This window comes from Urocitellus parryii, chromosome 10 (genome assembly GCF_045843805.1).
Source record: "Urocitellus parryii isolate mUroPar1 chromosome 10, mUroPar1.hap1, whole genome shotgun sequence".
NCBI classification, from domain to species: domain Eukaryota; kingdom Metazoa; phylum Chordata; class Mammalia; order Rodentia; family Sciuridae; genus Urocitellus; species Urocitellus parryii.
The window spans coordinates 29,194,151-29,266,239 of record NC_135540.1 but is presented as its reverse complement, the minus strand read 5'-3'; the positions used below and the strand labels follow the sequence as shown (position 1 = coordinate 29,266,239).

Genomic DNA, 72,089 nt, shown 5'->3' with positions numbered 1-72,089 from the left:
CCATTATCTGACCTCTTGACAACTGGTCTAGAATCACCTCTCAGTAGAATCAATTTTTGTGGATATGGTCTTAGAAACATGGAAATGTGTAACAAAATATCCAATATTAATGTTATGTAATTTCATCTCTATTTCAATCACTCTGGATTTGAAATTAATTTTAGATGTTTTCCCTGAAGATTCTGACTTAGAGTTTTCATTATCTCTCCAACTTCCATTCCAATTAATCCTGTCTGCGCTTTTTCATTCTGTTCTTTCTCCTTCCTTTAGGACACTTTTGTGCATGAGTGTGCTGGGGATTGAACTCAGGGCTTCCTGCAGACTAAGCATGTGCTCTGCCACTGAACTTGGGAAATTTTGTAGATTTATTTTTCAGGTTGTTCCATCAAGCATGCCATAGCTTCTTTTTACTTCACTAATTATGTGGGAACATGTAGATTTAGCTATAATAATGTCCCCCAAAATTCTTCTATAGCTGCTAAAATTCTAATTTCTCGTGTATCAAAGGCATTAAACATATCTGTGATAGACAAGAGCATGAAAAATCCTACCAAACAATCTTTTGCTGCCACCTACCACACTTACTCTGGCCCTGTGTCATGTATTTCTTTAAAATAGATCAAAATCTCTCCAATGACAGGAACCAGAACTTTGAAAGCTTCATTCAAAGTTATATATGACATGGATGCTCAATAACAATGATTAAAGACAATGATGAGGAAACATATTTGATCTAACTGGCTTTGAGTTAGGGTTAAAAGGAGAGGTTTCCCACCCCAGGATTAGACTGACTCAGCAGATCATGGCTGTCAACCAACACAGAAATTAAGCTTTTCTTAATATAAAATTTTAAAGAGAAAACTAATTTGTGTTAGTGTTCTCCCTTTTTAACTGTATTCTGTTCTGATTATTTAATAAAGAATCTCAACTGAATATCCATAGTAGTAATTACCACTCATTGATATTTTCGTTTAACAAACAAAGCATAAATACTCTAATTTGAATATTGCCGTCTTGATACATATCAAGATTTGAGTCATGAGGTTATGTTACCATATCAATATTTTAAAAACAATTTTTTAGTTGTTCATAGATATTTATTTTTTATTTATTTATATGCAGTGCTGAAAATCGAACCCAGTGCCTCACACATGTCAGGCAAATGTATTATCACTGAGCCACAGCCCCAGCCCTGTTACCATATCAACTTTGAGATCAAATTCCTTAACATAAAATAGTGAAAAAGTTATCTCACTTCACTATGATGTCTCCAGTCTAAAAAAAAAAAAATGTTAAAAAAAATCTGAAAGCAAAGAATCACTTTTAAATTATCTATAAATTTAAAGTTAAATAAATTTAATTGTGGTACTTTTAAGTAAAATTTTACTGCAAAAATAATAAAGTTCTTGCCAGCTGCCTGCACTGATGAGATGAGCTGGGTTCAAAGAGCTGGCTGCAACATTAAGATAAGAAAAAAGCGAAGAAATCACACAACGCACAGACATGACTTTCTCAGATCAAGGATAGGACGGCTTTGCAACCTAAAGGTAAGCTGGGAGACAGCCTGCACCCAGAATCTCTTTATTTTTATAGGGGCGACCCACAAAGGAGATTCGATGGCATGTTCTTCATCAAATAAGGCAGGGGATAATGTTTCAAAGGTGAAGTCCTGCTTTGTTCTGTCTGTGGTCAGCAGATTGATTGACATCTTGGCAAGTCACTCTCATCTCAGGTTTGTGTGGGATCACCAGCAGAGTGAGAGGAAAGGTGCACTTACATTGCACAGCCCAATCAGTGGGCAATGCCAGACTTGTCCCCTCATATAGCTCCAATGTGCATTGCTCACACACACACTCCATGGATGACTCAGGACAATAGTTATGATAATTATTTCTACTACAAATAATAATGAATATATATTAAATTGAAATAAATAAAAGTATTAAAATCATAAATTTCTGCCATTGTTCTAAGTGTTTTTATTATAAATTCATGTATGTGTTTGTACATATGTAGGTATGCTTACATATGCACAAATACATACATGAATACTCTTTAAAACAACCAGTAGCTATCATCCCAGGTCAATGGAGCATTTTACTGTCATTTGGGGATTTCCCAAATAAAATGACTGTTAAGCTATTTAAAACACTAAAATAGATACTGGTATGCCCCCTAAGCCCAGTGAGCTTCCAATTAGCTTTACAGTGTTTCACTTGTTAAAAAAAAAAAAAAAAAAAAAGCCATTGATTCTAAATATACCTGGAATATCCTAGCTGTTGAGAGCCACAGCCTAAGGGGCCCCAGCAAACTTCCAGCTGCCAGCAAACTTCCAGCTGCCAGCTGATGATTGGCTCACAGCGGCCCCAGAAAACTTCTAGCTGCCAACTGATTGGCTCCTTTGCAGTGATGCTCATTGGGCTGTTTCCCTGCCCTTTCAGACCACGGATCTGCTCATTGGGGGACTTTTTTTGGCTCTGCCCACTCGACCCAGCCAATCAGCCTCAAGAACAGGAGGAGTGGGGGAGGGGGAGAGGCTTGTGGAAGCCAGTGGTGGCAGTTGGGCTCTGAGGGTTTTCCTGAGGAGCTGTGTGGTTTGGTGTGTGTGTTCTAAAAATAAAGTTCGTTTCTTTTGACAAGTGGCTCCTGAATTGTGCCCAGCCAGACTGCGGCATTTGGTGGCTCCCACAGGGAACGACTGAGGGTAAGTCATAAGGTAAACTGCTCGCCCCTGAGGGTAGGGTGAGAGGAAGGGTAGCCATTTTAAGATTCTTCTTTTGTTTTGCTTCACTTTTGTTTTAAGTTGTCTGTCCCTGGAGATGTGTAAGATGGAAGAAAAACCGCTCACATCTGAGGAACAGATAGGGAGAAAGGACAGATGGACATTTTAGGAGGATATTATAATGATGTTTTGTTGTTCCAATTTTGTTTCACTCTGTTTCAGTTTTGTTAGGCATTATCTTGTTGGGTTGTATTATAGTTATAGTAGAAAAATTCAAGTAAAAGAGAAGGTCTCTCGAGCTAGTAAGACAGAGAAAAAAATTCAAGTAAAAAAAAAGGTCTCTCGAGCTAGTCAGACACAGGAAAAAATTCAAGTAAAAGAGAAGGTCTCTCAAGCTAGTCAAACAGAGAAAGAAAGTATAGAGCAGAAAAAGCCATCAGGGGGAAAGTTACAACAGGAGACTGCTACTAACACCTTTCTATCACCGGAGGGTGTAAGTGTCCAACCAACAAGGTCACCTCCATATGCTGGGAGGCCCCCAACCCTCGAAGTTGATAAATGGGATCCTGAGACAGGATCTGAAATATTAACATGCCCTGTATTTGATGCAGGAGGGCAGCGAATTCACAATGCTTTAAATTTCAAAACAGTGAAGCAGCTAAAAGAGGCTGTAACAACCTATGGTCCTCAAGCCAACTTCATGTAAGCATGGTCAAATCCATTAATAACTTGAAAATGACGTCAGCAGATTGGGCTAATATGTGTAAAGCTGTGCTAAATGGAGGACAATACCTGTTGTGGAAGGTTGCCAATGAGGAATTTTGCAAGGAGATGGCTAGGCAAAATGCAGCAGCTGGTTTTCCTCAGAGAAATCTAGATATGTTGTTAGGAAAGGGACCTTATGAGGATCAGCAGCAACAAATTGCATATGATCCTGGCGTATACGCACAAATTGCTGCAGATGTGGTTAGGGCATGGAAGACTTTACAAGGACATGGAGGTTTACAAGGTCAATTATCTAAGGTAATACAAGGAGCTAATGAACCTTACGCTGAATTTGTAGATAGGCTTATTCAAACAGCTACTAGAGTTTTTGGGAATACAGAACAAGCAATGCCATTAATAAAACAACTGGCTTATGAGCAAGCGAATCGTTGGTGCAGAGAAGTCATTAGACCATGGAAACATGAAGATTTAAACACATATATTAAATTATGTAGAGACATTAATGAACAAGGGCAAGTCGTGGCAGCTGCAGTACAACAGGTTTTAGATGCCAGGCCAAGAACATGCTACAATTGTGAACAAACAGGACATTTTAAAAGGAATTGCCCCATAGAAGGAGGGTTTAACAAAACCAGGTATCAAAGGAGTAGAATACCAGGTATTTGCCCACGATGCCATAGAGGGAGACATTGGGCTAATGAATGCCATTCTCAAACCACCATAGAGGGTACTCCATTATAAAAAAATGAACAAGGACCAGGTGTATATCCACGATATCGTGGAGAAAGGCATCGGGCTCCATTGCCAAAAAATGGACAGGGGGGCCCAAGACCACAAATATACAGAGCACTGGAGGAACCCAGCAACCCCATCAGGGTAGTGCCCAGGACACATTGTCCATTAGATCCCTCATCAGACAAACCAGAGGGAGCGCAGGGTTGGGCATCTGCACCTCTGCCAGAACAGTACTAGCTCCAGAGATGGGAATTCAAATCATTCCCACAGGGTTAAAAGGACCTCTTCCCAAAGGAAGAGTAGGCTTAATATTGGGATGCAGTTCTTCTACTCTAAAAGGACTTATGGTAAGTCCGGGGGAAATTGATCCCGATTATGAAGGTGAAATGAAAATTATAGCCAGTTTTCCAAAGGGTATATCAGTAATTTCACCTGGAGATAGAATAGCACAGTTACTAATAATACCCAGGCTACATGATAAATTTTCCAGGCATACTGTAGAAAGAGGTTCCAAGGGATTAGGCTCCACAGATGTAGATTGGGCTATGCTTTCTTTAAATTTAGATTCTTGCGCCATGCTAAAACTAAATATTCAAGGACATGAATTTAATGGGCTACTGGATACAGGTGCAGACCTTAGCATCATATCTCCTCAAGAATGGTCAAAACATTGGCCATTACAACAAGCCACTCAAACGCTTCGAGGCCTAGGAATGGCGACTAATCCCCATAGAAGTGCAATGGTATTAGATTGGAAGGATCCTAAAGGATGTGAAGGAACTATACAGCCATATGTATTGGATCATCTTCCCATAAATTTATGGGGATGAGATGTCCTAGATCAATTAGGTTTGACATTAACAAATAATATCAATGAAAATGCACCCACTATTATGGCTAGACAAGGTTTTAGGAAAGGAAAAAGATTAGAAAAACAAGAACAAGGTATAGCAGCACCAATACAAATAGACCAAGGAACGGACAGACATGGGTTGGATTTTTCAGAAGGGGCCACTGAGACAATCAAAATTACTTGGAAATGAGAAAGACCAGTATGGGTTCCTCAGTGGCCCCTGACTAAAGAAAAGATACAAGCAGCCCATGACCTGGTCAAATAACAATTAGCGGAAGAACATATACAACCTTCTGTATCTCCCCATAATACTCCCTTTTTTGTCAAAAAAGAAATCTGGTAAATGGAGATTATTGCAAGATTTAAGAGCCATTAATAATGAGATGGTTATTATGGGACTGGCCCATTCAGGGATTCTCCAATTGCCTGCTTTGCCAAAAACCAGGTATGTTTTAGTTATAGATATTAAAGATTGTTTTTTTTCAATTCCAATTTATCCTGAGGATAGTCCACATTTTCCATTTACTATCCCTGCACTGTATCATGAAGGTCCTAATCAGAGATATGAATGGAAAGTACTCCCTCGAGGGATGGCTAACAGTCCATCTATGTGTCAAATTTATGTTAACAAAGTAATTCAGCCACTTAGAAATCAAAATCCTGAACTACAAATATTTCACTATATGGATGATGTATTATTAGCACACAAAGATAAAAAACACATTGCTAGAATGTTATGCCACACTTACAAACTTATTAAAAAATTATAATCTAGAGATAGCAATAGATAAAGTACAATTAAATTTTCCAATTAATTATTTAGGAGTTCTATTATCCTCAACCATGGTCTGTCCACCAAAAATTCAAATACGAGTAGATCAACTCAAATCACTTAATGATTTCAAAAGTTATTAGGCGACATAAATTGGATAAGGCCTTATCTATGTATACCAACAGGAGAGTTGGGACCTTTATTTGATATCCTAAATGGTCCATCAGATCCAAATTCACCCCGCATGTTAACGCCTGAAGCAAGAAAGGCATTAAAAATCAATGAAACATATATGGAAAATATGCATTTGGATAGAATTGATATAAGTTTGCCTTTATTATTTATTGTACTACCAACAAAAATATTCCTACAGGATTATTTTGGCAAGAAGGTCCATTATTATGGATACATTTATCTTATTCTCCTAACACTATTCTTACTAGTTATCCTGAGGCTGTAGGACAATTAATACTCAAAGGAATAAAAGCAGCAAAAGGAGTGTTTGGAATTTCTCCCAATAAAATTATTACTCCATATACTATGAATCAAACTGATGAGTTAGCTAATGTGTTAAATACTTGGGCAATAAGCATGTGCAAATCTAATGTTTCTTTTGATAACCACTTACTATCTAATCCTTTATTGTCTTTTTGGTCATTGCATCCTGTAATTTTTCCAAAAATGACAAGAAAAACATCTATCATGAATGCTCCAAATATATTCACCAATGGGTCAAATAATGGTACAGCAGCAATAGTTACACCTGATCAAACTTTTACATTTTTAGTACCCAAACAATCAGCTCAAAAGATGGAGCTTAATGTAGTATTACAAGCTTTTGTGATGTTTAAAGATTCTGTGATGAATTTATTTTCCAATTGTCAGTATATAGTTAATGCTATAGTATCCCTTGAAGATGCTGGTAGGATTTCCCCTTCCTCTACTGTTTTCTCCTTGTTTTCCACTCTACAAAGTCTAATCTGGGACAGAAAAGATCCATTCTTTATAGGACATATCAGGGCACATACAGGATTGCCTGAAGCCCTTAGTCTGGGCAATGATTTAGCAGATAAAACTACACATGACATACATATTTTCTCTACACTAAAAGAAGCTGCAAATTTTCATAAAAAGTTCCATGTCAATGCTAATACTTTACAAAAGCGTTTTAAAATAACTAAGGAACAAGCTAGACAAATAATAAAACAATGTCAAAATTGTGTGACCTTTTTACCACAAGTTAATCTTGGAATCAATCCTAGAGGACTGATACCTAACCATATTTGGCAGATGGACGTCACACACTTGCCAGAATTTGGAAAATTAGAATATTTGCATGTTACAGTTGATACTTCTTCTGGATTTTTGATGGGCTCCCTTCATGCCGGAGGAAAAAACTAAAGATATTATAGCTCATTGCTTACAAACTTTTGCCACTGTGGACGTTCCAAAACAGTTAAAACAGATAATGCCCCTGGTTATACTTCTACCTCTTTTAAACAATTTTGCTCATCATTTGGCATTACTCATATAACAGGAATCCCATACAATCCACAGGGACAAGGCATAGTTGAAAGAGCTCATCAAACTATTAAAATGTACTTATTAAAGCAAAAAGAAGGAATTGGGAAGGGGTATATATTCCCCAAAGATAAACTTAAAATAATGCTTTTTACTCTAAACTTTTAAAATTTGGATTCATCAGGACTTAGTGCTGAGGAAAGGCATATGTGTCCAAAAAATGTACATAAGCCCAAGGTACTATGGAAGGATATTCCAACAGGATAATGGAAAGGTCCTGACCCAGTAATAGTCTGGAGTTGGGGTTCTGTTTATGTGTTTCCACAGGGAGAACAGCAGCCGATTTGGATTCCAGAGAGATTAACTAAAGCTATTTCTACAGACCAAAAAGAAGATGATTTGGCTCAAATCCATAACAACTGATATCCAAAACTCCAGTTTGGCTATCCTTATATCTGCGACAGAACCAGAATGCTTTTTTCAATATCTATTTTATTATTGCCCTTTCCATGTCATGAAGTTCTATTTTGTTTTTTGATCTCATACAGACCTAGGTTAATGTTTTGTTGATCAGTTCTATTTTTTTACTATAGAGTTTTTAAACATTGCAATGGAGATTTAACCTGTAAACAGTTATAAGGCCTTTACTATTATGTTAAGTGTTGTATGTATTATATTATGTGTGCACACTTGTGTTTTATGTTATGTTTGTACGTACGTATGTCTATATATCATATATGATAAGCGCTCATGAAAAAAATGGATCCAATTTTTTTTTATTCACGTGATTTAAATGGTTTAATTTAAATTGGGTAAACAACTGTTGAGGATTGTTTTAATATGGGAACACAAAAGAGGTTAACAGATCTGTTTGTTTACCTTCACCTTTCCTTTTCATTATATTTAAAAATTCTGTTCAAGATAATGTAAATTGTTCAGAAAATTGTTTTCTTTTAATGCCTTCTGGAATTACATAATTTTTTTCTTTAGCCATTATTGCCAGAATTCCTATCTTTGTCCCAGTGCTGGTGAAGACAAAGATAAAACCAATCTACAGCTTCTGCAATAGCCATCACTGAATTGCTTGCAGAACTTGCCTGGACTATGTATCACTTGTATGCATTGTGAACTCACTTGTATGCATTGTGAACTATCTGTTGGTGCAGCGACTTGTGGTAGTGTTGGGGTATTTTTGCCGATGGTGTCATTGGTGGTACAATTTTTCCAAAAGGAGCCATTAATTGACTTGGTGTATCTTCCTCCCTTCTGCTTGTCATGGTCGTTCAGCTATCCACAGGTGTGGCTGTATGCTGGACCGGTAGTCAATGACTGGTAAGATCCAATTGCAATGGTACCAACCTAAGACAGGAGGCTGAGGAAACCTTGAGGTCAGCTCATCCGATGATGGGTAAGTACCATACTATTGGACAACCTAAGGCAGGCACGGTCCCTAAGCCACATGCTTGTTGTTTAAAAAGAGAGGGGGAGATGTTGAGAGCGATAGCCGAAGGGGCCCCAGCAGACTTCCAGCTGCCAGCAAACTTCCAGCTGCCAGCTGATGATTGGCTCACAGTGGCTCCAGCCAACTTCTAGCTGCCAACTGATTGGCTCCTCTGTGGTGATGCTCATTGGGCTGTTTCCCTGCCCTTTCCGACCACGGAGCTGCTCATTGGGGGACTTTTTTTGGCTCTGCCCACGCGACCCAGCCAATCAGCCTCAAAAGCAGGAGGTGTGGGGGAGGGGGAGAGGCTTGTGGGAAGCCGGTGGTGGCAGTTGGGCTCTGAGGGTTTTCCTGAGGAGCTGTGTGGTTTGGTGTGTGTGTTCTAAAAATAAAGTTCATTTCTTTTGACAAGTGGCTCCTGAATTGTGCCCAGCCAGACTGTGGCACTAGCTTCTATGGAATGGAAATAAATTAAAAATTAATGAAACTAGGAAAACCAGTAGCAGATACAGGAAAAAAACTAAAAGGAAACATGGAAATTAATTTCATACTTCTTTGCAGAAGTATGAAAAGATGTATTAGTCAAAAATAAAAAGGTAGCAGAAATAAACATAAGAGTCAGTGAGAAAGAGATTTGAGGTAATTTTTCAGAAATAGAACAGAAAAGCAAGTAACAAGAGAATATGAGTGGGAAAAAAGAACTGGAAGATCAATCTGTGATGTTCAACTTCTAAATAAAGAAGATTCTAGAAAGAAGAAATAATGTATGAAAGGAAGAAATTATCAAAACATAACTGAAGGCAATGTTCCAGATTTGGAGGATGTAAATTTCTGATTAAAAGGAGAGAAAATTTTCAGAACAAAGAATAAAATTAAACCCATTCCAATGAACACTATTATAAATTTCAAAACAGGGATAATGTTAAAATTCCTAAAATTTTCCAAAAAAGGAAAAGAAAAGAAAAAAATAACAACAGGAACAAAAGTTACATTTCTCACCTGCAAAATCAGATCACATAAGACATATGTGCAATTTCTTCAAATTCCAAACAATATTCTTTTTCACTTAAAGATAAAAATGTAAATTATTTTATTGAATTGTGATATCTATTTTTTCATCTTGTAGATTATTGCTCTAGCACAGCAGCAGAATACATCAAGAAAGAGAAAGAATAAATGTGCAAAAGAGTGAACCAAACCAAGATGGAAGAAACAAAATCAAATTAGATATCCATTTAAAAGAAGCAAAGGAGGACAGTGTCATGATCTACTCAACAATTTATTCAGGGCCATGAAGGGGATTAAGAAAAGACAAATACACACATAAATAGAGAAAAAGATGGGCCATGTTGAATCATTGGTAAACGTGGCAAACCTGATGGGAAAGCAGTGACCACGAGCTAGTTTGGCACGTTTATTATATAGGTTTTAACACCAAAAGGATTTATTGTGAGAAAGTTTCTTCAAGATAAGCCAAACTGAAGTTGAGGATAAAAGCAGCCCAATTAGGACTATCAACTTATGGCCATAATTTCTTCCTCCAGGCAGGTGGCATTTCAACCCAAGGTTAAGAACTGATAAAATTCTGAGGCTGGTCCAGAATTTCCCTTTGAACAGAGCATCACCATAGCAACTGGGCAATCTTCCATGGGTGCCTTTGCACTGAGAAATTATCAAGAGCATTATGGCCTCTGTCTCTGGACAGTTCAGGGACCATAATTCATTCACTACCCCTGATACATCATGAAACAAGAGGATTGAATGTATGTATGCAAATACCAGTACTGAAAGTTATTACAATTATTATGTTGCAATAGAGGAGCTCAACATTATATATACATTTTTATTAGGGGAAGGGTACTGGATTAATCTCAGGGGCACTTAACCACTGAGCCACATCCCCAACCCCTCTTAATTTTTTATTTTGAGACAGAGTCTCACAAAGTTGCTGAGGCTGTCTTTGAAGTCAGGACTCAGAGCCGCTGGGATTACAGGCCTGTGTCACCATGCTGGCTCAGTGTATATTTTGAGAAATAGAACACAAAACATTCCAAATGACCAGACCTGCCCTGGGGAAAGTATCATCAGTAAAATGTACCTACATTGGTAAAAACCATATAGAGGATATGTTAAGTGCATACTGGAATGTGAATACCACTTGCTAGTTCTTGACCTTAGGTGTTGAGTTTTCCAAAAAATGGCTATAAAAATACCTTATCTTCTAGAATCTTGCCCTTGAACCTTGGTAGGTTGGTGACTTGTTTGGAACCAATAGAATGCAACAGAAGTGACATCACATGACTTCCTATGCTAGGCCATAAATGACAGTTCAGTTTCCCCCTTATAATCCAGTGGCCCATCTCCTTTTGTAGTTGAGAGCTGCCATGGTAAAGATCTGGGGCCATCTTGCTTTAAAGGATAAAACACTTGTAGGTGGTGCAGTTGATAACTCCCAGTGAGATTAAAGCCAAAAGCAACCCTGGAGTGCCAGACTTGTGAGTAGAAAACACTGCAGATGATTCCAGCCTATCTTCAGTCAGTCCTCACACAAGAAATCTTATAAAAGAGATGATCTTCCTTTGCTGGGCAAAGTCAAAATTCTGACCCATAGAACCCATGAGAATAATCAACAGTTATGTGTTAGGTTGGTTTACTTTGCAACCATATTATCTAAAACAGATAAATTACATGGTCTTTGGGGGCTTCTGATTCCTCATCTGTAAAATGGGCATAATAAGGATTGTTGTAAGAATTTAAAAATTTATAACAGAAAATTTAGAACAATGTCTAATACTACACACTTCGTTTATTGTCACACTGGTGATTGTTATGGCTGGTGCTGATGCTGTTATTACTATTAATATTATTCATCATCCACAAACATTTTTAAATAGGTAGTAAAACATAAGTATCTGGAATGCTGCCCATAAAAAAAAAGCATCGAAGAATTTCATATTATATATCTTAGAAGAAATGACCTAAATCCTACTGGAGGCTGTCATACTTGGGCCAAACATTTTTACTTCTTCCATTCTGCTTCAGATAATATAATATTTATGATGTTAAAAGGAGAAAGAGTATAAAACAGAGAAGTGGGTAGAGATTTGATTTTCTGTTGTTTCAAGTTTAAAAGGATACAGTTGAGGACTGGGGATGTGGCTCAGCGTTGGAGCGCTTGCCTAGCACGTGCAAAGCCCTGGGTTCAATCCTTAGCACCACATAAAAATAAATAAAATAAAGGTATTGTGCCCACCTGCTGATAGCCATAGCCAAGTAGGAATGACACATGGCAATTTCTTTGTCAGCCTACCCAATGTTGCTTAGAGGGAGGACTCTCCATTGTGGAAATGGGCTTGCCTTGGACCCAGGTCATTTGCAGTGACATTGCATGAATGTTTGAGAAAGGTGACCCTGCTCAAGGACCAGGGCGAATCCGGGTTTAGGGAGGTTCCGGGTTTAGGGTGTGGATCCTGCTGGGAATAGGGCGGTTCCAGGTTTAAGGTGGACCCTGCTGGGAATAGGGCGTATCCTGCTGCCTCAGGCCCCCGCCCGCTCCTTGAGTTCCCATTGAGTTCTCGTGGGATTCAGAGAGTATTTTGGGATGCAGAGGCCAGTGGAAATGTGGATTTTCCCTAGAACGTGCGTGTAGAATGCCGGTGACAGTTCGAGAATAAAGAGTTGCTATTTGAATCTACAAGGTGTGTGGTGGCTTGGTTATTTTGTGCCCAGCCAGACTGCGGCACCCACCTAAAACTAAAAAATAAAATATTTTTTAAAAATTAAAATTAAAAAATAAAAGGATGCAATTGAAGATCCCAAAAATCATAAAGTTATACTTATAAAGGGAGATTGTGGCAGAGATAAATCCTATCTGTCAGAACAAGAAGGAAACAAACTGTTTTAAAATTATATATCAAGAAGTGGTCACTGAATTATATTAAAAATGACTTTGTTTTAGAAAGTGATTAGCATCAAAGTCTTGAACTTTATTCCCTTTAGAAAGGCTAAATGTGAAGAATAGTGAATTGAGAAATTGAAGGAACTTCTTCTTTTTCTTTTTTTTTTTTTTTTTTGTAAATATTTGTGGTACTGGAGATTGAACCCCTTTGTGCATACTAGGTAAGCACCCTTCCACTGAGGTACTTCTCAGCCCAGCCATTACTTTTTATTGTAAGCTCTTAAATTCTAGTTGTCTTTTATGTTGTACAAGAGTTAATTAAAAATTAAAATGTTTTATTTTTAAATTATTTATTTATTTTGAGATGGGGTCTGACTATATTGCCCAGCCTGGGGAACTTAGTGAGACCCTATCTCAAAATAAAAATTTAAAAAATGGTGGAGAAAGTAGCCAAGGAAAGTTGCTTAAACCCACAAGTTTAAAGTTGCTTAAACCCACCCTCCTTTTTCAGTCTTCCAAAGATGCACAAGCACATGCCAGAACACTCAGTAAGACTTTGAAAATAAAAAATAAAAGGCATGGTTATTTGAAAAGATAGACTAAAGGCTGGTTCTTTTGGCACACTGTATGTAATCTATTAAAAAATGAGAAAGAAGGTTTTTTGCTCTCCGGCTGAAAACTATCTGTACTTCAACAGAGTGGTAAATGTGTAAAGATGTCTCATTAAGTAAAATAAAACATAGGCGGGCCTGCAAAAGAACATAAAGTACTATTCACCAATCATATTAGTATTCAATCAAATAAAAGCATGAAAGTATCAAAAAATTCTTAAATTGAAAGTAACTTTAATTGTGTTTATACGAAAGACATAGATAGACTCCCTTATCAAAAGAATAGACAATGTAATAGTTGTCCCTTCAATGGAGAAACTTTAGAATAGATGCCAAATCTTTAGAGATGCTTAAATCCTCAGAACCTCTGCAGACCTCTAGAAAGAGGAAATGGGTTTAAAATAAGAGATGAAAAATCTTCTAAATTAGGCAAATTTTCTGGGAAGTACAGCTATGAAATATCCAAAAATATGCATGTCATTCTTAATCTTTTTAAGGAAGTCAGAAAGAGCAATGGAAAGAAAATTAAATTGAATGTGGGGGACTTAAATGTGGGAATGCAAATTGGACATACTTGAATGACTCTAAGTATAACAAGCTAATTTGTATTCCTTTTATAAATAAGTTCAAAATTGCAGAGCTTGAAAAAGGAATCAAACTTCATGGCTGCAAAATCTCACATTGAAACCACAAATGTTTTAAATGGAATCATCTAACATCATGCAAATTGATAAAACCTTTAATGCTTATGTATTCATAAGTTATGCATTATCGTGAATTGCTTGACTAAGTGATGTTGCAAAATATACAGTTATGAATGAGTTGCTATTATTAAAACATTTTGCTACTTCTAAATTCTTGTTCTCTTTTCTCTAATGGCACCATAAGACAATGGCGTTTTCCTAAACTTTGTCCTGTGTGATGACTTTTTACTTTGATTTTTAGCTTATTTGCATTAGGATTAATTTTATATGAAACATTTCTTTTGGGTAGCATTGCATAAGATTCCTAAATTTATAAGACAGTGAGTATTTAATAAAATAAAATAGGTATTTTTGGTAGAAGTATTTGGTAGCAAATAACATATGCTAAAAAGGCTACAGGTATTTTAGATCCTAAATGCTCCTGTCTAAGGCCATACTAGAAAACACTTATTCTCATCCTTCCTGTTCATGACTGATTGAAACAGGCTATGAACTAACCCCAGGACTGGATAATCCACACAAAGGGTTCCCTTTGAATTTGGTATGTAAGTTCTACACAACAGGATCATGCAACTAACTGGACTAATCAGGTCATAATTATCTTTATAGAAGTGAGAATAGGAGCCAAAATATCACATAAACTTGCTGAATTAAACTATAACATGGCGATAGAGGGTGAATCACTGAAGTCCAGTATAGTGAGTGTCCTTGGATCAATTTCCTAAGAAACAGACCCTGAGATACCTTCACATCCAAGCCATTTATTAAAGAACTACTCAAAGTAGGGTAGAGGAGAGCAAGTAAATAAGGATATGAACCCAGGAGATTTGCCTGGGACTGAAAGAGTCCCAGACAAAGGGGTTTCCTTACTAAAATTGAAAAAGGTGCGGCAAACTGGGATAGATTTGTGATCCCTCTTGACTGCTCTTGCAGTGAAACAGGAGTGTAAATTAGGCCTCACAGTTATCTGACAGGAGGCAAGGGAATTAGGCTCCCCCAAACTCAGGCTGGTCAATCAGTTTTAAGGGCAAACTTGAGAGAACATAAGTTTATAGGGGATTTGGGTATCCAGTACTTAACCACAGGAAGATCCAGCAGCACAGGGGCAGTCTAGTGAGACACTTTGCATGTGTTGGCTGTTCAATGTGGAAAATGCTTCAAAGAAGAGGAAGGAGATGGCAAACAAAACAATAAACAGGGACCTGAGGGATATGGGTGGAGCACCATCAACATGCACTGATAAGAGGCAAGGATGTAGTATGTCTCTGGAGCTATTTAGGTCTAAAAGAGTTTTCCAGTTGTAAAAATCAGCTCCAATTAAAGCCTCACTGTCCCTGAATTCCCAAGAGGCTAAATTTCAGAGATGTTTGCTTTCTCTATTTTCATATTTATTTTCCCAAGGAACCTTCTTAACATAACCCAAGAGAGCCTCTGTTTGTTGAAATTCAAAGAATTCAATTAACATGCAATATTTATCAATGAGCTAAATCCACAAAGCAAAGACAGGAAGCCCAAGGGAAACAGAAACAAAGGATACAAATGTGTAATTCACGATGGGAGATGTCCAATTGACCCACACATTTCTGAAAATGTGCTCTGAAAAAAATAATGTTCAAATTTAGTTAACTAGAAAGGTGCACACTAAAATCCGTAAGAATGTGAAAAAAATTATAAAGTTGGATAACAGATTGAGATATTCTGATTCTTCTGTGATGCAAACATAAATACTGTCCTTCTGGAAAACAATTTAATAATATGGGAGGTGAATGGGGAGCAGAAGCCCCAATCCTTGGTTCTTGAGTTCCTAGAAAGCAAATTTAGAATCAGACATAAAAAGTCAAGCAAGAGAATTGAATTATACATGAAAGTAAGGCTCAACAAATAACACCCTCAAGAGAGAAGGAGAGTGGGTCATCTCTGAGTAGAGAACAACAAAGAGAACTTATTGCCTGTTTGCTAGGAGATGGGGGTTTCACCTTTTGCAATCTTCACCAATCCAAAGTTTAACTTCTCTTCCATGTTGGGGAAGGGAGTTTTTTTTTATACCATTTGGTTCTTTCCAGAATCATCATGGCTACCGTCCCATCCAGGGCACTTCAACTACAAGCCAATCCTATGTTAATGTGGGTGCTGGGGCCAATGACCAGGCAAACTTTATATAAGTGTTCCTGTCCTATGAAAGAAATTTCCCTTCTGATATACATGGCCATAAACCCTAACTTCACAATTATTCAAGTGGACTCTGCAGGACATCACCCCATTGATCTTTCTTCTTCACATGTTTCTTAATTGGCTCCTTTTATTTCCACCTGTTTATTTGCAGGGTTAATACACCAGTCACTTTCCTACAAGTTAGTCAATTATTCATTAGTCTTAAAGGAAATTTAAAGAAACCCCGACTGTGACATTATTGGTTCGCATGCCAGTTCTCATTACTACCACCTAACAATATTTAGTTATGTTCGAAGGCTTAGGATACTTTAACTAAGTTAAACATGTTTCACCATGCAAAATATGAATTGGTGTATATATCAGTTTAAATTGTACCATAGATGGGATCAGGCGTCCTGATTTGGAATACAGATTCTATTAGTGGTCAGCTAGACTTCTTATCAGGAAGCTGCCTCCAGAGTCTCTTATCCACTACAATGATTTCAATAATTTTTATTTCTACCAATATTGGAGGATATGATAAATAGCAGACCAGGTATCAAGAATTGATTTTTGCTGTTCCAACTAATTATATCATGATTGTTCTCATTATTGCATAAGTTGAGTTTGAGCTTTCTGGTTTGTTGACATCAAAGGATGTTGGGCCACAAGTTGCCATTGGAATATTGTCATATTTTTCTGAAGCAGTAAATCTTTTTTTAATTATTTTTTTATTTATATATGACAATAGAATGCATTACAATTCCTATGACACATATAGAGCACGATTTTTCATATCTCTGGTTGTGTACAAAATATATTCACACGAATTTGTATCTTCATACATGTACTTTGGATAATAATGTCTATCACATTCCATCATCATTTCTAACGCCATGCCCCCTCCCTTCCCTTTCCACCCCCAAGTAGTAAATCTTCATGCAAGATTTTTGAAGCACTACAGAAGATAGAAACCTAGGACTTTATTGAACTTATAGCTCAATATGACTGCTTTATTCTTGCTTACTGATAAATGTCTGTTTGTAGCAGAATGTGCCATCAGATGTGTTTTTATTATAAGTTCATGATGAAATTTTAGGAGAGTAGCTGACCCTAATCTGCATTTAACTATTCCTGGGTTCTAAGTTCTATCACAAATAAACTGTGTGCCAAGTTGAAAAGACATTCTGCCTATAATCCCCTAAATGAATGACTATAAACTCTGTCGTCTCACAAACATTAGTCAATCCTCAAAAAATTTTATTAATTTCACTGAGGCATAGTTTCTAGATTTTTATAAACACTGGTACCATAAAACAAAATTGTTTATTTACCCAACGTATCCAACAGAAACTAAGTAGCTTACAGTCCTGAACTTGACAGAATTAGAACAGTATATTCACCTATGAAAAAAAGATATATCCTCATTAAATTACTTTGGTCTTCTAAAGTTCAGGGATAATTTATCTTAGATAAGATTTGGGGGAACAGTTTGTCTAAAATCCTAGTAGATGTTATGCTTTGAAGAGCACAAGTTAATGGTCTGTGTTGAAATTAATAGCAAAACCAAAAATTGATATTGATCCACTGCCAATTTTCAAGCTTACCAAATGTGTATTTATATTTTAATAAGTGCATGATTGACATCAGATTTAAAAAAAAAAAAAAACCTGTTTTGTTTTATTTATTTAAGTGTAAAAAACACATGATGCCTTATCTGCTAACATTCTACTGGCCAAAACATGTCTATGGCAGAACCCAGAATCAAGAAGCAAGGAAATAAGACTGCCTTTTAAATTAGAGGAATAGAAAAGTCATAAAGCAAAGGGCATTAATACAGAAGATGTTAACTATTACTGTGATTTCTGCAATTTAATTGATTATAAGGCAGAAATGGCCAAAAAGATTTGCTTTACTTCTTCCATTTTTACTTTTGTACACTGTATCTACCTTCTAGAGCCAAGAAACCTCTTAGGGAAATTGAACCATTCTGATAAAAGTAAAAGGAAGGAGATGAATTTTGTGTAGTAATTTTTAAATAGGTAACTTTATTTAAATAGGATACCTCATTAAAATATCTACAAACAAGTTTAATAAAAGTGTAATTTTTAAATGAAGAAATGTGTGTCTGAAGATTTGGGTTCCATCTCTCTATCCATCAATTTATTCCTAACAATAAAAGAGTTTCTCTTTTTATTGTTTAATTGAAATTACATTTCTCTTTTATTTTCAATTCCTTCATTAAAATGGAGTTCAAAAGAGAAGGAAATGGATGAGAGAGAGGGATCGCAAGTTCAAAGCCAGCTGCAGCAATTTAGTGAGACCCTGTCTCTAAATCAAAAATTTAAAAAAAGGGCTGGGGATGTGGCTCAGCAGTTAAGTATCCCTGAGTTCAATCTCAGGTAGGTGCCAAAAAAAAAAAAAAAAAAGCCACAATACTTTAAGAAAAATTCTTCTTTGGAACCTCAAGTAGCAAAATACCAACTCCACATTTGATCAATCAGAACAAATGCTATTTGTAAATTTTAAAACGACTCATCAAAAGCAGCACCAATTTGGCATTTATTAAATATTGAATTGATTTTTCTTTCATTTTGTTTTTGAGTTTGCATTGCTAAAATGAGGAAAGCATTTGGACTACCAGTTTAAACATTTATACTACCCTATGTAACCATGGTAAAAGTTAAGAAACTGAAAATAAAAATAGGCTGCAAGGGAAAATGTTTCTATTGTTTTTGATTTTGTGTTGGTGAATCCTTTTTATTTGAGGTTTCTTGTTTATTCAATCAAAATAAATAATGTGCTTGTTTCTCAAGGCATAAGAAAGTCTAAATTACTTCATTAAAGGGAATCCAAAAGAGACATTTCATGGTTGAAGTAGTTCATTTGAAGTATATCATTTGGAGTCTTAGGCAGTGTCTGGAAGGAACACTGCTTTCTGACCTGCTCCTGAAGGCCTGCCGAGAATCAGCCATGTGATGATGCAGGCAGCCAAGATTACCCACAGTTGTTCCTGGTGATTTCAGAACCAACTGAGGCCCCTAATATTTACAGTGGTTTCCCTGCCCTGCCCACCGAAAGGCTTGCCTGAGGTTTTATGGGTCTGTAATTCTCTATATTACAATCTTATTTTTCTTAAAATACTCAGTGTTTTCTGCTCCCCTGACCAAACTCTGGTAGTATTTTTATCAGAAATAGTTCTAGGCCCATTGGAGAATTTCCATGACTAACCCCAAGAGAATATTGTGTCCATTTAGCTCCAAGGGCATTGGTTACTAAAGCCAATCTGGTTTTGTCTTGCTACCTCTGAAATTACAGTGCAAATTGAATTCCTAGTCTGATTCAAGTCCTTTTTTTATGAAAATTAGGACATATTTGGCCTAGGTGTGGTCCTGAAGAACAGATCTGGAGAAATAAGGGAAGATTCAGAATAATTAGGTTACTTTTACTCTTCAAATCTTATTGTTCTTGTCCAGAAAAAAAAAAAAAAGAGTTGCCTTCTTTGGTTTCAGAGTGCTAGATCCCCTCTCCTGGAAACCCTTCATTTCCTTTATCATTCTGTACAATTTTTACTGTGTCTGGACTCATAAATAAGTTAGATCCCAGGATGCTCCAGTGAAGAAGTAAAAAGTATATAAAAGTAATTTGAATGGTACTCTTCCTGGTAATTGATCAAACTTTCTCCTCCTTTGATACTGATTTCATTCTTGTTGATTATCTTGTCTTGTCTATAACATATTTTAATTCATTGTTTTTGCAGAAAGGTGTTTTTCTCTATTTACTGCCGTTCATACATGTGTGGCCTCTTTCTCTCCATGCTCTGTGTGTCATTCTGCAGTTTCCAGCTCTTCACTCTAAATGTACCCACACTGCCTCTGTTTTAAAAGGGTACAGGTTTATCAAACTTCTAATTGGTTTTTTGAGCATTGGGAGGTCATTAGCAATTCATACTTAATTCCTTTCTGTACATGATCTAACTGCTGTCTGAGCCTGTGAAATTCTAGAGAATAGTAGTTGCTACCTTATGAGTTTTGATGCATCTTTCCAACTTTATTCATATTAAAAGTGTTTAAAAAAATTAAACCACCTTATGTATTTCCCTCTTTCAATATTTGGTCCCTATATTGATGTGGAAATAGAAAATATGTTTTAGCATTCCACAGTAATTAATATAAGGGTGGTATCATAGAAATATAGCAAAATCTAATTCCAGAAAATAAGAAACACAGTGCCTAATGTGACAAAAGGCCTTATACAATGAGAGTTTAAATATTTTTGAAAACTGCTAAAATCTTTCTGCATAAATTAATGTGTATGTAACAATAATATCACCATGTAATCAGAGATAAATAGTCTCAATATTAATGAAATGAATAAGTTAAAAAATAAATAGGAATACATATGCTTTAGTAAGCTTTCACATTACCATGACTGAAATATCCAACACAGAGAAGGGAAGCTTTATTTGGGGCTCAAGGTCTCAGAGGTCTCAGTACATAGATGGCCAACTCCATTGCTCTGGGTCCAAGATGAGACAGTAAGTACATCATGGGGGAAAGTCCCGGGAGAGGAAAGCTGCTTATATCATGGCAGGGTCAAGAAGTAGAAAGAGAAGATATAGGTAGGCCACAGGGAAAATGCATCTTTCCAAGGACCCAATGACTGACCTTCTCCAGCCACACCCCTCCTGCTGCCTACAGTTACCACCCAGTCAGTCCATTCAAACTAGGATGGACCAATAGGTTACAGATCTCATAATCTAATCATTTCATCTCTAAATATTTCTGCATGAACAAAAGCTTTTGAGGGACACACATCCAAGTATAGCAATCTCTCTTGTTTCCTGGAATTAAAATGTAGCTTATTCTAGAATTTTGTATAATTCAACACATAACCTAACTCAGTTTATATGTAATTAAATAATTAATGTGTAGTACTACAAAAAGAATGTTTGAATTCCATGAAATTTAGTTATCCTAGTCTATTCAAGTGCCCTAAATATTTTTTTTTTTCTGGTACCATGGTTGAACCTAGGGGTGCTTAACAACTGAGCTATATCCTCAGCCCTTTTTTTTATTTTTACTAAGAGACACGGTCTTACTAAGTTGCTTAGATCTCCCTAAGTTGCTGAGGCTGGTCTCGGACTCACAATCCTCCTGCCTCAGCCTCTGGAGTCCTTGGGATTATAGGCGTGTGCAACTGTGCCCAGTTCCAATCTCCTAATTTAATCTTGAAACTATTTGCACTGATTCCTTTTTCACTTTGACTGTTCCTACTTTCTTCACATGACAAAATAAAATTATTATTATCTCTTTTATTAGCTAAACTACTGAAATTTGTAGGAATAGTAACTTTGGTAGTGAAATTCTACTGGTCAAAAGCAACTTGATCAAATATAAATATAATGGAGAAGAACCAGATACAGGGGTGCACTCCTATAATCCCAGCAAGTTAGAGAATGAGGCAGAAAGATCACAAGTTCAAAGCCACCTCAACAATTCAGTGAAGCTCCCCAAGCAACTTAGTGAGATCCTGTCTCAAATAAAAAATTAAAAAGGCTGGGACATGGCTCAGTGGTAAAGCACATTTGGGTTCAATCCCTGGTACCAATTTAATTAACTAATTAATTAATTAATAGAGGAATTTTTAGTAAAGGAAAAATAGCTTTCAATAAATTAAAGCAGAGAGTAGTAATGAATTACAGATGAGACTTCAAACAATATTTCTTGGGTATTTGTGCCTTTCTGTACATTATTGTAAGGTCCTATCATCTTTTGAGACTAGTGGCTTTAGTAAAAAACCCTCATATAAATAAATATTATTACTACATTTGGCAATTGCTGCTGAAGGCAAGAGAAACAAATCTAAATGGTCCCTGATGTTGCTACTATTTCCTTGGGAAGAAAGGAGATATTGGCCCAGGAATAGATCTCATTGGCCCATGGGAAATATCAAAATCAGCTTCCATCAATCCTCATCAGAAGCATACCCATAAATGTGGAAACATGGATGAATTAAATGTCCTTATTTTAATTCTAAGTAATGACTTAACACATGCTTATTGAATTGGAGAATAAAATAAAACTGAAAATCAGTGTCCTGGATGACAAATTAGGGTTCACAAAAATATGACTGAAAAGTTCCCCAAATCAAATTAAAAGACAAAGTCCTACATTTCCTTTCAAAGAATTTACTAAATCCTATGGTTACTTGAAAATCTATGCATTTTGTTTAATTCCAAGCTCACAACCTGAACTAAGAATGAAACCTATCTGCTAAAAAAAAATTAATATAAGTTCAGGCTGGTTGATGGCATTCAGACCTTAAAGACATCATTCCTTTGTACAGGTTCAAATATCTAGTTTATGTTGTTCACCTTCAGTCACAGTTTTTTTGGCCTGCTTATTTATTTATTTTTCTTTCCATATTTTTAGGTTAATTTATTTTTTAACTATTTATTTGTTCTTTTTAGTTATACATGATAATAGAATGTATTTTGTTTTACATGTTATATATACATGGAGTATAACTTCCCATTCTTGAGGTTGTACATGATGTGGAATTACACTGGTCATGTATTTATATATGAACAAAGGAAAGTTATGTCTGATTCATTCTATTGTCTTTCCTAATCCCATCCTCCCTCCCTTCCCTTGTTTCCCTTTCATCGAATACAAACTACTTCTGTTCTTCCCTCCCCCACCCCTTCTTGTATTTTAGCATCCACAGATCAGAGAGAACATTCTGCCTTTGGTTTTATGGGATTGGCTTATTTTACCTAGCTTTGTAATCTCCAGTTCCATCCATTTACTGGCAAATGCCATTATTTCATTTTTCTCTATGGCTGAGTAAAATTCCATTGTGTATATGTACTACATTTTCTTTATCCATTCATCCCTTGAAAGACACCTAGTTTGTTTCCATAGCTTGGCTATTATGAGTTGAACTGCTATAAACATTGATATGGCTGTGTCACTGTAGTACATTGTTTTTAAGTCCATTTTGGTATAAACTGAGGTGTGAGATAACTAGGTCAAATGGTGGTTCCATTCCAAATTTTCTAAGGAATCCCCACACTGCTTTCCATAGTAGTTGCACCAATTTGCAGTTCCAACAATGTGTGAGAGTACCTTTCTCCCTACATCCTAGCCAACATTTATTGTTAGTTGTATTCTTGATCACTGCCATTCTGACTGGAGTAAGAGGAAATCTCTCAAATTTCTCCAATTGCTGGAGATATTGAACATTTTTTCATATATTGGTTGAGCAATTGTATTTCTTCTTCTGTGAAGTGCCTGTTTAGTTCCTTTGCCCATGTATTGATGGGTTGTCTGTTTGATGTTAAGTTTTTTGAATTCTTTATATATCCTGGCAATAAACTCTCTATCTGATGTGCCATTGGCAAGGATTTTCTTCCATTCTGTAGACTCTTGTTTTGTATTCTTGATTGTTTCCTTTGCTCTGAAGAAATTTTTAGTTTGATTCCATCCCATTTACTTACTGATTCTCAATTTTACTTCTTGCACTTTAGGAATTCTGTTGTGGAATTCAGTTTCTAAGCTGAAATGATGGCAAAGTGGGCCTAATTTTCTTGTAGTAGGCTCAGGTCTTCAGAGACAATTTTTAGGAAAAATGTCAACTTGGATTTTCCAGAAAAGCATAACCAAAATGTTGATAGATTTTTTGAAACAATAAGAAATATGAGAAGTAAAATTAAAGAAAAATGGGGGGAGGGGTAAATTTTTTCCAAAGTAGAAGTTTTGTCATATGAAAGGAAGAATAGACTGCGAATAGAATTAAGATAAATGCATAGAAATGGAGAAGCTTATTTTGATCACGAATGACAAATAAAGTTGTAATAGAGCTGCCCAACAATGGAACTAATTCAGTCCATGTTATTAAAAGCTGTCAAACAGGTGTTTCCAAACATTGTCAAAGAAGTTCGTGTATCAAGAATTATATCATTCTATCCATGGCATTCTAAGATTTTTAACCGCACAGTACAATCCTAGTTTTAGTGCAGATACGACTAGATAGTCAAAGTCTCTAAACGAAACATAATATTAATAGGAAAGGTAGGAGAATACAACAGTTACTAATATGGCATTATGTAAAAATGTGGATGTGTAACCAATGTGATTCTGCAATCTGTATTTGGGGTAAAAATGGGAATTCATAACTCACTTGAATCTAATGTATGACATATGATATGTCAAGAGCTTTGTAATGTTTTGAACAACCAATAAAAAAAAGAAAAAAAAAAGAAACATAATATTATTGAATTTGTCTAAAAGAAAATAGTCTAAACCACACTTTAAACTTCAGATTTATGCTCATAAGCCAGATGCAAAATTATGTTTCATTATTTCATTGTCTACCTTCATTTTAAATAGTAATATTTTGTTTTTTGGGTGGGCCCAAACTTTCTATAGATTTAGATATTGAAACATAAGCTTCCTCAAAAAGCTTTTGTATTACTCATATCTCTTCAAATATTGCCTATTTTTTTAATCAAAACCTCCAATCCCAGAAACACATCACTACAAAATTTAAAACAAAACAAATACAGACAAAAGAAAGAATCCAAGTTACTGATAGTTAACATGGAAAATTGATTTTAACTAACAAATCAAATATTGACTATTTAAAGGAAATATCGTGTGGACTTTGCTTACTGAAGGAAAGAGACACTGTAATACATATTGCAGGAGAAAAGTCTGTATAAAAAATTTACAAGGCACATTCTTTATTCTTTATCAATAAAAGAAAAAAATAGTTGGCTCTGGGTTGCATAAATATGCTGCTATAAAATGAGAAGTTGACATCCGGATCCAAGCCAAAGAATAAAAGCATCACCTTATAATATATATGCAAGACTATCAAAAAGTTCATTTTAAGGTTAAGAAGCTTGCATAATAGAAAAATTTTATCAAAGTTTACTCTTAGATTGGCTACAGCATATGCATATAAAATGCCAAAAGCCAAAGACACTTTAGGCAATGTAATGCCTTTGAAGTTCCTTAAAACACTTAGTAATACCTTAGCATACATCATTGCTCATTTTAAGCATGAAAAGCTTTAATTTACCTTATTTTCTTTCCTGTTACTTAATGGATTTTCTCAACAAAATTATATTAAATGATTAATAGGAATAATAATTATAGGAAGAAAGTAAGTTTAAAATGAACTTTATTTTTATTCTCAGAATTTTCCACTTACATTTAATTTCTTTCCTTCATTCTTTAATACTTGATGTTTCATTGTTAAAAACTGAAGAAAATAATATTTTACTTATAAGTTTTAATTTTTATCTAATTGTTCATGTTAAGATGTGAAAGTATTTTTAATGGAAATTTTAATTTGGCTTGCGAAAAACAGAAAGAAAAATTTAAGAAACAAAATTACATCTTATAAAGGTAGGAACAGTCTCTAAATAATTAATAAATGTAGGTGGAAACAATTCTCATGACATTCATGATAGTGCATATTTTAAAATTTTTCTATAAGGCATTTTTTGGCAGAATGTACAATAAGAGTTAATGTACATACACTCTGACTTAATGATTCTATTTGTAGGATTTTATTCTAAATTGATAAGTAACTATGTCACGTTTATTTAAGAATGCTCCTGAAAACTTGAAACCCCACTAAAGGACCATCCATACGTATGCTTGTACATAATGCATGATTCAGTTTTTTATTATTATGTGTAAACATTCAAATGGAAAGAACTTGTTATAGAAAAAAAGTGTGTTAAGTAAACATTTTATGTGCATGGAAAATAATTCTAATTGTTAACAGGGATCATAGATGAGTTTGGAGAAGTAGTAAAAAGCGTTGGGAAATGAACAGCTTATGTTGTCTTTCAAAAATGTTAATTTTAAAAAATATTTTCTTGTCACACTAAATGGTACATTTCTAAGTTAATAAGTTAAAAATCTGATAATTCAAAAAGATTTATTAGATCATTTTTAAAGTAGTCAAATTTTCAAAGTACATTTTAATCACTTTACAGAAAATAAAGTATCCTAAGAATAATAATGATTGCATGCATGCTATATCCTGGATGGCAAATCCTTTGCTGCCATCTTCTGGAACTTAGATACTAAAGCATGCCATAGGATTTCTTCACTCTCCTGGAAAAGGCTTTCCAGAGGGAGAAACAAGAGGAAGAGGAATTATGTTTTTACATGAGTGAACTGCTAACCAAAATTAGCTTTTATGCATAGTGTCAAATAATTTATTTCACTATCATGAACCTACAGTTGGGCTCTGGGCCCGCCTTAAAATTCCCCAAATGATTGATCTTTTACAAAGAAAGTTCCAGTAAATAATACTTTGGTTTCCTTCAATGCTGGATTTTAATTCTACAAAATCTCATGTATTTAAAAATGCAAATAATGATAATTGATAAAACCTAATGATTTTTAATCAATAGTAAACATGCAAATAAGTGATTATTCCTTTGTATCCTGAAGCCAGATTCATCTTAAAGTGAAGGTTCCAAGGCAGGAGGGCAACAAGCAATTCCAGAAAGATCCATGAAATGGGGAGCTACATATGGAAGAACAGATGCATAAAAATCCCTTATGCAGTGTGTGCTATGAGATCAGGAAAGAAAAAACTAGATTAATCTCTCACACAAGAATAATATAGTTCTGTAAATGTGAGAACTTTTAAAAAGATTTCTTAAAACTTCAATAATATAATAAAGGCTATTAATCCATGTTGTCTGGGACATTTCCTAGTGAAAATAATACTTTCTTTAAAACTATTTGTGTCCTAAGATATTACTGTACCTCGTTCTTTCCCTTCACCACTAACTTCCAGAGAGAATATCTGCTCTCAACCTCCAACTTCCTTATCTCCCTTTCACTTGCAGATAATACAATCTTGCTTCACCTCCCTTTTCACCCAGTTTAGTGCTGCTGAATGTTTAACTTTTGGGTGGAGGTTCGAGAGGCAGTGAATGCCTTGATTTTTTTGTGTTGTAGTATTTGCCAATTTCAAACAATTCCTCACATGCTTCTCTAGAAGGTGACTAATTAAATAGGATTGGCCGCTCCATTATTGGCAAACCATTCTCCTCTTTGGGTTCTCTTCCTATTTCTACAGCAATTGCTTGCCTTCCTGTGCAACCCACCAACCCTGCCCTCGGTCCAGTTTCCCAGGATTCCATCCAATGCCCCTCTTAGTATCCCAGCCTCACATCCACCCTGTATGTCACAGTCATCTCAACATTAACAAGTCTGTCCCTCTTTCCTCTTTCCTTCCCTAGAACGCACATATTTAGCTAAATTTTCAGTTGTATTATTTACACTGGTTTTTCACAGTATCTTTTTTTTTTATTTGTACAGCCATTGGCTGATTATGTGACCATGTCATATCTTTTCTGAGCAAATGCATAGCTTTCTGGGTGACACCTTCTAGCTTCCTTCAAAGTTCATTTTCCCACCCCAATTCACCTCCCATCTAACTGTCAAGATTATTTTTATTAGGAAAATCCAGGCATAACATTTTATGTTTTTCCCCATCTTTTTTCCTGAACATGAAATAGTAAGTGGACAGGCTGTGATTCTCCCTGCTTCCTTGAAGTATGTAGCAGACCCCAACAGAAACTAGATGTATTAATATAAAATTGCCTATCTATTGCCTAGTACTTGTCATTCTGAACATCAGAATCTTGATTGAAAAAAAGTCAGCCATTTAAAAAAAATGAAGTATAATGTTTATATTTCCTGTTGCTGCCACAGCAAATTACCACCAACTAGGTGGTGAATGACAATGGGCATTTATTCTCTTGTAGGTTAAGAGACCTGAACGCTCACTTCTGGAGGCTTTAGAGGAGAATCTGTTTCCTAGACTTTTCCATCTTCTATGAGGCTGGCTGTATTCCTTGGTCATGGCCCTGCATCACCTGACCTCTGCCTCCTTTATAGTAAGCACCTCCCTGCTCTGAATCACATTCTCCTGTCCTGCCTTTTAAGGACCCTCCTGATTATACAGGACTTGCCCAGGTAATCCCGGATGATATTCTCATTTTGAGATCCTTAATTTAATCACATGTTCACAACGCTTTTAGACACATAAAAGTAACATGCAGCTTCAGGGAATCAGAACATGGACTTTTTGATGAATAGGCAGATTACTGCAGTGGTTAATTAAGAGCCCTGGCTCTAGTCAAGGTCCAGATCTTTTTCACTTAATAGCTAAAATACTTTTTCTAAAGTTTCATTTTATCACCTACAAAATGCGGATATAAAAGCACGATTTTCACAAGATTTTATAAAGAAGAAATTAAACACTATGAGTAAAAGCACTAAGTATTATTCTAGGCTCAGTACCACTACCATTATACAGGTAATATAAATGGTGTCCATCCAAATCATGTATCCAATTAAAATACTATCTGTAGAAAAGACTAACTGAAGACATTACCTTCACAACAAAAATGATTTGCTTAAGATAAAAGTTCTGATTTAAAATGACTAATTATGTTTCTCTTGGTGCATAATTATTCAACTATCTCTACACAACAACCGAAAAATGCACACCATTTGTTTTAGTCAGCTTTTACATGCTGCGACTAAAAGACATGACCAGAACAACTGAAGAGGAGGAAAAATTTTTATTTAAGGGCTCACAGTTTCAGATGTTTCAGTCCATTGACAGCCAGTTGCCAGAAGCAGCTCACATTGTTGATCAGCAAGGAGAGAGAGAGAGAGAGAGAGAGAGAGAGAGAGAGAGAGAGAGAGAGAGAGAGAGAAAGGGAGATCCCCACTCTCCGGATATTAAAAAAAAAAATATCTCCAGATATAAAAAAAAATTCCCCCAAAGGCATACCCCTAGGGACCCAACTCCTCCGGCCATACCTTACCTGCCTACAGTTACCTCTCAGTTAATCCCATCAAGAGATTAACAGAGATTAGGCTAAGGTTCTCATAACCCAATCATTTATCCTCCAAACCTTCTTGAATTGTCTCACACATGAGATTTTGGGGGCACCTAATATATAAATCATAACACCATTATGACTGAGGTGTCAACCAAAATAAAACATAGAGGGATTCTCCCAAAAGTAATGAAGTTTACTTGGTAATAGCAGAACATTGGAAGAATAGAAGAGTATTGCAATGGGAATAAGCATGCCATAGTAAATGATGCATATATTCAAGGAAGTTAAAGAAAAAGGAAATTTTTAAAGACAAAAAAATGAAGAAGATTTCATCAGATATTTGGAAACAATAATCTTTGGTCACAATGAGTAATAACAGGAGTGGTTTTATTCTGAGGTTGAACTCACAGTTTTGGGGCAGGTGTGCTTGTAGAAATTCTTTTTACATAAGATTGTGGTGGCCTCTACAATGATGTGGTTCTGACTGTCTTTCCTGGAGTTAATATCAGAAGATCATGCATAAGAACACTTCCAGAATCCAGGTAAACTTCCAAGTTTTATTTACTTTTTTTGTTTGTTTGTGTTTAGATTAGGATTGACACAAGGGACTCCATTTTGGTTCTGACAATTTTCATATTTCTTTGAGAGTAATCATGCTGTTTTTCCTCACTTGTAAGAAACAATACTCTTAACCAATGTAGTTGATCATGTGGGTTTGGATATTTTCTATCAGTCCTTTCTTATAGAAGTTCTCTTCCCACATGTCAGCAATAATCTGTGTACTTGTATATGGGCTCTTACTCTCATTCTCTTTTCTGACATAGGGGTTCAGTGCTTAATCTAATGCACAGTCTTTATCATGGACATTTGTGGAGACTTGTTGTTTGTAGTATACTTCTTGAAATTCTAGTTAGGTGCTTTAATTATTCAGCTAATGCTGGCTATAAGTTTAAGATCCTTTGTCTCTATTTTTTTTTGTTTTTAACCTCTAAGGTGCACTGCCGGCCACAGGATCATAACCATTGTCCTAGGTAGGGACTTAGTCTGTTTTACCTTTGGACTCAAAATATGACCCTCAATATGTTATTCATGCGGGTATACTAAATGAATGAATGACTAGGTGGGTGGAGACAAGGCAACGAAAGGAAAAGGTATTCAACTCAAAGGATGTATAAAATATATATACATAAAATCTAGAGAAAAACGTTACATAAAATATTGTAGAGTTTTTTGTTTTGTAGTACTTTAATTATTTTTAACTGAGCATCTAGGAACTTCTTTTGTAATGCTGTAAAAGTATTTTAAATTTAAAGTGCTATTCATTTATTCATTAATTCATTCATTCAACAATTATATTCAACTACATATAATATATATTAGTATATTATTATATATATTCCCAACTATGCTTTATATAAAATGATACTATTGATTCAAATATTATATAATGTTACCATTAACTTATACTGAATATGATTGAAAATATTCACATAGCACTTAAGGTTATGCAGCATTAAAATAAGAGAATAGTGGAAAGATATTGTGATTTGAATCCTGTGGAGTAATTAGCCATTTCAGATTAACTGTTTTTCTTTACTGTAGCTTTCTATAGCATAACTTTACATCAACTATTAATTATTATCTTCTATTAATTACTGAGTTGAAAATAAAAATCCAGTTTGTTCCATAGAAAAATAGAATGTTTTCCCAAGGACTCTTTTTATTAATATTTTTTGAGTTTTATTCCTTAAACCATGTCTAAGTGAAAACTGTATTGGTGAAATGAATAAGAAAGAAATGAAAAAGCATATACTTGTACATAATTATAATTATTTCAATACAAGCAAATTAGTATATCACTTTTAAGGAAAGTGTGGATGCTGTCCTCTCAGTGTGGGCATAGGTACCATAAGGGAATCATATTTGTCGGTTAATAATTTACATGGGTCAGAAAATTAGCAGTAACTAGTGAAAATGAAAAATCCTTCTTTTATGCAGATATTTACTCAGAAATATTTAAAAACATCAAACCTAAGCAAATGTTGATCAAACTGAGTTTCCCAAACAGTAATAAGTGGACCGACATAAACTGCACATTTCTTCAAAGGTAGATCACAAATATTGTTAAAAGCATTATTTTTTACTAAAGTTTTTACTTCTTTTTATGTGCATTTTTCAATGATTTTAAAGTCTATATGTGAATGTGATTTATTTATAAATCAATTTTGAATAAGTAAAATGTTAATGTTTTGCAGAGATAAGGAAAAATGCCAAGTTTAACTACTAGTTGATGAATTCATTAGGCAATTTAAACAAAAGTGAACTCTTTAAAAAATAAAAATATAGCATAAATAAAAATAAATTAAAAATAGCATGAAATTTATGCTATTTTAGAAATTTTAAATATGTGTTTTGGGGTTTTATTTTATTGTCTTTAGTTTAAAGTATAACCAATGCTAATTAGATAATGTTGACTTTCCCCTTAGTGACACCCTCTCCTCCAGCTTATAAGATCACTTTGTCAACTGATTAGATTTTAACCAGATTATACACTAAGTATACAAAAGGGAAGCTTTACATTAAAGCAGGAACTGAAATGGGCTCTCAGGTGTGTGCACAAGGGTTGACTTCTGTCCAGGCCTTTTGTGGCTTAGGTGCATAAAGATCATATCTAATATCGACTGAATGCAATTCCAAGCACTCTTCCAAGTATTCCATCTGTATTATTCTCTCCAATACAGCAATCCTTTAAGATGGCTATTATTATTATCTCTTTTCCTTTTCTTCTTTTTTTTTTCTTTTTTAAGGAGAAACTGAAGTATACAGTCGCTTATTTGCACAACATCCACTTGCGTAGGGAAAGGTCAATACTAAAATGTGCAGGTGACTGCGGTGTGCAAACGTCACTACTCTGCTAGTCTGTCACATCCGGTCACATTCTACTCCAACACGGATTCACAGAACTTCATGTCCTAATTCCGGCAAAACTCTGTGTGTACGTTGCCTCAGGCACAGCGGCAGATTTAGACCCTCGCTCAGCGGCAAGAGCAAGGAAGGCTCCCTGGAGCCGGGCGAATCCTGTCTCCTAGGCAACACAGCAGCGCGCAGAACCTCTCCCCCAAGACCTAGACAGGTGATGTCACTTCCTTAGTCTAGCCGGTTGCCCCCGGTGACGCGTTAGGCGGAAGGGCGGTGCTGGGTACCCAAGAGACCCGGCGTTGTAGAAGTCACTTCCTCCCGGGGACGCCGTTGCCTAGCAACTGCCTCCCGCCTACGTCTTTGGCCCCGCCTCCTTGCTTAGTCCGGGTTTCCGAGCGCTGCCAGGCCCAGACTGAGGCTAGAACCTCCTGCTCCAGGCGAGTGGCTTGGTCCTCCAGGTCTCTGGGAGCCCGCCGTGCGACTGGCGGGGGTGGGTACAGAACGCGGGACTTCGGGGTCGCGACGGATGGCGGCGGTGACAGCCTCTGGGTGTGCACAAGCCGGGCTCAAGCTGGGGGCCCTGGCGCGTGAGCAGCGGGTGGGGACCTGGAGGGCACCTGGCCCAGCCGGGAGTTAGTGTGGTACTGGGACGTGCGCTGATGCGGGTGATCCTGCGGCCCTGGTCTAGGCCTTCAGCTTGGAGCTTGAGCAACAGCGATGTTAATACAAGCATCGCGGAAACCTCGTTTTGTTTTTCCCAGCCTTGTTAACACTTTCGTGAGGGACAAAAGTGGCTTGAAAAAATATCGCTGGCTATTTGTGGTTAAGCATTAAGATTTTTTTTTTTTTTTTTTGCATAGAGCTATAATGCAAGCAATTTGTGTATAGGGCTAGTGCTTTTATAAAGTATACAATCATCTTGGTGGACTTAATAAAGCATGACTCGTTGAGAAATGCTTTGCTTTTTTGAATGGAAAAGGGGAAAAATAGGATGTTATGTATTAATTGTCAACTTTTATTTTTATTAACCAATTGCAGTCATTTATTTGCTCATCCTTAAAAATGCAAGACTATTTAAGATAACTTCCACTGACATTTGTCTTTTCTTTTTTATTTTTTAGAAAGAGATTTGTGGTGAGAATTTATTTCTTTACAAGAACTCCACATTTGTAGGTGAAGATGTAGTCAATATTCATATGATACTTTTTAAATTTGATTTGGCTATTTTTTCTTCTTGTTTAGTTTATTTTTTATGTTAAATGTAGTAATAGAAATTTTTAAGCATGCAAAAGTCTGATTTGGTTTTCATCTCTTTCAGTCACCATCAGAGGTTGAGTGAATTGCTCCAATTATTTATTAGCTATTTGATAAAGGTAACAAGAAAAGATAAAGTATGTCCGACGAAGTTTTCAGCACAACTTTGGCATACACCAAGAGTCCAAAAGTTACCAAAAGAACTACTTTTCAGGTAAAATATTTCAAGGCATTTTGTATTGATTTTGTATTATGAATGTGGAACTTCGTGGTTATAGGAAGTGGTCCTTTATAAAGCAGGAGTAAGTCTTCTGTTCTTTTTGAAGTTTTGCAGATCATTTATCATGTTTGAGCACCAGTATTACAAATCCTCCTTTGTGACTTTAAGGCCATCAAAATAACCTTAATTGTAGGTTCTTACTAAGTTAAAAGTTAAAATGCAACTTTAAATTGTTATTTTCACATAAAAAAAAACTTTTTTTTTCCTATTGTAGCACAGTACGAAGTTTTTTCTCCTGGGTCATTACAGTTTTGAACTTAACCTTTAAATTTTCACTATGGGTTATATATGTTTCTGCAGTATGCTTACATAAAGTACCAGTTTGGGGCTGGGGATATAGGTCAGTGGTAGAGTGTGTGCTTAGCGTACAGGAGGTCCTAGGTTCAATCCCCAGTACCAAATAAATAAATAAATAAATAAACAAGAAAAACTCAATAAACCCCCAAAACAAAACAAAAAAAAGTACCACATTCTTCCAAAATGGCAGTTTGTAACAAATCCTATATAAATCGAGTCCCCTCTTACCTATTACTATTTAGCTCAAATTATAATCTGCAATTAATTTGTTTGATACTGTCGTCTCCTCCAGTTTAACAGCAGGCACCAAGAGGGTGTGCCCTTGGTGATGGTGATTTGCATTGAGTCTCCTCACTCAATTGGGTGCATGGTACAATGTAGGCTTAGAGTTAATGTACGCTAAATAAATGCAACTTGTTTGAAAGAATTATTATTTGTTTACAAATTAATTGTAGATATTATATTCCATCCTATTTGAATGGGAATTGATTTTAATTATCTCATTTCAGGATGAGCTAATAAGAGCGATTACAGCTCGCTCGGCCAGACAGAGGAGTTCTGAATACTCAGATGACTTTGAGAGCGATGAGATTGGTATGTGAGAGCATGGAAAAGTAAAATATTATTCTGTATGTTGCTTCATTACATTTAACCTACTCCCCTCCTCCAAAAACAAACAAACAAAAAAGACTTGTGTTAAAATAATGCCTTTGACTTCATTAGTTTTAGATTTCCAACTTTTAATGGGTTAGAGAGCCAGTCTTAATTTTCAAGAAGTTTTTTGATTGTTCTTGATTGTTTGTGAATATATATTTTGATTATGTAAATTAACTGACACCAATAAAATGATGACTGGGGGTAAACTACATGGAAGAGGACAAGTTCTTCCTTAAAGTTAATACTAGGAGGCACAACAGCTAGTTGGTAACTGGGGTACAGAAAGCTAAATTTTAGTGTACCTCAGAAGCACTTTTATAAATGCTAGTTATATATCAGGTCTTTGGACTATAATAAGGTGTCCTTTTAAAAACGACAGACTATTCACATTGTATATATCAATACCATTTTGATATAATTTGCTGTATTTTAATTAGGTAAAAATATTAATACTTTAGGCTTCATTCAAATATTAACTCTGTACCCATACAGAATTCTGAACTTGAAATTCAGTGTTCTACTCTTTGATATATATTCAATCAATAATCAATGTTCTCTGTAAAAATAGTAAATCACTGCTATATTTTTAAGTTAGCATTCTTTATTATCTTTGTTTTAGTAAAATCTAATATTTTTGGTATGGATGCAGTTGCATTTACAACATTTATGTGGAAAACAATCTAGTTAAACTCTTTTGCTTACAAATATTCTTGATTTTATATGATGAAATGATTCACAAATGAAGATTTTACTCTCCAAAATGGAATCTGAATGTCCCAAGACTGATTGTTATTTTTTGGAATCTTTGGATGGCATTTCCCAGAGTAAGTGCAGTACTTGGCACCCTGTGGGCATTCAATAAATACTTTTTATGAAATTGAAAATTTTATTACATAAATTCAAATTCAGAACAGACTAGATAAGCTGTTTTTAAGAGCTGTAAAATAAATTTGCACTTAAACATGTTTATAAATTTACTTCAAACCCTTTCTAGACTTTAAGGTAATCTTTCTTTTAAAAAAGATTAATATGACCTTAAGAGATTTAAAATATACTATTGAAAACGTTTTTTCTTGTCTGTTTTCAGTTTCATTGGGTGATTTTTCTGATACCTCCGTAGATGAAAATTCCATTAAGAAAAAAATGAATGATTTTCATATATCAGATGATGAAGAAAATAATTCTCCAAAACTATCTTTTTTGAAAACCAAGAAATCAAACAGTGACATAACCAAAGATGGGCCAGGATTTTCTGTCAAAAACAACGAAGATGTGGCACTTGATGGTTATGAAGACATGGTGGTAAATTCCTCATCAGAATCTCAGGATAAAGATCAAGATGTTGAAAAAGAAAGAATTAAACTAAAACCTAAACCCAGAATTTTTTCGCTCAAAAGCACATCTTCAGGTAGGTTGTTAGATACTACAATTGTATTTCTTGAAAATTTATTTTAAGACAATAATTTCAAAAAATCTTTATATGGTAGGTAGTATATAGTAAGAAAAAATAAGTCATATTTAATTTACAGTTTTGTAGAAATAAGACAGTTGAACCACAGAGAAAAGTCATAATTCTGATATCCAGTTGTATATTCTGTCTTCAATCTCTTCTGGTGCCTAATAAAAAGCCAAAGCACCTATAGTTATATGTAGCTGCAGCTCCCAAAACACATATTCCCATAAGCTTAAATTTTGTTCTTAGGGATGGAAACACAATGGAATGCTTCCTTATTCACTCTATACTCTCAATACTAAAACTGTCATTTCCAGAGCTGAGTCGTTATAACTCAGTGATAGAGTACTTACCTAACATAACATGTACATAGCCCTTGTTTCAATCTCCATCACCACAATACAATCATTTCTAAACCAATATTTTGCCAGAACAGTTTTTTGGCATTGATATATTTTAAGTGTCACTGCTATTTGTTTATCAAAGTTTCCAGACACTCCTTAAGAAAACAGAATCTCCATTTGATCTTTCGATAGCATTGGAAAATTTACTAAAATTCAGTTTTCTGAAAGGAAATTCTTGGTGTGATCTGGGAATACAAGAGTTCTCCCAAGTATTCTACTGAACTCCAAGCACAGTGGATCAAAGGTGGAACAAAGCTGGAACCCGCCCCTTGAAGTCCTTTGGAAGATGCACAAAAATTTGTGGATGCAAGGTTAAGAGTTTGATATCTTTCAGTCTTGTTCCTTTCATTTTATAAAGAAAATTTTAGTTGATGCTAGCCTTAGTAAAAATCTCATCAATAAATACAGTGCTGGTGAACATTTCATACTTTTCATGTTAGATATTACTGATAATATCAGACAAACTTTATTTCAGGCATGCATTAGGGAACTACTTCCTTTTGCCCAGCACACAGAATCCCACTAACTTTGAAAAGAAGGAAAGATGCCAAAACAAAAAACCCTTGAATAATGTCTAAGACACTGAAAAACAAGCCATCATAAATTAGTTGTATCTGACTTCATCAAATAGGTTAAGTCTTACTGTCCTCATAGGGAGGAGGAGAAAACCTGCTCTTCCTGTCCTACAAAATTGTTTTGAGAATCTAATGAATGAGTCTCATAAACTGTAATGCACTACAAAAGTGTAAACACAAAGCATAATGAAACCATTAACTTACTGACATACTTTCCCAGGGTACTGAGTGAAACTGACAATGGAGAAAGGGAACATACTTGACCTTGGTTATTTAAAAAATATGAGCATTTAGCATCAAAAAAAATGTTCTCAAACACGTGGAAGAAAAAAATTAGAAATGAATGGTAGATAACTAGCAAAATAAAAATTTACCTATCTCATGTTAAAAAGCTGCAGTGAGTTAAGATGAACAAAGACATGTATTTTAGCCTCAAGGTGGCAGCATGACTACAAATGCTCTACTTAGGCATCTGCAATATTATGTTCAGTATATGTAACACAAAAATAGTAGCTTAAGTAGAGAACTTAGATATTTGATTATAAATGTTAAAAAGCATTTGGAAATGTATAGACTTTTTTCTATCTTAGAAATTTTTAGTACTTCTGGAAGAGGAATTTTAGTATAAGATATATTAGTGTTAAGAAAAGTGCTGTATAGAATTCTTTAAGGACCTAAATGAATATATGAATGATTCATTCATGAAAGAAGGACTGTGCTTTATGAGCTTAGCCTTATTCTTCTATAACTTCTTAGACTTGAAGTGCTTACAACAGTATTGGAATAAATTAAGCATTCTATTATTATTTAGCATCTGTCTATAAGCAAATTATTTTACTTATTCATGCATATACATTGAATATATTATGTCTCATCATACTAAAAGCATTGTGATGGTAAATAAGAATGCAACATTGAAAAGGCTTAGTACCAATCATCTAAGACTACAATTTAGTAGGAGGCATAGAACAACAACAACAACAAAATAAGTTAGTAATGGTGGTGGTAGGGCACATCATGGATCCCTACTTTTCACTGACTATGGTGGAGATATTTGTTAATCCACCAATATTACACAGATGGATTCAGGGAGAAACTGCTCCGAAGAACACAGGAGTGATTCACAAACCAAAAGAAAAAAAAAAAAAAGGCTAAGAAATGTTTACCACCATTGTTAATGTCACTGAGCACTTGTGATATGTATGGCACTGTGTTACATACTATATATTTTCTTGCCAAGGACCTATAAGCACTTAGAAAATTTTAACTGATTTGAACAGTGGGAAAACTTCAATGTAGATAGAGGTCAAATAATTTATATAAGGATATATAATAAGTGTCAGAGCCACGAAAATTTTAACTGATTTGAACAGTGGGAAAACTTCAATGTAGATAGAGGTCAAATAATTTATATAAGGATATATAATAAGTGTCAGAGCCACGACTCAAATAAGAGGTATTTAAACTAGTCAAACTTATAGAAACAGAGTAGATTGGTGGTTGCCAGGGTCTTGGAGGAGCAGGGAATGGGGAATTGCTATTCAACAGTTTCAGTTATACCAGATGAGTAAGTTCTAGAGATCTGTGTTCAACATTGTGCCTATAGCTATAGCTAGTACTGTATTACATGCTTAAAAATGTTAAAGAGGGTAGATCTCATAACTATTCTTACCACAATAAAATAAAACGTTGACTTAGTACCTTCTTTTAGGCATTGTCCAATATTCTACTTAATCTGAGGTTCAAAAGATAACAAGCATCTTTAGGAGGAGAAACCAGAAGTGGATGTTTTAGGCAGATGAATCAGCTTAGGAAGAGATTTGGTGACAAGAAAGTTGTGTAGCCTGTGTGTTAGTTCACTATCCCAGGAACAGAAATTAGAAAATGGGTATGCCAGCAGACAGGGCAGCAAGGCACTCAGGGACACACCAGGAAAGCCTTTCATTTTATTCAAAAGTCATTGATTTTTTATTCTATAGGATTAGATGATGGGGAGCCCTTGTAGAATTTTGTGAAGGGAGTGATGGGGTCTGACTTACATTTTATAGATATCCCTGAGGCACTGTCTAGAAAGAGGAGATGAGAAACTAACTCAGGGATGAAGAGCATAAAATAAAGGAGAGAGATATTTATCAAGTAGAATCATTGGCTGTAGTGATTCTATGGTTGCAGGCAAAATGGAGGGAGGAATCTAGGAAGATTCTTTGACTTGGGGTTGAACATTTGACCAGAGTTTTAGATATAGCTAAAATTGGCAAGGAAGCATTTATAGTGGTACCAGTTTGACAAGATTGTGGAATCCTCTAACAACATTCATAAGCCCTTTGGTAGGTAAAAAAGAGGTATGTGTTAATTAGCCTAGTTGTAAAGTTTTAGAAGAATACATTGGTAGAATAGTGAAGACGTATGTGTAATAGGTAAAATTTAGGCAAAAAGTATATAAATGAAGAAAAATCAGTGCTTTGAGGGCTAGAAGCATACCAGAATACTGGTTCTTATTTTAAACTGCAACTTGGGAAAAGCAACTGTGAAATTTCATTCATTTATTTTTTTCATTTGTTTGTCTTTGTGGTGCTGGGGATAGAACCTGTGGCCTCCTGCATGCTCAGTTGTGTGCTCTATCACCAAGCTAAATCCCAGCCCTAACTATACAATTTTAATGGACTCAAAGAATGGTAACTCACGAGTCGTGTTTTTTCATTCATTCCTCCAGTGAGAGGGTAAGACTTCTATCCCTTGTGTGCCAGTGTCATCATTTTCATGCTTGTAACAGCACTTACCTTTGTCTTGTCCTTGTGTTTGTCTAAGAAGACCAACAATCCCAGCTACTCAGGAGGCAAAGGCAGAAGGATCCCAAGTTCAAGGTCAGGCTCACTAACTTAGTAAGACCCTGTCTTAAAATCAAAATAAAAAATAAAGAACTGGAGATTTATTCAGTGGTAGAGTGCCCTTAGGTTCAATGCCCAGTTAAAACAAACAAACAAAAAACCTTTGCTATAAATGATCTCCCTTCCCAACCTGTTAAGTCCTTGGACAGGGCCATTGTCATTGTTATGTTATGAGGATCAATAGTGTGTACATAGCTTGGCTTCAGGTACTTTAAGATTTGATGCACGAACCTCCTCATTTTATTGAGGCAAGATTTTATGTTTTTTCAAATGTTTTGAATATTATGAGAGTTCATAAAGTTGAAGAGTTAACTTCTTATAAAACTAAAGTATACTGATTACTTTCAGTATACTTTAAAGTATCTGATGGCAACATTGTTAAAAATTGGGGGCCATGAATTATTCCTTATCTGGGTCTTATTTGAGCTTATGGATAAGGGTGTGGTCTTCATCTGGACTTTCTAGGACATGGCACTGGAGGGAAGTTTGGTGTCTCTGGGGCAATGGTCAAAGCCAAAGTGTTTTGTTTTTTTTTTCCTCCCAATCATCTTAAAACATTTTATTTTTTAGCAGAAAATAGCAGCAGCCTTGAAACAGATGACCATTTTAAGCCTTTACCTCTGCCAAGGAGCTTGTTAAGAAAGAGCAGGCACGTGGAGGAGAAAGAAAGACTAGGAGAAGATAAAGAAACTGCTCTCAGTGAAGACTTCAATTCTGCACCTTCCCTTCCAAGTCTGGATGGCAGACAATTAGAAGCTGAGGAAAAAACATTCTCTGAAAACTTTGATCTTGAGGTTGGCACTACTGCTGAGCTGTTGAATTATGTTCTTAAATTCAGGCATTTGCCTCTGATTACTAGAAAAATAGAAAGAGAATGAATTGTGTGCATGCATTTATGTGTATGTATGGGTCTTACATGTTTGCTTCTACAATTGATAAGAAAATAATTTTAAGCTTTTTTTTTAATAGACTATATTTCACTGAGTCCAAAACTCCATCAATTATAAGACATACCGTTATTTTAAATACCACTAAGAAAGAGGGAGATGCTTCCAATTAAGCCATAATTTGTTTTTTTTAAGATTCTACCCATTTCAGAGAAAGTAATGTGTTAAAATAATTTTGATCTAATGAGTCTACATAATAGTGTATATAATACTGTATATCTCTAATAATAATGCTGATATATATATATATATATATATATATACACATACATACATATATATATTGAATTATACAATTTATGGCTAAGGACAATATTAGTGTCATTTTATGCATTTGGTTTTATTCATACAACAAAGTACTGAATGTTCATGACACTGCTTTATATTCTTTGGGATATGCCGAAGTGAAGTTTAGATATGACTCTTTGGGTTTCCAGGAGGAAGTCTGCTATGCAGCATTATTAAGGGAGAACATTTGTCCCTTCCTTTTATATTTCACTATAATAAGTGAACTTCTTTCTTACATTTTGAAGGAGAAAGTATGGGAAAAACATTCATCCTCCATAATATGTGTGTGGACAGATCAGGGAAAAAGAACTAGACATTACCTGATCAATCTTACCTCTTTTTCTTATCACCTACCTGCCATCTAAGTGTGTAAGGATGCACTCTCTGGGGGTGGTGCAAGAGGAATCAAATCAGGATACTGATTCAAATTTTACTCAGCATTTCTGTGCTGTTTCTTAATTTGTTTTAAAAAACCAAGAGAAGAAACCCAAATAAGTATTTTGTATTTAATTATCTGATCAATTGAAAATTGTATTCATTTCTTATAGACCATATAACAAATGGCCACAAACTGAAAGATATAAAACAACATAAATTTACTCCCTTAGTTCTGAAAGCCAAAAGTCCTAAATCAAGACCCAAATCAGCAAGACCCTGTCCCTTCAAATGGCTTTAGGAAATCCTAAAATTTTCCAGAAATCCTTGGCATTTCCTAATTTACAGCTATATCACTCTGATCACTGCCTGCATCACCACATGACCTCCCTGTTTCCTTTGTGCCTCTGTTTCTCCCTATTCTTTTCCTAAAAAAGATACCATCAGACATTGGGGATCTAATTCAATGGCTCATCCTAACTACATGCAAGTACCTTATTTCCTCTTAAGGATTTCTGGATAACCTGTATTTTGGGGACACACCATTTAAACAGGAACATACCTAACTTTAAGTGATATTTTAAAACATTTTTATGCCTCTTTTTGATTAAGAAAAAGATTGCTAAAATTATTAAAGTTACATTATACTGTGAGAAAAAAATTAGCAGAAAATATCCAACTATAATCCCGCCACATAATAGCAATGAAGTTTACTATTCTTACCCCATTTAAAGCTGTTTTCCCACATTTTTGTCACTAATGTATCATTGTAGTCTGCATCATGTTTTGTGTTGTGCTTTTTCTGTGTCTCTTAGCATTAGGTTATGAAGCGTTTCCATGTTGCTGGGTGATTTTAAGACCACATGCACATTAATGTCTGTAACATAGCCATAATGTACAACTGTTATCTTATTGCTAGTTTCTTCTATATTTAACACTTTAAATGTTTCATATTTTGCAATATGAAAGTCTTCCTAACTGTGCTGTAAGACCACTATCTCAGGGATTTCCCATCTAATTTATCTTTTTTTCCTCTATGTATAACAACTTCTGGCTCCTCATGATCTATTCCATCTACATTGAGTCATGCTCTAACTTCTTTATCTTTGTATAAACACTCAATTGAAACTGCACCTTTCCTTCTGCCTTATAGTCAGTAACAAAATACCTGAGATAGTCAACTTAAAAGGAGGGAAGATTCAAAAGTTTGGGGAATTTAGTGCGTGGTTTCTTGGTGGGGTTGCTTTGGGCTTGTGGCAATGAAGCGCATTATGGTGGAAGTGCATTGTAGAGATATGTTCACCTCATGGCATCTGGGAAATAGAGAGAAAGTGAAAGGGCCAAGGTCCCAGTATCCCCTTTAAGCATACACCATGAATGATCCAGCTTTCTCCTGCGAGGCTACCTCCAAACGGTTCCACCACCTCCCCATAGTACATGGGCTGTGAACCAGAATCTTAACATATGGGCCTTTGCGGAACGTTGAAGATCTCAACTATAGCATAATCCTGCAGATGTCACAATCAGATACTCCAAGGGTGAGCTGTTCAGGCTTCCTCACTACATCCTTACCTCCTCCTACCTTTTCTCTGTGTGTTTGCGTGGGAATGATTGAGGATCACTTTTTAAAATGACCTAGCATCCTAGAATCAACTCTGTTGATCAATACACAGTATTTTATTATGGGATTTAATTTGTTAACATTTTATTAAGGTTTTTACATAAATATTTATGAAGTCTGTTCGTCTATATTTTTTTTCTTATAAGGTTATTATCAGGCTTGTGTGTCAGATGAGTTAGGCAATAAATATTCACCCTTTATTTTCTAAATTTGGTAAGAATCCTTGAGGAAAAAGATTCACCAGTTAAATGATCTGGGCATGGAAATTTCTTTGCATTAAATTTTATTTTTTATAGATATATTGGTATTGAGATTTTTCATCAGTTTGGTAATTTTTTTTAAATAAATTTGTCTATTTCACCTGACATGTCAAATTTATAAACATGCTTTTTCTTGATAGTCCCCTGTCATTTTTAGGATCAGGGGTCATCATATCATTTCATCTTTTATTTCTGACATTTAATTTATGATTTTTATCTTTCTTTTTCAATGTTGGTAGGCATTGTTTAGCTTTATGAAACTTTTCAAAGAACCAATTTTGGCTTTGTTAATTTTCTCTATAGTTTGTTTTCAGTTGAGCTAATTGTCAATTTTTATTTCTTCTCTTTATTTTCTTCAATTTGTTTAATTTGTTTAAGCACAGGCTGATTTGTTTATGTTTGAAAGTTTTCTCCTTGATTTTTAAGTCTTGAGTCCTCTGTTGAAAACCACTGAAAGCTATACATTTTTTTTTATACAGCTAAACATCTTACTTTTTCAATGTCCTTTCTTTCCATCATGATTTTCTTTAACCTATTGGTTATTTTGTGAGGAATCATCATTTTTCCCAAATACTTGGGTCTTCTCTAGATTTATTGTGGTCCAAAGAATATAGCTTATATGATTTCAGATTGTTAAGAGTTGGTAATGGCCCAGCCTAAGTGTATCCTGTGTTAAGTGCCATTTGTATTAGCAAAGTACACTTGTTTTTCAGGTATAGGATATAATGTTTTACAATTTCAGTTTGATTAAGGTGGTTGTAGTATCACTCAGATCTTCTCTATCCTTACTGATTACTTTAAGTGAATGTCTTATAATAACGTTTGAGTCACATTTTTTTTAAGTCAAATCTGAGAATCTATGCATTTTAATTCTGATGTTGTGTCAATTTATGAGTGTTTTCTCCATTTGCTTTTAACATAAACACTGATGCAGTTGGATTTAAGACCAGTTTGTTACTGTTTGTTTTCTCTTTGGTTTGTTTTGTTATTCATCTGTTACTCCCTTCTGCCATTTATTTGTGTTTTTATTTTCCATTTATTTATTTATTATTTATTATTTATTTATTTATTATACTGGGAATTGAACCCACCATGATATATTCCTGGCCCTTTTGTATTTTCGACAGGGCCTCACTAAATTGCAGAGGCTGGTCTTGAACTTCAGATCCTGAGTCACTGGGATCACAGGAGCATACGCTCAGCTCTGTTGAACTTTAAACTGTCCCTGTTTGCACTATGGAGTTGATTCTGTATTTCACATTCCATATAGAAGCCTCGCAACAGTTCAGTTCCTTGTAGTACCTCGTCTATTGTGCTGCCTTTGGCATGGATACTACATCTACATGACACAATTCCCACAATGTCATGTTATAATTTTCACTAACGAGGCTTTTAAACTTTGTATCTTAGATTTTCAAAGAATTAAAAGAAGAAAAGAATGAATATTTATAATTTTCTTTTATATAGTGATTCTGAGGCTCTTCTTACTTCCTATATATCCAGATTATCACTTCATGTTATTTCCATTTAATGTTTTGTTTTTTTTTCCCTGAAGGGCAGATTGGTCAGTGATAGGTTTATCTTTATTTTTGAAGGATGAATTAGTTGAACATTTTGACCAAGATAGTTTCCTTTCCCCTACCTCTTTATCAGTTTCCATTGTTCCTGGCCCCTCCTGTATCTGTCGAGAAATCAACAGTCACTCATTTTATTATACTCCTATATAAAATATAGGAGTTTCTACCTGTTTTCAGTATTATTTTCTTTCAAGATTTGTTTTTCTTTGAATTACAACAGTTTGATTATAAACACATAAGTCTGGTTTCTTTATATTTTCTGTGTGAGGTTAGTAGAGCTTTTAGGATCTACAAGCTAATACCTGCCATAATGGGAAGTTTTTTTTTTCTTCTTCTTCTTCTTTTTTAAATTTTGCTACATTATTTTCCTTTCCTTTCCTTTTGGGGCTACAATTGTACATGCATACATTGAACTTTTTTGATGAATCTCACGGATCTCTGAAGTTCTATGTGTCTTTAATCTTTTCCCTGTTTCTTTAATCTTTTTTTCCACTTGTTTTCCAGATTGAATAATTTGCATTTCTCCAAGTTCACTGATCTATTCTTCCATCTCTGATCTGCTATTAAGTCTCTCCAGTTAATTTTTATTTCAGTTATTACAGAGTTTAACTCTAGAGTTTTCATGGGTATTTTTGTATTTTCTACATCTCTGTGATCCCCATCTGTTCAGCTGTCATGCATACATTTTCCTTAAAGCTCTTGAACAATCTTATAATAACTACTTTAAAGTCTTTGATAATTTCAACAGTCAGGTTATCTCAAGATTGGTTTCTTTTTACTATTGTTTTTTTGTGTCTTATTTTATTTTCTTTTTTGCCTTCATGAGTCTATGTTGTTGTCTTCTTTCTTCATCTGCTTAGTGACTTTTAGTAGAATACAGGATATTATGAATGATGTGTTGTAGAGATTCTAGAGTGCATTGTGTGCCTGTGAGCATATAGTCTGGTAAGTAGATATTGTGTCTAGATACAAGTTTTTACTTCTTTCTCCCTTGCAGTAGATATGAGTAGGAATTCCTGCTCAGTTCTTCCAATTTCTAGCTTCTGTGGTTTCGTAAGGTCTTCTGAGGTCTTCTGAGGTCTTCTGTATGCCATGTGCAGATGAGCCAAAGGTTTTAGAAGAATTCTGCAGATTCCAAGGCTACTTCCTCCTCAAATGTATTGACTCAAGCCAGGCTACTAAGTCTGTAGCCTTCTACCACTTGAACTCTACAGGTTGAGATATACCATAAATCCCAAAGCTACAAATGTGCAAATCTCTTCAAGTGTAACTTTGTCTTTCAAGGTAGACTCCAGCGTCTCAGCCCTTCTGACATTTTCCCAAATGTTTTCTTCTTATTGCTTTTGATATATAATTTCCTATGTGCTCATAAAATATTGAAGGAAAGAATATTGCTATTTATGCAACAAAAATAAAATTCTTACATTATAATATCATCACCTTTAGGCTAGTTTATTCTGTAGAGAATTGGGGGTTTTGGAACACAATACAATGATTTCTTTTCAGATTTTGAGTAAAGTTCATGTGCTTGAAATTTATGTACATTTTTCACCTGTAATATTTGGAAGTAGCTGTCTACTTGGTATTATAGGTTGCTTTCATTTGGACTACTAGTAATAATTGTTTGAAACTAAGATTTACCAGGCACGGTGGGACGCATCTGTAATCCTAGCAGCCTGGGAGACTGAGACAGGAGGATCATGAGTTCAAAGCCAGCCTCAGCAACTTAGCAAGGGCCTAAACAACAACAACAAAAAGGCTCAGTGGTTGAGGGCCATGGGTTCAATCTCAAGTACCAAAAAAAAAAAATAAATAAATGAAGAAGAAGAAAAAACTAAAGATTTTTCTTTTATCTTGATACTGTCCTTGAAAAGAATATTGGAGAAAGAGACATCAGGATCAAATCTTTACCTTAAAAATACATAATAGATTTGATTTTAGAAGAGCAGGAGTTTTAAAAATTGCTAAAAACAAATTTAGACATAACATTTTGATACAGAGCTACAATGACTCTTTTAGTGACCCCTTTTACTGACCCAAACACCAAGGGAAGCATTTTTACCTCTAGTGGCTTATGCTTTTTTATGTAATTTTTTAATTTATATATGACAGCAGAATGCATTATAATTCTTATTACATATGTAGAGCACAATTTTTCATATACACATAGTATATTCACACCAATTTGTGTCTTCATACATGTACTTTGGATAGTAATGATCATCACATTCCACCATCATTAATAACCCCATGCCCTCTCCCTTCCCCTCCAACCCCTCTGCCCTATCTAGAGTTCATCTATTCCTCCCATGCTCCTGCTCCATGTCCCACTATGAAGGCTTAATGCTTTTTGAGGTTTCAGCAACAAACTTCTAATAATGCAGATTCCAAAGTTATAAGATGGTTTTAATAATGCTATGATGTCCATAAATACTCGGAGCAAAACTTACATGTTAAATACATTTTTTTATTAAACAGGATCCATTGTTATCAAGTTTATCGTCATCAGCTCTTAAAGAAAGTCTTGGAAATTCTTTTTCACTGGCACCTGAGGGAAAAGCATCTATAGAAGGTAATTACATTCTAACTAATGTGTATTATTTATGAACTCTGTGTTGTTTAGGACACTGTAAGGAAAATGATACTTTTCACGTTACAGGGAAAATATATATTTGTGTTTCCCTGGTTTTTCAATCCTGACTGCATAGTTGACTGTATGACTCTAAGTGCAGAAGTAATCACTCAGTGCCTCAGTTTCCCTAAGTCTTGCCTGTCTCAAAAGACTATTGTGGGGCTGGGGTTGTGGCTCAGTGGTAGAGCGCCCCTCTAGCACAGGCGAGGTGCTGGGTTCAAGCCTCAGCACCACATTTAAAAAATAATAATAATTAATTAAAGATATTTAAAAAAAAAAACTATTGTGAAAATTAAATGATAGAGTACAATTTAGCCACTGGCACTGGCCTACTTCTAGGCACAAATGGAATGATCACTTAAGGTGAATTATTATACTATGCACATTGCTGCAGTGGTCTCTATAGTACACATAATGGCTAGGTGGACTTCCGAGGTTTAACCTTGGTTTGAATCTAGCACCTCTACATGAACAAAGTAACAAGCCTCTCTGACTTTGTATAATGTTTTTTTTAAAGTGTGGATAATAATAATATCTACCTTATAGGGTGGTTGTGAGGTGTAAGTAATAATAATAATACATGTAAAGCCTTGAACAGTACCATAGTAAGCACGTAGTAAATGTGAGGTGTAAGTTGTGAATGTGGTTTGTTTTCTTAGGGCTAAAAGTCACAGCTGTTTCTAGGACTGGGAGGCATAACTAACATTTATTAGGTGCTTACTATGTAGTATAATTTTTGTCATTTTACAGAGGAGAGAAACTGAGGTGCAGACATTGGGAAACATAGCCAAGGTCAGTGCTGGAGCCAGAGGTGGAATCTTTGGCTCCAAAGTTCTTGTTTGTTTCTCCAAAGAACCCAGTAATGAATTGAATCATGTGTGCTTTTCATGTGAATATATGACTGTAATGATAATGGGATTTTAAAACCCATTTACCTCTAAATAAGTTCAAAGGGGGAAAAAAAAGGCCATAATGAAAGCCCTAGAATTAAGACTTTTAATGATGAAAATACAGTTTGGGCTTGCAGGTAGATCCTGGTAGAAATGAAAGTTGGTGATCCCTACAGAGAACACTGATTTCTTTCTGACAAGCATCCTGAAATGTGGTAGAATCTGAATAAAAGACACAATTCTATAAAAGAACAACCAAGTCCCCTCCTGACATTCCCCTGAACCTGTGCCTGGGAGTACTGAGGGAATAAGGAATAGACCTGTCTTTGGTGCCCTTGGGTATGGGACGGCGCACTGCAGCACTGCATCCTGGTGGGCCTGAACCTAACTGGACTGGCTTTATTCTCTGCATAAAATTACATTCACTCTTGGTTCTCTCTGCATGTATACAGCTCACCTGTGATGCTAGTAACTGCAGTGGCATGCAGATATGTGCCTCCTGTTTTCACAGTTTGTTGTTCCAGCCAAGAGCACACAGGCTTTAGAACTGAACAGATGTTGCCATCTCAGTTACTTGGTTTATATATCAACTAGTTCTTTTGATGTGTGTTGGTTTGGGGTAGTGCTTCCATTATAATTATGACTATGCTGTTTATTCAGAGTATTTAGTTTTGTTAAGTGTTTCATTAGATGAAGAGTAGACATTTTTCTTTCGTAGAACACTTTGGGGGAAAAATATCATTATGATCATTTTTTTCATATTTTATTTTGCAAGAAAAAAGAGTACATAGGACTGGGGATGTGGCTCAATGATAGAGCACCTGCCTAGCATGCTTCAGGCCTGAGTTCAATCCCCAGCACAAAAAAATAAAAAAATAAAAAATAAAAAAAGGAAAAAAGAGGTTATATACAATCTTCATTTAAAAGAAGGTATAGCATCTGCTTATCTACTTTTAATTGAGGAGAAGATTTTAGTGTTGTTATTCCTTCTCAAAATAGATCAGAATGGAGAATTTCCTGAAAACCATAATTCCTTGAAATTAAATGAAAATGAAGAGAATTCAGATATGATAAACTGTGTTGCTGCTGAACTTGAGAAACCCCAGGAAATTCAAGTGCCTGCTGACAGCCTTGAAGAAGAAAAGGAAAAGGCTGAACTGATGACAGATGGTGACTTGACAATGGATCCCTTGCTATTTCAGTCTCATACCAACGCAGCAGAATCTGCAAAGGTATTTCTACAAACTTATCTCTTTTGTACTACAGCTTGGAACTTGAAAAAGGGCTTGAAAGTGTTGTGTCTTCTGTGTTCTATACTTCTGAATTACTTGTGAGAAACTCATCTTTTGACAGCAACATGATGTTGTCAAATGCTTCCCACTTAATTCAGTAGAACTTTATCTTCAAGAAAGATTTTCAATTCGTATAATGAAACCCAGTGTTCCGTTAAAAATCACCAGTGGTATGGTCATAATGTACTTTATAGTATCTCAGAAATACCTATAACTGTATATGTTTCTATAAGTCTTCCCATTATTAAAAATGTAGCTGTCTGGAACAATTTTTGAGATTTTTGAGATAGTGAAAGCTTTTTTAAATATAATTTGAAAACATTTTAACTATTTTCCTGAAATTCAAGAAATGCTTTATAGATTATCATGAGTAACATTATTATTAAAATCTTGAGAAACAGATTTATGGCACACAGAATTATGAGGGACATTATTATTAAAGTTATCATAAGGAACATTATTATTAAAATCTTGAGAAACAGATTTATGGCACACAGAATTATGAGGGACATTATTATTAAAGTTATCATAAGGAACATTATTATTAAAATCTTGAGAAACATATTTATGGCACACAGAATTACTTGTTCCTACAATTAATTGTACCAAAGTACTATACTTTTAAAATGAATAGTATAGCATTTTTACTCTTTATTTCTCCTGAGTTTAGTGTTTATCTCTTATTACTGCAGTTTGCTAGCAGCAATGCTTACATTACTAGGGGAGGAAAGTAGTTCTGGCAGAACACTAGTGACTGAACAGGACTTTCATAATATATAGGGTTTTTTAAAATTAAATGTATGGGAAAGGATCTTAAGTCACGTTCCAAGTATATTATCCTTAGCTGCCTTCCTTAGAAAAAAACTACTGCCGAGTTAGAAATGTATTCATATCCATGTTCTTATTTTACTGCTAGCACCCACCCACCCATCTGTGTAAATAGAATTTTTTTTTTTTCTTAAAAGAAAGGATAGTCTTAGCTGGGCACAGTGGCACACTTGTATAATCCCAGTGACTCAGTAGGCTGAGGCAGGAGGGTTGCTAGTTCAAACCCAGCCTCAGCAATTTAGTGAGTTCCTGAGCAACTCAGTGAGATCCTGTCTCCCTCTCTCTAATAAAATATTAAAAAAAAAAAAAAGAGCTGGAGACATGGCTTGGTGGTTAAGCACCGCTGGGTTCAATCCCTCTTACCAAAAACCAAAAGAGATAGTCTTAGCCAGGTGCAATGGGGGTACACTTGTAATCCCAGCTACTAGAGAGGCTGAGGCTAGAGAACTGCAAGTTTGAGACCAGCCTCAGTGATTTAGCAAGGTCTTAAGCAACTTAGTAAGAACCTATCTCAAAATAAAAAGGGCTATGGATGTGACCCAATGGTAAAGTACCTCTGGGTTCAATCCCTAGTATCAAAAACTAAAAAAAAAAAAAAAAAATTAAATAGTGTACAGCTTATAGGTGGAGCCCTTGAAATGCCTAATAGAAGCAATTATAAATTAGAATAATCAACTTACATGCTTATTAGAATAAGTAACAAGTAAGATTATAACATATTTTTTTGGCTAGACTCTTGGCTTTATTCTCAGTCTCTACTAAGTGAACTTTCTTAGGTTTGAGTCTAATCAACCCCTTGTTAAAGTATCTTTGTTGGATCCTCATCATGAGAATTAAACCAAAACTCCTCACCACCACCTAATGATTTCACGTGAGTCTTCTCTGACCACGTGTTCTTCCACTCCCCCACCATTCCCCAGGCTTCAGTACCACTGACTTCTTGTGTTTTTCAAAAATCACTCTGGGGCTCTAAGCACCTCTCCTTTTATCCCACAGATCATCACGTGAGCCCTTTCCTCATCAGTCTCTAATCAGCATTACAGCAGCCCCTCAGCCCCTCTCTAGTCACTCTGTTGTTGTCCCACTTTCACCTCCTTCGTCACATTTGTTTATGATTATGGCCAGTCACTCCTCTCTGAAAGTTAGTATCCCTGAAGGCCTTTCATTCACAGTTTTGTACCCAATACCTTCTGTGCCTGACACATGATAGATGCATAAAAAGTATTGCTTTACTAATAGTTTCATCTCTAAGCCTAACCGTGATTGTTCTGGTGAATAATCCATCTATGGATTATTAAAATGATTAAATCTTCTATTTAACAGAAGGTGATCGAGGATAAAAATATGAAGAATCAAAAGTCCACAAACAACAGAGCATCCAGTGCAGGTGGCAGGTAATTAAGTCATCAACATACCTCATTCTTGGGTTTCCATTCCAGCAAGACTCATTTAAATTTAAATTTTATAAGGTAAATTTGATTTGGCATTGTGGATTTTCTCTTAATTTTTTTCACCTCTCAGATGACTGGAATAGATACTTCATTATTAATCCCTACAGTGGATTATATTCTTTTATAGCAAATAATAAAAATAATAAAATGTTTACATCTATTCCTGATTGTTTTAAAGCCTGGAATATACATAATACATTCGTTCTCCAGGATCTTCCCTCAAAGGACATTTTCTTCTTCCTTAATGTCATTGTGATAGTAAAGCTGAAGTCCAGCATTATTCTTCTCTATAAGTATCTTTGTCTAACACATAAAAAATTGTACCTGAAGTCTCTGGGTTTTATGGACTAAGTGGGTTTTATGGACTACAGTGATAAGAATTGATACAGGTTCATATGTATTGCTGCTGATGACTATTGCTAACTTCTCTGTGCTAATCAAAACCTTCTGCATCTTTTATTCAGATTATGATTATAATTAGTCAAGTAGAGCAGGGCCAGCCAACTTAGGTACATGGCTATTAAGTACTTTTTTTAGACACTGTAGGCAGTTCAGTCCCTGTTGTTAACTGCTCAGTTCTGCCCCGTATCAGGAAAGCAGGACTTGCCTATACATAAATGCAGGAACAGATCTGTGGTGCATTCAGGTTTATCTATCAAGCCACAGGTTGCCCAGATTGTCTCCTAACCCCTGACAGAGGGTACTATATTTTCTAACTTTATGTTTAGAATGGTTTATGTAACAGAAAGTATTATAAGAAAATGTTAAAAAGTGCTTAAAACCCACTTTGTTAATATTATTTTCTCTGTATAACTTGAGATATGACCCATTTTTTAAAATCTTTTAGTTGTAGATGGACACAATATCTTTATTTTATTTATTTATTTTTATGTGGTGCTGAGGATCCAACCCAGTGCCTCACAAGGGCAAGGCAAGAGCTCTACCACTGAGCCACAGCCCTAGCCCGCGTGTTTTGTTTGTTTATTTGTTTGTTTTTGTTTTTGTTTTTGTTTTTTAAGAGAGGGAGTGAGAAAGAGAGAGAGAATTTTTTTAATACTTATTTTTTAGTTTTAGTGGACACAACATTTTATTTTTATGTGGTGCTGAGGATCGAACCCAGCGACCCGCGCATGCCAGGCGAGCGTGCTACTGCTTGAGCCACATCCCCAGGACCCCCACCCCGTGTTTTTTTTTTGAAAGGTTTTAATTGTAAACACCTAAAAAGTACAGCTTAAAATGATATCACTTAAAGTTATAAAGTTTAAGTTAGATTGAATAGCACTCTTCGTACACTAAGAAAGAAACTACTTTTTAGCTATATCATTATGAAAGTAATTATAACGTATTAAATAAATTACAATAGTTTTGAAATATAAGTGCATGTATTCTAATAGAGCTCTCTTCTATCAATTGCAATTGAAACACTTTATCTTGATTCATTTGAAATTTTTCAGATTAATGACCTCTGAGTTTTTAAAGAAATCCAGTTCTATAAGGAGAAGTCCATCAGCAACTACCTCTTCTCACTATCTGGGGACTTTGAAAGTTTTGGACCAAAAGCAGAGTTTAGAACCTGACAGAGCAGATCACATAAGGGCAGCTGTTTATCAGGTAAAAAGAATTAATAATTTCCATATCAAAGAATGAAAAGACTTTACCAGAAATTTTGATGCTTTGGTGGTGGTGATGTTGTTCTTGTTTCGGTCTTATAATTTTTGATTTGTGTGCTTGAGGTTGAACGCAGGGCCTCACAAATGCTTATCGTGCCCTCTACCACTAAGTTGCACTCCCAGCCCCCAAAAAGTATGGTTTGATACTTAATTTGGGGCAGAGGAAAGTTTCCTTTAAAATACTTAAGCAAACCAAAGCTAGTTTACTCAATTATTAGCTTCTGTGCTTTTTTTTTTTTTTTAAAGATGATCATTGTCATGTCTAAGAGGAGAAACCATAATAATTTATAGAAATATAACAAAAGCCAAAATAATATAAGATATATGTTTTATCCTTTTTCATCCTAAAATTTAATATTGTTTATGAACAAAAGTAGTTCCTCTTCAGAAACATTGTTAATTTACACAGAAAAAAAGATTTTCTCAAGTTTTCTCAGTTTCAGTAAGAGTCACTTTTTGTTTGTTATACAGAAGAGTATACTTTATGAAATGGTACAAGTAACTTTGGGGAAAATTTTTGATATATTTGGCCACTATATTAAATATTTGAAGACAATATTGTTAGTAGTAATTTTCTTGAATATCCTCAAGTTTTATTAGGAAAAAGAAAAATTTATGAACTTTATGTTTTGGTTTTTAAAGCTTTGTCAAGTATTTTGAATATAGTTAAGATTTCTAATTCATTTGGTATACTTGAATAGCATAGAAACTTTTCTTTATTCTAACAGGAGTGGTTGGAAAAGAAAAATGTATATCTTCATGAAATGCACAGAATAAAAAGGATTGAAAGTGAAAACTTAAGAATCCAAAATGAACAGGTATTTGTGAAATAAAGAAGTCGAAAATGTTCTGGACTGTTATATCAGTAAAGTATCTGAATGTTTAACATTTCTAAATCAAATGTTTTTTAAATGTTGAAATATGTTGTATATAAAAGACTTGATTTCTGATTTTATTTCTCTGGTACTTTATATAATTTTAGTTGGTCATAAATAGAACTTTTTATATACAGACAGAGTTTTATTTTGTTTATTATGCATAGGATAGATATGGCATAACTAATTTTGAACTTCTTACTGTTTGTAACCATCCAATTCACTTTTAAAAATTGACATCAGTTAGCCAAGAATACAAAGGGTCTTCAGACATCTATCTTTAGTTTTCCTCTTTTCGCTCTTGAGTTTTAGGTGTGTCTTCAAGACTATACCTGAGTTCTTGACCCACGTTCCATCCCATGGACCCAAGCTGGACTCTTGTTCCAGTCCCTCCTGAACTTTCAATCTCTTCCTCTCACTCTTGCCTAATAGGCCACAATGCTCAGCTCTTTCCTGTCTTCTAAAGTAAAAACTCTGAAAAACCCCTTCATTGTCTGCTCAATACTAAAACTGATTAAGAGAGATGTCTTCAAATTGAACAGCACTATGACAAATCCGTCTGTATGAGCAGACCTCTGTCTCTGGGCTGTGTACCTGTCCCCACACTGGGGGCATTACACGGCTGTGGGCAGTACTGTAGCCCTTCGCACTGTAGCTGCACAGTACTTTACTTCTCAGTTGAGTTTCCTCCATGATAAGTTTTATGTCATTTAATGATACTATTCTAAGTCAACTATTGGATATTATGTGATAGTATCCTTGCTGTACCATCACATACATATTTTCCAGTCTGGCATATTTTCAACATTTAGAATATGTTAATGTGGTAACAAATTTATGTCTTGATATCATTCAAACCAAAAATCTGTTCTTACTATATGACTTGGCCTATTTACCTTCCCCTTATTTATAAGCCTATAATTTTCTAGAATTTTTTGACTGAACATTTTTATAATACCCCTTAACCTATTAAAGTTTATTTCGATAGCACTTATTTTGTGCATTTCCAGAAATAATAATTTTCCTGCTTCTGACTAATATTAAGTTAGTATCTGAGAAATGTTTTTAGAAAAAGGATGTTTTCAGCCCCCCTCTCCTTTTTTTTTGAGACAGGGTCTCATTAAGTTGCTGAGGCTGGTCTTAAATCTTCAGTTCTCTCATCTCAACCTCCCAAGTTGCTGGGATTATAGGTGTGTGCCACCACTCCTGGCTTGCATATTTTTGGAAATAAATTGCCTAAACCATTCTAAATAAATTATCTACTTTGGAACTTAATATCTTCATGTGATGATTATCTGGGAATTAAAGAGAAATAGACATATATTTGTATATGTATGTATGTTAAGGTTTGTGTGTCTACTCCTACATTACCTGTATACCTATTATTTTTTCCAAAATAGAAAAAAGCTGCCAAGAGAGAAGAAGCATTAGCATCATTTGAGGCCTGGAAGGCCATGAAAGAAAAGGAGGCCAAGAAAATAGCTGCCAAAAAGAGGCTTGAGGAGAAAAACAAGAAGAAAACTGAGGAAGAAAATGCTGTGAGGAAAGGAGAAGCCCTACAGGTATTCACAAGCTTTAAATACCTTTCTTAGTTATTTTTAAACATATGAAACCAAAAATCAATGCTTCACCATATTTTTGCTTATTTTATAATATTCATAGTAAGAAATTCATTCTGAACTTTTTTCAGGCTTTTGAAAAATGGAAAGAGAAAAAAATGGAGTATCTTAAAGAGAAAACTAAAAAGGAGAAAGAATATGAAAGAGCAAAGAAACAGAAAGAAGAAGAAACTGTTGCTGAGAAAAAGAAAGATAATTTAACTGCTGTTGAAAAATGGTAATCTAAAATTAAAAAAAAAATCTTCTGATAGATTTAATGACAGTTGAGGCTTTTCTAAAATTTATTTACTTAATATTTTAGTGAGCTTTTTTTGCTTCAATGACCAAAAAGACCTGACAAGAACAATTAATGGAGGAAAAGTTTATTTTGGGTCTCATGGGAGTCTGACTCCCTTCTTTGAAGCCCAAGGTGAGGCAGAACATCATGGGAGAAGAGTGTGGTAGAAGAAGCAGGAAGTGGCCGCCAAGAAACACCTAGAAAAAGAGAGCTCTCCTCACCAGGGACAAATAGAAAACCCCAGAGGCACACCCACAATGACCCACCTCCTCTAGCCACACCCTATCTGCCTACAGTTACTAACAGTTAATCCCTGTCACGGGGGTTAATTCTGTGATTAAATTAAGGCTCCCCAACCCAATCATTTCACCTCTAAACTTGTTTGCATTGTCTCACACCTGAGCTTTTGGGGGACACCACCCATTTAAACTGTAGCTCTTGATATGTACTAATGCCTCTCAATCTCATTCTTTGCCAGGGCTGTTTTAGGGAATCTTTATTATCTATTCTCCTTTAACTTCTGGTGTCTTATATCATCCTACATAGGAATGAAAAAAAGGAAGCTTTTTTCAAGCAAAAGGAAAAAGAGAAAATAAATGAGAAAAGGAAGGAAGAACTGAAAAGAGCTGAGAAAAAAGATAAAGATAAACAAGCTATCAATGAATATGAAAAATGGCTGGTAGGTATTTGCTAAACCACTGGTGTTTTTTAAATGCCCTTTCTGTGCCTTTTCTCTTCCTAAATCCTTGTACCCCATACCTATTGACTGTTTCTCCTGGAACTGCCTTGTTGACTCCATTCTCTCCTTCTATTTATCATTTCTGTTAATGCTTCCACTGCTTCCTGAAGCACCCAGGCTGAAACTCCATTCAGCCTTTTACCAGTCACTCCCATTCTTTCTTGCTGTAGTTCTTGCATCTGACATCAACAGATTGAGTGCATCTAACATACCAAGTACATTTAGGTTATTTTAGGTGAAAATTGATTATGACACATAATAACACTAATGAGTGAGGCAGTTATTCCATTTTTTATTCTTTTTGTTTATTTATTTTTATTTCTGATAATGTCAAGAAGAAAGTCTTATTTGTTTTTAAATGAAAGACAGTAAGTTTGAGGTTTAGAAGGAATAGTATCTAGCTTGATTTTAATATAATTGGTTTCAACTTACTTTCTGTTATGAAAGTTGCTTTTTGTTGACATCAAACTAAATACAGTTTTTTATTTTAAAATGCAAAAGATTATTTTATTAATCAATTTTTATAGATAATGATTTTAATAAATAATGTATTCTCATGGATAGTACTTACTGAATGAAGGAAACACAGTTTTATGAACAATTACACATTCACCTGATTTGTCAGTAAAAAAAATTAAAATTCTCCACATTCTATCTAGTAGAGTTTCAATGATACTCTTTTTGTTTGTTTAGGGGTTTTTGCTACTGGGCTGCAGGGGGTGTACTAGGGAGTGAGTCCAAGGGTGTTTGACCACTGAGCCACAGCCAACAGCCCTTTTTTTTGTATTTTATGTAGAGGCCTTATTAAGTTGCTGAGGCTGGCTTTGAACTCTGGAATCCTCCTGCCTCAGCTTCCCAAGCCACTGGGATTACAGGGGTATGCCACCATACCTGGCTATGATACTCTTTTCAAATTCTTCTTCTGCTAATTAAGAAATGTCACCATGGGTCTTTTTTATTTGTATTTCTCTGATTAAACTTGAACATGTTTTCATTTATAGAAGGGTCACTTTTATATTTTTCTTCTGTAAACCATCACTTCATGGACAGTACATACTTCTGTTAGATTTTTGGTCTTTTTCTTATTGATTTATAGAAGCTTTTATATGTATTAGGGAAATTAGCTAATCATTTCTGATATAAGATGCAAATATTTTTCCCACTCTATTGTTGGCTTCCCAACTTTCCTTATAGTATTTTTAAGCCACAAAGAATTTAAGTTTGTATTTGGGTCCCAGATTTATCATTTTTTTTTTGACTTCTGGATTTTAAGCATAGTTGAAAAGATGTTTTCCGTAATTTGAGGTTAATCAAAGTTCTCTCATATTTTCATCTGATGACTTTAATATCTTAATGTCTTAACATTTGTTCTACCTAGACTTTATTCTGATGCATGGTGATAAATATGATCCCAACTTTATTTATTCCAACTAATCTTTTACAGAATACCCCAATTTTTGCCACTGATTAGAGTTGCTATCTATTATATGATCAATTCCCATATTTGAGGGTCTGTTTCTTGACTTTCTGTTCCATATATGTATCTTATTAATAAGCTTCATATGTCTAAATATTTGTCTGGAATAAGCTCAAATATTTGGTTCTTCTCTCACAGTATTTCTGACTATTCTTGTTTATTTTTTCATGTAAACTTTTAGAATCAACAGTAGTTACAGAGACATGAGATCAAAGTTAGCTTTTGATGATAGGATAAAAGACACTTAGGAATAAACTTAAGAAATATGCAAGACTGATATAAAGAAAACTTTAGAACTCCTGTAAGTACCCAAATGAAGACTTAAGAAAATGGAACAAAACTGCACTCAGATAGAAACACTTAACCTTGTCATGTGGTTATAAAGTTATCAGCTCTCCCCAATGTAATACAATGTGATCCCATTTTTAAGGAATCAACATAATTTATCATTATGTGTTGACTTTTGTTCCACTTTTACGATAATTCCATGCAGAGAAGTAGTAATAAAGTGATTGAAATTGATTTGATATCTGAATGAGGAAGGTGGTGTTTCATGATGGCTTCCTTAGGTTAAATTCTTGTGCATTGTTCTCAAAGATGTTTAAAAGTCTTTTTATATTAAGAAGATGTATACTAACTGCTAGTAGCACAGTAAGTAAATGTAAAAGTTTCAGTTTTTAGTTTTATCTCTATGTTTCCTAGAAAATGGACAACGATTAAGTGATGATTAGTCAACACTATTTTTGATGTTTGACTGTACTATTTAGTCACTTGCTCATTTTCATCGTATTCATTGATATTAAGAAAAATAATTGCCTATATCCTGTCTCAGCTTTTCAGCACCCTACTAATTAAGATCAGACTTTTCTCAAGTTTTTCTCCCCACCATTTCATGTTAAATGGAATAGACCCCCACCCACCCCCCCAAAAAAAGGGCTCATTCAGACAATTTCTGTGAACACAGACTGGTCACTGCTTTACCCCCACCTAGGAGGATGATCTACCTCTCTCTAAAGTACTAAAATGACTAAGGATGTTCGGACTCCATCTTTTCCTTTCTCAATTAAGATTCTGAAAGGAAGTTTCCTCTTTGCTTTAGTAGGATTAGGAAGCATGCAAACATTCTATGACATGGTGCCAAGGACATGGATGTTAAAGACTGAAAAGGACCACCTCATTCTTACCTCTCTTCATGTCTTTTTCTGTGTGTGAATAATAGTATGTGCATGGATTTTGCATCACCTAATTGTTCTTGAGACATTTATTCACCCATGTATGTACTGATGAAAGATGCATAGATTACTTATCACAATGCCTCTCTTCCCAAGCTATCAATCTGCAGAGACAGGGTTTTCCAAGGGTATCTCTGATCTTGCTTCTCTTTGAGGAATATGAGGAAAACACCAGTAGGAAGAAACCATCAAACTTTGTAGTGTTAGCAAGAAGTAAAGAAGTGGAGAGATAATGAGTGGAAAGACCAAGGTTATTAACATTAGGTATAGGGAGATAAATGTTCAGTTTTCATACTAATCCCCAGAAACTCAGCTGTTTCGTTGAAGATAGTATGTGCAGTGAAATGACAGTTCTATAATTCATCTGGTATGATAAAAAGGCAAAAGTGTGAAAGATAACATTTCCAAAATAATATGAAACTGAACTCTTCCTCAGTCAAGCAATAAAATACAAACTTACCCTTCCACTCCTTTGCGAAGCAGCATTCTTTCTACCCTCTGCAATATTCCCATTATGTGGTAGGATATGTAATCTTAAATAAAAAATCAGCTCTCAGCTTGGCATTTCAGCCCAGCTCTGGTCCCCCATTTTCTGCTTCTCTTCATGTCTAAACTGTTAAAGTTTTGCACCACTTCCACAATGCTACTAACCCTTTTCAGCCTCATCCATTCCAGTCTTGTCTCTGTCTCCATCACTAAACCAAGATCATGCTTGGAAAGTCATAGGTTTTCCAGTGCTTCTAGCCAATCTAACGTTTGCTTTCCTGTCCCCATTTTCCCAAACTCTCAGTCTGCTACATGGCTGTTTACTCCTCTTCCTCCTACCTCCAGCTCCAGCCCTCCCTCTCTAGGTCACTTGTTGCATTTTTCTTTTTAACCTAAGTTCTAAACACTGACATGGCCTGCAAAGCTCCATACGATGTTGTTCATCTCTCTTTTTTATTCTCTTTGGCCCCCCTCTCCTTTATCTAACCAAGTTTGGTCTCACTTCTAAGTGACTTTCCCTAAATCCCCTTTCCTTTCAAAGTAAGTGCTCTCTTTTATTCTTTATCATAATACTTATTTTTATATTTCATAGAAATTCATACAATTTGGAATTATGTGTTGTGTATTTACTTGTTCATTATCTGTACATTTTGAAGCTTATCAGGATCAATATCTGTGTGTTTGGATTTTATAATCACTTTAGACTTGACCCACAGAAAGAGCTATCCATGTTTACAATTGACTGAATAAACAGAAATCGAGGCAGCATTGTGCCAATAGAATAATAGACCTATATGTTACCTCACAACCTGGCATATGTTAGAATGTGATATAAGCATCAAATGATAAGCATCAAATTCAGAGTAAGGATGAATTCAGTGGAATAAGGGGGAGAGAAAGATATGATGGGGGCCAGGTTCAGAGAATTTCAGAAATATTGGTCATATTTCCTTTTCTTTAACTGTGTTTGCGTTTTGAAGACATTACCCTTTAAATTATTTTCTATGGTTGCAATATTTATTGATGCCTTTTTTTTTTGTAAAGTTAAGGGCTAACAATGGTAACACTGACATGGCCTGCAAAAATATTGATAAAATATTTGATGAAAAGATAATATTTATTTGAAAATACACAAAGTATTAAAATGAAGGGCCCCAGTGCCCATACAGTTAGATGGGCCAAATAATCAGACAGAAAATTCATTCAACCACTAAAGAAATGTTTGAATATATACTTAGGTTCAATAATAAACAAATATGAAAGTTGAACTTTCATTTATTGGTAAAAAATATGGAGGATCTCTTGCTATGCTGGCACATGCAAGTTTTGCATCCAGTAAATTTACTTCTGAGCATCTGTTCTCAGAAAGTAATCACCAAATTCTAACAATTACTGTTTTTCAGCTATAGAATTATAGGTGTGTTTTTCCTATTTTGCAGAAATTTTAATATCATCATGTTTAATATTTACAAAGATGGTGTGACATAAACACCTTTTGATAGTATACAGATATAGTAGCAATATTCCCTAGCTTGTGTTCCTTTATAACCAGTTAAGCCAGGAAATAGTATAGAAGAATTTTAAAATGGATTATTTTGTTCTTCAGCAAGCAGCCTGATTTAAAATAATGTTCACATATGTGTCTAAATACATAGTTTTCTGTTTTTTTTTTTTCTTTAGGAAAAGAAAGAAAGACAGGAAAGAATTGAACGAAAGCAAAAGAAGCGCCATTCATTTCTTGACCACGAGGCACTTCCTCCATGGAGCCCTCCCAGTAGAACTGTGTTCTCGAAAGTCTTTTGACAATCTTTGTTCTTATTTACCAAAAATTGCCAATTTTAGTCACGGGTTTAGAACATTCATTCAATTACTTATAGTTGGAAAAATCTATTTTAATTAAATGGTAGGCCTTTCTGTTAAAAATGAAAAAGATACTTTGGACTTTAATCAGTAAAAGCATTTTTGAACTGTAGATAAACTGCCTCAAATGAAAAGCTAATAATCAGGTTGCTCTTACTATGAAAATGCATAAAGCTTTATATGTCCTGATAATTCTGAAAGTGGAATGCTCCTTGATCACTTTCATTAACCTCTGCACGCAATTTAAATATGTTAAGCCCAATGAAAACAAGGAAACCATCTAGGTACTCTAATCATAGAAATAATTGGATTCGTCGATGATCATGCATTTGGATTCAGGTTTTTTAATGAATGTATGGTGGGGAATGTGCATATATTATTTCTTCTAAAACTGATGTTTAGCTAAAAGCAGTTGCCTGTGCACTGTGCAAGTTAGAATTTTGGTCAATTGAGGCCGTTGTTCAATAAAACTGTAATCAGTGAGGCATTTTATTTATTTAAGAATTTTACCTACTATTTAATATGTGCGTACTTTACTCCAGGTTTAAATGACAATCATAGGCACTTTATAATGAAAGCTTTTGCTCTAAATTCTATCACTTTATTTACTAGTTCACAGATACCAAAAGACAGCAATTTCATGGTAGTGATATACTTACACATTAGTTATGGAAATTCCACAGGAGTTCAAGGTCATTATCATATAATTTTCTACAATAAAGCCATAAAAGTTATGAAGGTGACACTTGTCCTTTTCACTAATCCAGACATAAAGTCTGTATTTAGAAAACAGCTAAATGAGAAAGTAACTTTGTAAAAAATATCCAAAGAACTTTTATTCATTTCTTTGTTCTCTGCACATCCTTGTATTAACTAGTCTCATACTTGTCTCAGAGTTGAAATGCTGCTTTAATCAATAATTCAGTGCAGAGACAATGAATGAAAATAAATAGTTACTATTTATAGAGAACTTACATCATCTCTGCTGGATCTTTACAAATGTTATATCTCATCTTCACAACACTTATTCAGGGTAGGTATTATTAGCTTCATTTTTGCAGATAAAAATGCGAAGACTTTGAAAAACCAATAACTTGCCATACATCTTGCATAAGACTTGAGTCCAGACCACACTGATTAAGTATCTGAGTATGCAGACATACTTATGGGCTGCAGAGCCCTCGTACTGTTTTTCACATGCCCATGTTACCTCAGAAATTGTAGGATCTATCAAAACCTCCATATTCATCAACACATTTTTAATTTTCAGAGCTTAAAATCTTGTATTGGTATCCAGAGATTGTCTTTCCCTGAAGAAAGAACTGCTAGCTATTAAGATGATGGACATAATTAAATCTATAAGATGAAGTAGGAATTCAGAAGATTTAAGGAGTTTCTTAAACCTTTTTTGTGTAATATTAGAGTGTTAGAAAACTCAGCAGGTTATGTAATGCAGGCTTTGAGATTTCAAAAGGAATTGCAGGGGATTTCATACACTGAGCACTAAACTTTCTGTAGCGTTTGTACAGGATGAGATGTCAAGGATCACTTTGAAGGATCATATGTAAGTAAACAATTTCATAGATAAAACTAGAAGACTTTTTATACTACTAGAACTAGAATACTTCATGAAATTGAAGTAATAACCAGTAGTATGTATTATCAGCATGGGATTTAGGACTTCTCATTCAGCCATGTGGCCCCCTTAGTACCAAACTTAATTCCTACCAGAATAGATTGTTAAGTGTTTCTGGTATTGAGCTAGATATTCAGAGCTAAAAAGATTTGCAGCATCTAGGGAAATAACATCTGAGATAGGATGAAATGAGAAATTGAGATGTTTGTATATTCCCAGCAAATCATTTCCCTCAAATATGTCTAGAGATTTTTGTTTTACTATAATAATATGTTATTTTCTGTTTATAGCAACTAGTATTGAAATCAACTAGATGAATGAAATCACCTCTTGAATAGCAGAAATAATGCTGAGTTTGGAGAATTAAGTAAAAATGTAGTACTAAACTATTATTTACTTTCTAAGATCCAAAGGGAACAATCAACCCTGATAATATTCCCTTGAATATAACTTTATTTAATGGTATAATTCTTTCCATATTTCCTTAGAAAATATTAAATTTTATAAATATTTACTTATTAAGTTTTCATTAATATATAAAGGAATATTTAATTGAAATTAAAGACACAAAGATTCTACAGGATTTCATATGATTTCATATTAAATGATCAGCCTATGTCATTGCATTGATCAGCCCGGTGAGTTGGCCCATGCCTGTAATCCCAGCCACTCTGAAGGCTGAGACAGGAGTTGAAAGCCAGGGAATTCAAAGCCAGTCTCAGTAACTTAGCAAGGCCCTAAGCAACTTAGTGAGACCCTGTCTCTAAGTAAAACATAAAAAGGGCTGGGATGTAACACACTGGGTAAGTGTCCCTGAATTCAATCCCCAGAACCCCCAAAGTAAGTAAATAAATAAATTGATCACTTGAAGAATGTTAATTTAAAAAAATAGGAAATTTTTGAACATTATTATTTTATATATATTTTATGAATATTGTTATATTATTGAAAATAATGTTTTCTCAGAAATCATTTGTGAATAAGTTTAAATATATTAAATAAACCTTTACATTGAATTTAAGTTTCATAATGACCAAGAAAATGGTAACATAAATAATAACGCAATTTTAGATCAGAAAGAGCTTAAAAGTTTCTTAATGAAAGATAATGAGCTATTCATAGAATAATGATATCTCAGTAATTTATATTTACATCACACACTTTGAAAATGTGAGTCCATTTATTGTTTTAACTTGAAATAAAACCAATATTTTTCACTATTGCCCAAGTTGTACATAATTGTAATTAGGTGTCTATAAATTGTATATGCCTTCTGTAGAACCATCCTTCAAATAAGCTATTTAGGTACTGACACTGATATTGAAAATGTGTAAAAATAATAAAGTTTCTTAAATCCTGAGTCATGGGCTAAAATAATAGAGAAAAGGGATTTCACAAAATAAGAGAAAGTGTATGTTATTTAAAATCACTGCCCAAAATAAACTAGTACAGGAAATATATATCCCTAATTTAACCCTTACTTTGATTTTAGTAGTGTTATATTAAAAGACATTTAAACCCACATGCTTCCATTTTGCACAAAACAATTATCAATTCTCTTAATCCTAGCTAAACTGATAGAATATTAAAATGACGTCTAAATGCTTGATTGGAAGGCTTTTAAGTTTTTTTTTTATTTTAAAATGCCCTATTTTCCTGTTATTTTGGAATATGTATGTTATGTGTAACTGTATAATGTTGATTTCAATAGACAAAATTCTTGGTGTTGAATTTAGGATGTTTTTAGGGATTATTGGGGGAGATGTTTAATGTATGCTTTTTGGTGGAACATTTTCATGTAATAATTTATTAAAGTCAGTCATTCAGAAATTATTTTGTTGAGTGATATTTATTCGCTGTGTACCAAAATTTTATTTCCAATGTTAGGAAGTGTACTGTGAGTTTTATTTGTGGGCTAAAGATAAAAATATATTGTGTTAATATACCCTTCATTAGAAATGACTGAAAATTTGTATATTAAACTGTTCTAACTTAAAATTTAGATATGAAAGAGGTTTTAACTACACAAATTACAAAGATAACATAATTACTAAATAATTAGAAAATGCAAATAATCAGTCACCTTTGCTCCTATCTCCCCCAAATAATTATTCTTAACCAACTTCTTTTGCTCTTCTAGTTCTTAGTTTCTAGTGTATTTTCCAAATTAATATGAGAATGAAAGAAGAGAGTGTATCTATTACTATTTCTCTATTTCTGTTTCTCCCTCTGTCTTGTTTTCCTTCTGTCTCTTCTGTGCTACATGTATTCGTGTGTGTGTGTGTGTGTGTGTGTAAACTATCTAAAGCAAAAACAAACAATGAATATACATACATATATTCAAACATACAAATACCTTTCATCTTTGAAATAAAAATAAGATCAAATTACATATTTAATAATCAGGTTACTCCATTTAATAATATGTCATATACATATTTCCATGCTAATATCACTTTTTAATCATTTTGGGGGCTGCAATTGTAATTTATTTAACCTATTCTTGAGTAATTTGTTTCCTCACAAGTATTTACTATAGGAAATGATAATATAACAATACAATTAAAGCCAATATCCTAACTAAAAATAGTGAACTTCTTTAAATCTGTGAAATTAAATAAGAATTCATAACATTTAAGGAGTTATTTAAACATCTTATTTAGCTGTAGAATATAACTCAGCAGGTTATGTAGCAAAGTTGTGGGATAGTCACTCAAGAGGTTTTATGTACAGGATCAGTCATGGTGCAGTGAACGTGCAAGATAAAAATAATGTCCTGGGTCACTTCATAAAGTCCCTTGCTAAATCTGTAAGCAATTTAGCAAGATCCTGTCTCTAAACAAAAACATAAAATAAAAATAAAAATTTTAAAAATGGGGTGAGGATGTGGCTCAGTAATAAATTGCCTCTGGGTTCAATCCCTGGTGCCCCATTCCTGAAAAAAAAAAAAAAAATGAAAACCAAAACAAATCACATCCGATTCTTGGGAAAATTGCAGTAACCAAGTACAATAATAAAATCTATTGATTTTTCCATAGGTATGATGATATCAATCATAATCCAGAGGTTGACTCATATACAGTTAATATTTTGTATACATAGTCATGTTACTTTGAAAAATAAGTAACCTCATGGTGATTATGATCCCTTTTATGAAAGTTTTCAGTGGCTCCTACTCATCCCACACATCCCAGAGTAACTTATTCACTCTCTTCCCTATACTATTTCCTTGCCCTGAATAACCATTATTGAAGGCCTCATCTTTGTAAGTGTATTTTCTCAGCTTAAATGAGGACTTTGTGAAAACAGAAATCATATTTCAAACATCTTAGCATTTCTACATTGTCTATGGGCCTTGGATAAATGTTCTTGGCTGGTAGAATAGCAAGCTAAAAATAGAATATTAACTAGTACAGGAGTTATTTGTAATGAATACATATAATATGTATAAACAAGGACTCTGATAAAATTACAAAATTTTATAAGTATTAAAATGGCATTACAGGGCTGGGGATGTGGCTCAAGCGGTAGCACATTCGCCTGGCATCCGTGCGGCCCGGGTTCAATCCTCAGCACCACATACAAACAAAGATGTTATGTCCGCCGAAAACTAAAAAATATTAAAATTCTCTTTCTCTCTCTGTCTGTCTCTCTCTCTATCTATCTATCAATCTCTTTTTAAAAATGGCATTACAAATTATAACAACCCTTACAAATAGTTTGAAATTCTAGGTGATACATATTTTTTTTTAGTTCTAACTAAATTTTAAATAGAATACATGCTCTGTGTGTGTGTGCATCATTGCATTAAAATAAGTTCACATATATTCTGATATACACAATGAAACAAATTGATCCTTTCTTTGTATCTTTCCTATGACTATACTAAATAACAATAATAACAACAACAACAACAAAAACAGCAAGCCCAGGGCTTACTGGTTTATTCAGTCTAATGGGTAAATCCTAGATGGAAGTATCTTTTGACTAGAACTAGAATTCAGACAAACTCAAGTGCAGATGCTGAAGCCAGACTCTGCAGTGATGCCTCAATCCTGATGAATGGATTGCATGGTTGCCGGTGGACACTTTTTATCGTATCACTAGGTCTAGAGCTCAGAGTTACACCTTTAAAGTTTCTGGTTGTGATCTCCAAAAATACAACCTGATGTCAACTCTCTATATCAAAATCATTAGTTCATCAATCAGTGAAGAGTCTACCATGTGCCACACTTTCTGTTGACCCTTAGGGATACCATAATAATAGATATTCTTAGTCCCTGCCCTTAAGGAATTTATCTTGGGGTTGAGTGGAGACAAATGAAAGTCACATGAACAAATATACAAATAAAATGATTTCAGTTTCTGGTAAATCTATGCAGGACATAAAGTAGTTTAATATAATCTAGCATCACCAGTCTTTGGAAGATTGCTTTTTTAGCAATAAGATTAGTGGGGGTCCCCCAGAAGAAATAAAATTGTGACCTGAAATAATGAGGAAGCAACATTTTGATTACTTGTCAGAAGAACTGTCCAAGAAGAAAAGCTCATTTGAGTGCAAGGACTTTGAGAAGGGGAAAAAAAACAACAATGGCTGGTAGTGAACAAGGAGCAGATAAAGGGGATATGAGGTCAGAGAAGCAGTAGGTTCTAAACTACACAGAATGTCAGAAGCCATTTTTAGACATTTGGATTTTATTCCATACAATAAAAGGTTTTAAGGAACCTGGGGTGATCTGAAATACTCTGCATAGTTCTTTCAGGTAGCTGAATGGGGGATGCACAATAGGGGCTTCTTTACTAGTCCTGCTAAGGACTGATGGAAAAGTTGAAAATGGCCAAAGGCAGGATTGGAGATACAGTTGGGAAGAGGAGCAAATGGACTTTTCTAATGAAATCATGAGTCGAACCTATGAAGGTAAGACAAAAATCAATGGTGACTTCAAGTATTCTCATAGCCCAAGTGAATGGATGAATGGTGATACTCTCGTTTTTCAGGTAGATTTGAAGGTAATGGATTTGGGACCAGGGATGCAGAGAGATGATAGTTTCGTAGGGAATGGTCCAAGAAGACTCACTGCATGGAGTGGTTAGGGGAAGGAGATAGTGATTCTCCCAAACCCATGTTTGATGCTGCATGCTTCTTAATTATTGCATACTGCACAAAGCCCAAGACATAGTCACAGTCCTAGAAGGCTTAGGTCAAGCGCACTTCAACCTGGATCATAATCTATACCCGGAAGCAATCAAATTCCTGTGCTGATGTTGGACCCAAGCACCGCTTCCTCCCCTCTGTTGTATTATTCCTTTCTGCCTTCTCTCAGCATATCCCATAGGTGCCACTTCAGTATATCATGACAATAGGTTAACAAAAGAGTTGTCTTTCTACTTCCCAGAAGTCACTGGTCCTCTGTTCCCCTTTTCTATTTCTTTTCTCAATAACTTTTGGAATTCTACATATCAACAGATATGTAGGAAGATCTACACAGACATAATATCCTATTCCAGAGTTAATAGCTTAAAGATTCAAGAAGTACTGAGCTTACAAGACTTTGTATGCAGTAAAAAATATCTCCCTTTCTTGCCCCAGTCCCCCAGATCCTTTCCCAGGAGGAAACCCTTATTGCCAGTTGCTATGTTTTGGGTCTGAAAGGTGCCCCAAAGGCCCCTCTGCTAAAGGTCTTGTCCCGAGTTTGGTGCTATAGGGAGGTGGTGGAAACTTGAAGACATGAGGCCCAGTGGAGGAAGTCACTGAAGCTGTGTCCTTGAAGGGACTAGTAGGAGCCTGATCTTTTCTCTTTTGTTCTCAGCCATGAGATGAATGAGGAGCCACCATGCTCCTCTGCCATGATATACAATATCACCACAGACTCAAAAGCAGTGGAGCCAACAACCATGTACTGAAATCTCCAAAACCATGAGCCAAAATAAATCTTTCTCCTTAGAACTTGATCATCTCAGGTATTTGTTACAGTGAACAAAACTCCAGGTTTTTGTCTTTCCAAATATATTCTCTGTATTAAAAAGAAGTAATTATTTGTTCTTTTTATCTCCCCAAATGATAATATCCTTCATGTACTGTTCTAAGTATTGTTTGTATCTTATAAAACTTTCCAAATTGATGCATTTAGAACTTTATCTGTGTTATATATAGCTCTATACTGTTACATTATATGCATCTATGATACTTTATTTGTCCATTTCCCTTATTAAGGACGATTTATGTATTTCCAATTCTTCAGCACTGTTAAATAATAAATCAGAAAGAGTCACATGAAGATGTTATTTTATTTATGAACAGGAGAAAACAGTAGCTTGATTTTATCTAAAACTTAGGAGGAAAGAAACAGGATTTATATAAGAGAAAGAGGGTAGAAAGAAAAAGAAGAAAACACTGACCGTGGCAACAGGACCTGTTCTGTCCTTGGGTAAATTGCTGATTAGTGAGCAGCTTTGATGTATTGTGACGTTTTTGGTGTATTCTGCTTTTGGATGGCTGGATAGGTCATCAGGAAAAGACAACTGCTGTTACTATTGAGTCTTTAAAAATTCCTGCACCATCAATCATAAAGTTTACCTGACAGGCTATTTCTGGAAAATTGCTTTCAGCATCTTTGTCCAGCACTTCCACTTTCATCAGGCCTCAACTGGACCATTTCCCCCTACCAGGATTTCTCCCAGATCACATTGCAGAGAATAATCTTGTGCCTGCCATTTTACATATAAGAAATATAGAATCAATGCTCACAACTGTAATTGCTAGATCAAACAATATGTGCATTTTAACTTTGAGAAATTTTACCAAATTGTTTTCCGTAGAACCTAGGCCAGCAGTGTAGAAAGTTAGCACACCTTTGCCAACAAAATGCTACCAAGCTTTCCCTCTAAATCACGATCAATTCTATTCTTTCCATACAATATTTCTTTGTTTGGAACACATGGGAGTATTTTCACTTCCACCCAAAAATATGATTGTTCCTATTTTTCTTAAAAAGTGAATTTGTCTCAATCATCAGAATTAACAGACAGGATTCAAAGAAATATTTGGCTTTATTTCTGACTCTACCACAACAAATATTATTTTAAGTGTTTTGATAAAAGCACTGACACATGACTCCTATACTGAGGAAGCAAATGGAGGGGTGAGGATGATGAGGAACTGTTAATGCAGAGCACAGTTCTTCCTACAGATTTTCTTTTTTAAATACCAATAATTAAAACAACAAAAAATGGGGAGAAACTCCCTTAAAATCAACACTGGCAGGTCCAAATGAAAGAGATCTGCAATATGCCCAAGGCACCTGCATGAGCTGAAGCACACTTTGAACCTGGATGCTAAAGGTATGTCCCTGTCGGGGTAGTCAGGGAAGCTGGGGGCAGAATTCCATTGGGGTCAGTCACCTCTGGCTCCCAGAATGGTGTCATAAAGGGAATTGGTCTTTCTGATATACCCCTTTGTACCTGCAGGTTACCTCAGCCGTAAAGATCCTCAATGACATAAAATCCACTGTGGTAGTCAACTGTCCAGGATGACATTTTTCACCAGTAAGCATCTGTGAGCTTCAGGAGACGTTAATTTCTTAGATGCCCAAGAACCACAGCTATGGGGGGAAGCCCAGGTAAGACCAGTAGAAGTTGAGTGATGCCTGGAGCCTAAGTGGAGTCTCCTGAAGGGTACAGTCCTGTCTTTCAGCTATGCTTAAAGACAGGACTGTGTGAGCTTTTTAGCATAGACTAATGTTAAATGTGTGAGTTTTTTAGCATAGACTACTCTTTAGAGTGCTTTGCTAATAAGGAACACTCAAATGTGCATATCGGGTCACAACTGAAGAGATGTGAGGGTCAAGGATGGGTTTGTTTTCCACATGGAAAAATTTGCCAGGTCCAGTGGTGCACACTTGTAATCCCAATGGCTTAGGAGGCTAAGATCGTGTGTTTAAAGACAGCCTCAGCATCTTAGTAAGGCTGAGGGATAGGGATGCAGCTCAGTAGTTAAGCCCCACGGGGTTCAAGCCCCATTACCTAATAATAATAATAATAATAATCACAACAACAACAACAGAAGAAGAATTTGTAGTTTGTTCACAATTCTTTGATAAAAAGAAAATAAAATAATGCCTTGTGTGCTTTTACTGAAAGAAAAAATATTAGCATTTTAAAAATCAGCTAATTTAAATGAAAAGTATCACCACATTCTGACACTAATATTAGTCTTTTCCCCTTGTAGCAAGCAATATACAAAGGAAAAAAGTCTTAAATAATAAAGTGAAAATGTGATGTCTGTGTATCATAGGCATTATG

At 35.0% G+C, this 72,089-nt stretch overlaps 1 protein-coding gene across 1 annotated transcript; it reads left to right on the top strand.

The window, feature by feature from the left end:
- Nucleotides 1-32,355: 32,355 nt before the first annotated feature.
- Map9 (microtubule associated protein 9) lies at nucleotides 32,356-64,672 on the top strand. The gene is made up of 14 exons (XM_026384734.2): nucleotides 32,356-32,438; nucleotides 33,267-33,416; nucleotides 34,289-34,373; nucleotides 35,524-35,844; nucleotides 40,327-40,550; nucleotides 47,303-47,396; nucleotides 49,346-49,578; nucleotides 51,790-51,860; nucleotides 53,372-53,528; nucleotides 54,316-54,405; nucleotides 55,863-56,024; nucleotides 56,153-56,298; nucleotides 56,905-57,037; nucleotides 61,973-64,672. Exons 2-14 carry the CDS (start codon nucleotides 33,342-33,344, stop codon nucleotides 62,093-62,095), a joined length of 1,914 nt encoding a protein of 637 aa, XP_026240519.2. The 5' UTR covers nucleotides 32,356-32,438; nucleotides 33,267-33,341; the 3' UTR covers nucleotides 62,096-64,672.
- Nucleotides 64,673-72,089: the final 7,417 nt, after the last annotated feature.

Coding starts and splice junctions, on each gene's coding strand:
- Map9 (XM_026384734.2), top strand. CDS start 33,342: ATGTCCGACGAAGTTTTCAGCACAACTTTGGCATACACCAAGAGTCCA. Junction 49,579..51,789: donor ACGCAGCAGAATCTGCAAAG/GTATTTCTACAA, acceptor TCTATTTAACAG/AAGGTGATCGAGGATAAAAA. Junction 56,025..56,152: donor GGAAAGGAGAAGCCCTACAG/GTATTCACAAGC, acceptor AACTTTTTTCAG/GCTTTTGAAAAATGGAAAGA.